This window comes from Desmodus rotundus, chromosome 13, assembly GCF_022682495.2.
Source record: "Desmodus rotundus isolate HL8 chromosome 13, HLdesRot8A.1, whole genome shotgun sequence".
In the NCBI taxonomy this organism is placed as follows: Eukaryota; Metazoa; Chordata; class Mammalia; order Chiroptera; family Phyllostomidae; genus Desmodus; species Desmodus rotundus.
Window position 1 is genome coordinate 21,327,857 of NC_071399.1, and position 72,089 is coordinate 21,399,945.

Below are 72,089 nucleotides of genomic sequence, written 5' to 3' on the forward strand. Positions count from 1 at the left end.
AAGAGCTCAAGAGTGCATTTTGAAATGGGATTTGGAAGATCAAAGAAGTCAATAACAGGCTACTTCAAGAAGCCTAGGACACCCAGCCATTAAGGTCAGGCCACAGAGGGGCTGAATCTGTGGCAGAACTCTGTAGGCCACAGCCAACTGCCTGCCTATGGGCCACTTGACAAGAAGTTGCACATGGAAGTGGCAGTTGTAAAGGAACGCTGGACATGGAGTCGAAGGATCCAAAGACAGGCTGGAACTCTGGCCCCCTGACTCTGCTAGCACAACTCAGCCACCAGAACCTTCTGCCTCCGAAAACTCATGCAAGTGCCTCTTCTGACCACCTCTAATTTGGCAGGAGGTTCTAGAAAACTTCAACCAAATCGATATATAAGAATTTAGTAGAGTTCAACTGTTGTTGATGTAGCATTTACACACACCTCTTTTAACTGTATTTAACTTCTAAGTAAAGACAATAAAAAAAATCATTGTGCACTTAATATGAGACAAATATACCCCTCATACAACCTAAAGAAATCCCTCTTCCCAAATGATAATACAAAAAGTCCTATGTTATTTCATTCATATATACAGGGTGGGGCAAAGTAGGTTTACAGTTGTGAGTATGCAAAACAGAATGTATTCTTTTTTATTTGTTAATTATTGTATTATTTTCCATATGAACAACAGTAAGCCTACTTTTTCCCCCACTGTGCATATAAAGAACATAAGGAAGAAATGATCTAAGTAAGAAAGACATTATCCTCTTTTGTGTAACTGGTCATGTCATCATTGAAAATGTTTATAGCTTCTTTCTTCCTCTATTCATTCTACATTCTCTTTCCTCCGCTAGTTATGGTTCCTTGCTTCATTTCCGAAGCATCTGTGCATTAGCAGCCCTTGTATATTAGGTCTTCGCCACTGGCTGGCTGTCAGTATCAAAGTTTGGTGGTGGTATGAGTTTTTACAAAACCTTGTTCTATATCTTAGTTAGTATTTTAGTAAGAAGTATTTTCACAAGGGGCTACACAAAGAGACTTAAACCAAATGCGATTTTGAATCACACGTGATATTTACTTATGTAGAAAAACATTTAAACCCCAAATATTTATTTAATAGTAACTATCTTCTGAGGACTCTGCTTGGCTTGAGGGACAATGAAACGTTCCCCCAAGGATCTCAGATTCGGTAGAAGGCTTATGCAATATAAAGCAGGAATTGCAAAGAGTGGACTCTATTGTAATCTGTGAACGCATGAGGCTGAAATAATTGACTTTGCTGAAATGTTGTTGAACGAAAACATCACAAAGGGACAAGCATTTTAGCTGCATCTTGAAGAATGAGAAGGAGATTTCCATAAAGACATGTTGGGGAAAACCAATCAAGGACAAAGAGAAGCAAATGCATGGGTGAGAAGTAAAATGTCAGGTTGAAAAACCCACCTTAGTGGTATAAAAGTAAAAGTATACCAGACACCACTTAAGAGGTAGAAGAGGTTCTAGAAATGGGCTAATATCATCATAAAAATGGGGAGTCAAGAGAACTATCTTTTGTAGAATATGGTATGGAGGTTTGAGTAAGATATTTGAAGTTGCAGATGGGACACAAAAAGAACAACTTATAATTCTCAGCTACACTGGGAGAAGTTACAGAGAGGCAGAGGAGATATGAGCTACGCCACTATCTAAAAAGTTTGGAGTCAGTGGACTGCAGACAACAATAGGGAAGAAAATAAAGATATGATCACCGCATTTAGATACTTGGCAATAACCAACCCCCCCCCACCAAGCAATGGTAAAATTAGGTTTACCAAAAATGTATTTCCCAAACCAAGACGTTTTGAACTTAACGCAGATGCTATTAATAATTTGCCCTGCCTGGTGTGGCTCAGTGGATTGAGTGCTAGCTAGCCTGTGAACCAAAGCATCGCCAGTTTGATTCCCAATCAGGGAACATGCCTGGGTTGCAGGCCAGGTCCCCAGTTGGGGGGCACATGAGAGGCAACCACGCATTGATGTTTCTCTCCCTCTCTTTCTCCCTCTTTTCTCCTCTCTCTAAAAATAAATAAAACAAAATCTTTAAAAAATAATTTTGCTGGAAAATTAGGCATAAACCTGTACTGAATAGGGCAAACTGAGAAGTACAGTCACCATCTAGGGAAAGGATCTGATAGCCTTTCAGTATTATTTTTTTTTCTGTGTGCATACCTTTGAAAAAGAAATCATCACTCTGTCTTTTTCTTTTTTGTATGTCCAAATGATAGGACTCTCTCCTCTGTCTGCACGATGTAGTTGTGAACTCCTAAAGAACAAGAGTCACGTCCAGCTCATCTTTCTATAACAGCAGGGCTTCCAATAGAAGCTGGCACACTTGTTGAATTAGTGGATATTTCTTCTCCTTCTGAGTGTATTTGGCTTTCACATTTTATTGCATATATTTTTTCAATTCATCCAAATGTATCTAATAGGTATGAGTCCTGGATATGGAAAACAAACAATCCTTACAGCAATTATAAGGATCACATGAAAGAAGCTCTGCTTTCTAATTTCCCAACACATGAGGACACGGGTTATTTCATTTGACCTTCACAAGAACTTTACTTGGAAAGATTATACTACATCTGTCTTGCAGACAAGAAGATGAAGTTCGGAGAAGTCAAGCAGCTTGTCAGGAGTCACACAGATTTTTAATGGGTTAAGCCCAGATCTCAAGAATTTTAATTGCCAGCCCAGTTCTCAGCCCATTACCAAAACCACATTTCTAATGAATCATTTTCCTATCTCCACTGAACTGTACTGGCAAGAGCTGAACTTCTGACTGTAGACAACAAACTCTGCGTGCTCCCCTTTCGTTTTCTCCCCTGCACTGGCTCCTTCTCATTCCATGCTGCCAGTTTCCTATGATTGAAATTTGAAAGCATGTAACTGTTAATCTAGGAGTGATTAAAGAGTTTCATTTCTCGGAAGAGTTGGTACTCATCATTGGCTATGATGAATGAGCCCCTAACATCCCCTGATCCCATTATATTGTGATTAATTGTGCCAGTTTAAGTCAATAATTCATTTGTTAAAAATAGGCCTGCAAAGTATCATTTGTCTCATGGGAGATATCAGAATAAAAAAAATTCATTTGATACTTCTCATTAAATTAGTGTTGGAAGTTATATTGAAGAGCCCTGTTCATCAAATACTTATTGCAGGCTTATTTGATAAGAAGTTGTATGTGTCTAAAATTATGTCTGCTAACTGTCATAATGGTCTGCATTTTCCCTGTGTTAATGAAGGAATATAAAGTCTACATATGCACATGACTGGAGGAAAGGATGGGGCTTGCAAATGGGATTAGAATAATTCCTAAACGGTCTGGTTTTCATTGCATTAAAATTAAAAAAAAAAAAAAAAAAGAAAGTGAGAGAGAAATTGAGCAGGGCATCGTCTTCGTGAGCTTAGAGATTGTCCCTGGAGGTGCCAGGCTGGTATCCTAAGAGATGGATCTTCCCCATTGTCTCTTATCTAGAAATGATTATAAATGTTGCATTCAGTCTCATTGGGCCATTAAGACATTTTCAGCTGTAAGTGATTCTAAAGGAAGATAGAAGTGAAGAGCAGCTCTGCTGCAAATGATAATGGTCACCATCAAATGAGACACAGGATTAATATCTTAATATTTCCAAGGCAACATCATAGTCGTTTTGGAAAGACTCCCTAAGCACTCCTGAAACATTTGGTTACAAGAGGAGAAATGATAGCTTTTGCAAAGCTTGGAGAGATGCCTTCGAAGACTGAATTCCTGTAGTTCTTTGCAATCTGGGGTACCTGGGGGTAAGTAAGAGCAAAGGAGGACTAAAGTGGGATGACTCTAACCCAGTGAGGCAGGGCAATAGTGTATGAGGCCAAGGCCTAGGCACATATTCAAAACTTAATATCTGAGGGTGGAAAAGGCAAAGAAAGAAAAAAGGAGAGAGAGAAGCAGGCAAGGTATAGATGAGGAAGGAACCGAACGAAGGGAGAGAGAAAGTTAGACTCATGGGAGAACATGCTTTACAGCAACGACTCATAATGGCCAGTCCTGAAACCAGCTACCTAAGCATAAACATGTGAAAAGTTTTCAGATTTTAGAATTATGGTCTCTGAACTCAATCTACCCCCACCCCAAATGCTGTTTAGGCTTGAGATGATACCCAAGAGGATGCATTTTTAAGTTTCTTGGGTGACACTGGTGTACATTCAAGCTTAGGGGGCAAGGCGAATGCTCAGGTGACCGACCTAACGCTCAGAGCCGCGTGGGTGGGAGATGCTGGCCAGAGGGTGGTCATGTATGAACGGAGCCTCTTCGGAGTATAGGAAATGAAGTCATTGTGAAGACAATAAAATGTCGTACGAATGTAAGAGGTCACACATACATATGTCAAGTGCGAGGAAAATGCAATTTTAGAAAATAAATTAGTGAGGTTCTTTCTTATATAGAGGAGGTGCCAGTTACACTTAGCCTCTCTGGACTCTTCTGGTTGTGCAAAAACAGTAGTCTGATTATTATGTCCAATCGAAAGCAGAAGATTCGCTGGTGTTCTCTTTGACGTTTCATGAGAGAACAGGGTCCTGAAACAGAGAACGAGAGGAGAAACTAGAGACAGCTGCAGAGCACCGGTGAGAGAGGCCTCTGCATTTGAAGCACCAGGCAGCCAAGTGGCCAAGATATTTTTTGAAAACTTTCCTATGGCAAGAAGGCTGAAAACAGGGTTTCAAGTTCTACGTTGTTTTTTGCTATACTGTGGGGCTCTTCATTTCATCCCAGTATCACAGAGTCTTCGACGCACACTGGCATTGGGCTAGTGTCGCTGGATAAATAAAGAAGGAAGGTATGTCCACGGATGCGGAAAGATACAATGGAGAAGGGGTGGTGGCTGGAGGAGCTTAAAGGGAAAGTAGAGGCCAGAGATTCATTCCAGGGCTGGAACTTGGTGCAAAAGGTGATGAGACAAATCAGGACTTATCCTGCACTTCCCCATTAGTCCTGGAAACTTCTGAATTCTTTAAGATGATACATTTGGGAGACTGTCAGAATTCCCACAGCTAACCCACGGGTAGTCTTCTGTTACCTTCAAACAGGCATTTATGCAAAAAAAGGAAGCTGCTTTTACCAAAAATCCTTTCAAGAGGTCACAGCAGTAGGACAGAGATACCATCTGAGAGACCTTGAATCCCATTTTCCTACGTTTCACCTCTTTTTGAAGCATTTCATTAAAAACCTCTTCTCTCTTTATAGTTTGCTCAAAATCCCTTCTTGGTCTTAAAATGGCAAGTAAAGAAAAAGTAATCTACTCACCCAAAGTTTCCCTTTAACGAGCTCCATCAGCACCTATCTTGACTGCACTTTACCCATTTTTAGTATTGGACAGAGATGGGGAGCCCGGCCACTCTCATCCTTCCCTCTCTCCGGTGTTGACAACGCATGAATTAGTAGTGAAGTCTGCACCAGCCACCCCAGAGAGAGATGTTACAATTCTTAATGGGCCTTAGAAATGCCGTTGACTTCTTCTAAATATTTTTTGAACAGTCTTGTAACTTCAGCTTTCTTGTTTCCCTTGCAACGTAATCAGACTTGGGTAAAACCGAACCCAAGACATCACAAAATTAGAAAAACATCTTAGAATATTAGCACTAAAGGGAACTTCAAAAATTGCCTTGTGAAAACCTTCTTATTTTTGAAACATGGAACTAGAAGCTTATAGATATGAATTAGTTTGGCTAAGGTTATATATTTCTTTGGTGTCATGTCTAAAATCAGAATACACGAATCCCATTCACTCATTGATAAATATTTGTTTAAAAAGTTCCTTGTGCTGAGCCCTTTCTAAACACTGATTCAAAAAAATTTGAAAAGATATAATCCCTTCACTCAAGTTGGTTATAGAGAAGAGACAAATGTGCACAAAATTACATTTTTAGAAATATAATTTTTAAAAAATATGAATTTCATTAATTTAATCTGCCAGGGCATGAGTGGGGACAGGAACAGGGAGGGGAACATGATATTTGGTTCACAGTAGTCACGCCTCTTGACCCCTAAATCACAATAATAATGGTATGTCTCTGAAACCAGCAGTTGCGATGGTGGCTTACCCACATTCCAAACCTTTTGGGGGGGTCTTGTGTTAGTAATTTAGAAATATTGTATATACTTCTAACTGTTCTAAATACCACACTTCAGAAGACTATCCTGATAAAATGAACCTCTGGAGGTTCATAAAGATGGACTGAAAAGGTAGGAAGTTAAAAAGAATATCACAACTTCGGACTGGAAAGGCTGTGTAAGTTGTGAAGACTACACTGAAAACACCATCAAGCTACTGAAGAATATATGTCCTAAAACAGGGAGAGAAATTAGAAACCCAGCCATGCTCCTATGAAGGAAGTCCACAAACTCTGGGGCTTAAATCTCTCTCTTAATCCTGGATCCCTGTGGCGTGCTGTTGGCGTGACAAAGCTCTGTGGTCCTGGCAGGTACCACGCACCTCCTAAACCCAGCTACCTGGGACCTGCCCAGACAGGCAGCACAGGGCCTTCATTGTCCAGGGAGGGCCTGCCTATTTGTTGACAGAAGGTTCTGAAAACATGTCTCCTCCTTCCCAAACCCCACCAAGAAACCTTAATGCTACAGACCTCAGGCCAAAAATGTATTAGCACCCAAGAGGTTATAGGAAAGAGCCTTCTGATGGAAAGAGAAGTTTCATGTGTCGGGAGTGGGGCAGTGACAGTGCATTGGTCCAAAGCCACGGGAAAGCAGGCATGGTCACTTAGCCACAGGAGAAGACAAGGGCCTTGATTACAGCTATCTGGTCAACTTTGTGGAGGGGTTCAGCCAGACAGCCCCTGCTCCTAGATTCTGTGCCAGAGCAGAAACTGAGGTTTCCAGATATTTCTTGAGATTACAGATCACGTTAGACCACAGATCATACTGAACAAACCTCATGTGCCAAGTAATGTTGAGATAATTTTCATGTTAGGGCAAAAAAGTAGGTGAGGAGATAAAGGAATCAGGTTTTGCCCTCCTCTAAAAACAATCTTTCCATGAATGACACAGATTTGGAGACGCAATAGGAAATGTAGGTTACAGAATGTGTATTTTGTTGTGTGTAGAGTGAGTTATGCATTGCCCTTTTTAAATCAATAATAGGGAGTCTACAACTTTGTTTTGAAAATGATTAAAGGTTAAATTTGCATATTTGAAATGAATGCCTCCTAGGACGTCAGTCTATCTCTTGGACTGAGGAACGTTCCCTCAAGTAGCTGTTATGTCTACTTTCATTAGAGACAAGTCCACACATCTCTGGAAGTCACTGAAGGGATTCTGCACGTTCATGGCCTTAAACTAGGATACCTGGTGTCTTCTTTCTTAGATATCATCTATCTCTGCTCTGCCCTTTTACAAACAAGGAAAATGAAGTTGAGAGGAGTGATCTGACTTCAAATGTGGCAGAGGCAGAGCGACAGCAAAACTCCAGGCCTCGAGACCCCTGGTCCCGAGCTTTTCATTCATGACAGTGATTCATTTAGGAGCGTGATTGGATCGATAGCCAGCGTTCAATAGCATTGGTGAAAAGCTGAACTAAGAGGGAGATGAACAATAGAGAAACATGCGGATAAATAGTATTCTACCATAGTTCAATTCAGAACAAGTGTACTGTGGTCTTAGGGAACATCGCTGAATCAGCCTGTTACATGGAAAGGACAGGGACTGGGGCAGTAGGGTTATGTGTGCATGTGTACTGCGTACCTGTCAAGGTGAGCCTGGGGGAGATGGGCAGAATTGGAGACAGACCAAAATCACAAGAGGGGCCTTTCCTCATAGAGTCTGATTTTCTCAGCTTCCCACAGTGCCTAACAGGCAGAGAAAAAGCTTGTGACTTTTCTGTGTGTTTACTTTCCATTGGGCTATTTTATTGCTTCATATTTTCCTCCTCCTCTGTTTATTCAGGTTGGGTCCATGCTTGGGAGATGAGGGTGGGAGGAAATTCAGAGCCGTGTAGTGGGGCCTCCAGGCCTCCCCTGAGACTGTCAGGGCTGGGTTGGACATCCTCCTGTTTGCCAATGCCGTTAAGCAGGGAGTTAGTTACTGACCCAAATTATGTCCCTGATTGTGCTCTCGGCAATCTCTCATTGCCTATTTGTCTTGAGACAAGGAGTCCATGGTGGCTTTAGCAAAGGTGTTTTAAAATACTTAATATGAAAGGGACATTGGTTGGAATTAGACTAAGGACCATTGATGTAAACAGTCAAGGGGTTCGTGTAAGCCTGGCCATAGGGGATTTCATGGGATCCATTTGTATTCATATTGAGATGAAGTTAGTTTTTGATTCTATTATATGACTGGCAAAAGTATAACTTATATAGCGTTCATGTTTCTGATATACTCACATCTATTAAGACAATAACAAAAGCCCTTCTCCTAATCATTTATATTTGATTATTATTTTATGGTTCACTAAATATTTGCACTTATCACATTTCATCTGGTCCTCAAAAGCATCCCATGATGACCAGATCCCAGTAGGAACTGGTCATTGTTGTTATGCTTCCTCATCATTTGCTGAGGAAATTGACATAAATAGAGATTAAAAGGCTGCTCTGGGTCACTTGTTAGTACATGGTGATAGGGGAACCTCTCCATCATACTGTCCTGCTGGGTCGCTCACACTGGAAAATGGCATTTTATTGGTATAGAATGAACAAGCATGGATTTAGCATTGACTCTGAGCCTTAGTGGAGTTAACATCTTGTAGAATTTCTGTGGCAATAACATAAAGTAATCTATGTAAAGCATTAAGGACAGAGCGTGGCATATGAAAGGTACTCAGTACTGATGATTCCTTTCCAAAGTCATGGCTACAAGGAGGTATACTGGCTATTCTCTGGAGGCAGATGAGCCTGGGTGTTCTGGATTGCCAAGGAGAGCTGGCAGCGCCTTGTGTACAAGTAGGAAACATAAGGGCAGGCTTTCCTGGAGACCATTCTGTTTTGTCAGTGGTCAAGACATATCAAGACACATTCTTCCCATGCTAGGTTTCTCTCTTTACCTATCTTTTTGGCTCTAGCCTAGCAAACTACTTTGCTTCCAATCCAGAGCCCTAGGGATGTTCCTAAAGGCGTCAGCAATGGGTAGAACTAGTTCTTAGAACTAGAAAGTAATGTGGAAGTTATTTAGTTCACCTCTTATTTCATAAATGATCAAACTAAAGCTTAAATATGTACAGTGACTTGCCTAAGGTCTCACAATGGTAGATTCAGGATGAAAACCCGAATCTCTCTCACTATCCCTATACCCTGCTGGGTCTTGATCAATTAACCAATAAACCAGCAAAAAACACATATTAGGTTCATGTGGAGGCATTTTTAAGGGACGCCTTACACTTCCCAAGTGTAAGGTATGACTGGAGAGCCAAGAAATGGCTGTGAAAAGCAAGAATTCAGTTGAACAAAGCACATGTCTTGTATTTCAGTTTTGTTCAAGACATTGTGCTACATGTAGCCAGAGATACATGAGCTGGAGCAGCTTCGTCGGACACTTCTGCTTCCTCTAGAAGTGTGCAGTGGTCTGGAATTGACACAAGACCGCACTATAACACAGGCAGAATGGGAAATGTGCCACGTTTTGAGGTGTGAATGTTTTACACAAGGGAAGGAAGTCAGGGAACACTTCATGGTTGACTTTGAATGGGTCTGGAAGGAATAGTAAGACTGTTAGGCAAAATGGTGATGGCAACGAAGGAAACAAGAGGAAATAAAAGCCAAAGGTATGCTTTAGAAACAAGCAGTTCCATTTGGAATACAAGGGATTTTTAGAGGAGTTAAACTGGGCAAGGTCTCTTGGAGCTAAACTTGGGAACTTCTTGAAAGTCAAGCTCAAAGCCTACACTGAAGTCGTTGGGAAATGGGTATGTTATGTTTTATTTCTTTATTTTGTTTTTATTTTTTATGTAAGTATCTATAAAGACAAAACCAAAAGAGACTCATAGAAACAGAGGTCAAACTGATGGTCACATTGTGTTTTGTCACTGTGACCGCCCTTCCCAAACCCAAATGCTCTCGGTGTCGGGGACTGCTTGGGCTCAGCTGTGTCCCCCTTTTCCCTCTTCTTTTGGCTCGTAGCGCCAGACTACATTTCTCAGTGTTGTCCATTTCTGTCAATGAAATGTGGGTAGAGGTGATGTGTACCACTTCAGACCTGGCCTCAGGCCTTCTCCTGCATTCCTTCTTGTGCTCCCTCTTCTGCTGACTGGATGCTGAGGATCCAGGGAAGGTCTCCAGAGCTCTAGAAGATGAGGTAGCCACCCGAGGAAAGGATGGGGCATCAAAAGTCTATGTGAAACAGAGCACGCCCTCCCCACTGCCTCAGATCTGCACTGCACTCTGACTCCACCGTGTTGGGCCACTGCACTGGTGGAGTTGTACCTCATAGCAATTAGCTAATGACTCTTTGCAAACACTACTGTGTTCTATTTTACCTGCCTGTCCATAGGACCCTGTACAAAGTAGCAACTCATATATATTAAAAGGGAATGAATTATACTGAATAAATGAATGAATGCAGTCATGAACACAGTTGACTTTGGAAAGCAACATACAAACGACAGCATAAAGGCTGACTATAAAAAATGAAGATAATCCAGAAGAAAAGAGATTACTGAAGCAGATATTATAATAGTTCGAGAAGAAGAAACCCTGAATCAATTTAGAAACAGTGCAAGCACAAAGGAGAGAGAGGTGAAAGATATCTTGGAGATAGACTCTAAGGAAAATGGCAGCTGATAGATACAATGATTATGGTAACAAATTTCAACAGTGACTCCAAAGTTGCAAGTCTATGGAAAGGAAGAAGAGTGGTACCATTCGAAAAAATATAGAAGGTAAAAAGAAGGATATTAGAGGAGTAATGGAGGGCTGGTGGATGGTATATTACAACTTATCACAGATGGTAGCTCAACTCCGATGATAACTAAACACACGAAGTTTGTGCCCAGCAGGGGACTGGAGGTGTGCTGAACCTTCAGCCTGTAATTGTGGAGTTAGACATGGGTATAGAAGACGTGGATATGGGAGTAAATTAAACCACTCAGAGAGAGAGTGTAGAACAGAATATAAAGTCAATAGGTACAGCCTCATGAATAGCTTACAATTAGGAGGTGGAAAGGAAAAGAGAAGATAACAAATGAAACCTTCAGAGGGCAGGTGGTGGAGAGGTGTCAGTTAATGGAGGGACCAGAATCATGCAGATCGCTGGAAGCCACAGAGAAACTGTCAACAAGGGCTGGTTTACTGAGTGGGTGAGGAGTGTGACTATTGGGTTGAGAATACTTGCAGGATCACAGTCTCAGAGGAAGTAGGAAAGGATGGAATTAAGAGCATAGGTTTTAAAGACTCACTGGGATTAGGGACAGGCCTCGCTGTCTGTGAGAAGAATAAGAAAGAGATGGTGGAAAAAACAACACAGAGAGAAAAAGCAGAGGTGCTTAGTAGAGGCACAACACCCTGAGGATCTCCAGTAAGAGAGCTCATCTTCTCAAGGAAGTGAGAGAAAAGAGAAACCGCTGGAAGTGAAGGAAGCTGAGGAGGGAGTGGAGTCCTGGGGTGGAGGGTGAGTGGGGGAGAGGTTGTGACAGGCAGACTCAGGGTGTAATAGGAAGCCAGTGAAAGTGTGTGATGGACAGGATCCCAATGAGAACTAAAGGTTGCTTTAATGAAATGAGGGAAGAAAAAAGGTAAAGCAAGGAGGAAGGTTATAATCTCAGAAAAATTAAGAGTCAAGATCTGCGTAGCGGAGAACTGCTCAGTGATGATGATGACGATGATGATGATAATTACAGCCAACATTCATTGTGGTATTGAAGTGACAAATAGCATGTTAAGCAGTTTCTTTGTATTATCTTATTAAATCTTTACAACACTCCAGTGAGTAGGCTATTATTACTATCCCATTTTACAGATGAATAACTCAAGGAAGAAGATGGCTAAGCCCTTTGCTCAGAGACCCACAGTGGCAGGCCTATAATGCAAACCGAGTCCCACTAGCTCCAGAGAATTTAGGGTCAGTTCCAGAGAATTAGCTCCAGAGGATTCAGATGACCATTCCTACCAGCCAGTGAGCAGCTCCGTGGAGGCAGGACAGAACTCCCTGAGGATGCGAACCTTGAACTGTGTCTGTCACAGAGTTGGCAGGATGACCGATTATTATTTTGGAGGCCCTCAAACTGGAGCAAGGAAAGGAAGTCTGCGAGCCAGATGCTGGGATCACTAAGGAAAGGAAAAAAGTGCTATAAACAGTGGTATGTGAATGTCAGCTTGGCAAGATTGTTGGATCAGGGTCCCCCACTGATGGTGGGGAGCCGTGGTGTGGAGAACTGACATGCCAATCCCGCCTTCTGTTCTCTTCAGACAAAGGAATAAGAGACGGATAGGCTGGAGAGGATTTCAAGAGAAATGGTGTCTTCAGAGAAAGGTTGCCTAATGCCAAGCAATGGAAGGATGTACAAAGAGTTACTTGGAGAGATCTATAGGTTTTTGTTGTTGTTGTTGTTGTTTAAAATATAAAGACTCCCAAGACCTAGGGTGCACAGTTTTGAGTTACACAAATATAAGTCAAGAGTTTAAGGCTGTCTGGATAGGGATGAAAATATGGCTACCAATAAGTTCTAAACTGGAGGGAAGATGAAAGTGGGGGTTTAAGATCAATGAAATGGCCAGGACTTGGGAAGAACAGGTTGAGTAGGGGACCTGTGAATTAAAATGGAAGAGGAATGGCAAGGAGGCAGAAATCAGAGTGTGGGAACTGTTGGTTTTACACGGTGACCACTGGGGGGAGCTCCAGCCTATTCCTCAGCTAACAGTTCAGAGGTTAAGAGCACAGGGTCAAATTCTGAATCCACCTACCAGATGTCTGCCTTGGAGAAAGCCACTTATCCTTTTTGTTCAACGGAGATAATGCTAGTTGTGCATTGAGTCGTGAGGAGAATTAAGGGATATGCTGTGTACAACACGTTTTACATAATAAGCCCTGAAGATAAGTCACCAGCACAGTCCGGAGCGGAGAAAATTCCACGGGGCATCAGAAACAAGACCCTGAGGACACCGGGCAACAGCGCCAAGGGCTTTCGTGTTCACTACGACAAGGAGAACTGTTAACTCTTGGCTCTTCCATGTTCTTCAGGGACTGTCTTTCTCTCCAGTATGGCCCCGGAACTCATGTGGCAAAAACAGAGTAAAACTACCTCAAGTTAAAGAGCCCACTGACAAAAGACCAAGATGGGGAATTCTAAGCCTTTCTAGGTTTTCAAAGGAAACCTTCTACCTTTGAGGCGTGCTTCGCTCTTCCTTCACTCTGCTGCACAGTTGAATGGGGAGATGGTGGGATTGGGGTGAGGGTCTGGAGGGAGGGCCAAGAGGCTCATCGCCCTGCTCCGGACCCGGCCCAGGGGGTCTCGGGGCTCAGGCAACACCCTGCTCAGCCGTCCAAGACCACAGCAGGTGAACACAGCTGAACAGTGGCTAGCTATGACTGCAACAAAACGACGAGGAGAAGAGCCACCTCCACTCCCCATTCCCATCTCTAGGACCTACCCCTCAGCACCCTTTTCTCTCAGCTGTGGAGGGGGCTGCCTCCACATGCATCAGCTTGGAATAGGATAAGGTCTGCCAGGCTCTACCAACAAGGACTAGAGAAGCAGCAGGAAGCTTCCTGGAAGTAACTACTTCAGCAACAGTGCTTTGGTGAGGGTCCTAAGCGCCCACATTATCATTTTATTACATTTCTCTCCTCTGTGCCCTGAGGGCTTCCTGTAGAATAAACATAAGACCAGTTACTTTAAAATAAAATGTGGTTTTCATTAAAATCCTATTCTGGCCCCTCCAGTCCCAACAAAGCATTTTCCTCCAAGTCTAACTAGGTTTCAAGTTATCAGTGATACCGTTTCTCTACAAGAAGGTAGAATAAGGTAAGACATCCCTGTGTCCTACTGGTAGCCCACCTGCTTCCAGTATGAAATGAAATTTCCCTTTGGGAAGGTAGAGGGAAATACACAGAGGGTTACCCAGGCATTGAAGAGAAAGTCTCCCATCCTTGCAGAACTCTTGGTCCACATTTCTTTTTCTTCCAAGCCATTCTCCCTTCCCACCTAGGTACCCTCTCCAATCCTATCAGCCTATACACGTCCAGGAGCATGAAAAACAGGCCTATTAGCCAGCCCACACTGGACTCATCCAGAATGTATTCTAAGAGCAAACTCACTGGAATTCTCAACAGAGAAAACCCAAGTAGATCTATCCCAAAGCAACCGGTCTCCATCTGCACTCCTATTCCGCACAAAGAGAGCCATGGAGAACACCAGACCTATTACAACAAAACCCCTGCCTATCCCTGAGCAGCGGTCCTCACCCCTGGCTGCACATTACAAACACCTGGGGAATTCTTACAACATCAGATGCCAGGGTCCCGCACCAGAAACCCAGGTCTAAATGCTGTGGTGTGGGGTCAGGTTATCAAAACTTTTTAAATCTCTTCGGTGGATTCAGATGTGCAGCCTGAGTTGAGAACCACTGCTCTAGAACTGTGCAGCCACTAGCCACATGGCCCCCTGTGACTATTTAAAATTCAATTCATTAAAATTAAACAAAGTCAAAAATCAGTTCCCAAATTGTACCACCCACATTCAAGTACCAGTGGCTAGTGGCCTCCATGAAGGACAGTGCAAACACAGAACATTTCCGTCATCATGGGGCATTCTATTGGATGGAACTATCCCAGAGCATCAAAATGTCATAGGTCACCCTGGCTGGTGTGGCTCAGCGAATTGAGTGCCGGCCTTCAAACCGAGAGGTCTTTGGTTCAGTTCCCAGGTGGAGCACATGCCTACATTGGGGGCCAGGTACACGGTGGGGGGCATGAGAGGCAACCTATTGATGTGTCTCTCGCACATCGATGCTTCTCTCCCTCTCTTTCTCCCTTTCTTCCCTTCTCTCTAAAAATGAAGAAATAAAATCTTTTTTACAAGTGTCATGGGTCAAAACTCTTTCATTCTTCTACTGACTGATGAAGTCCAGTTGTCTCACCCTCTCCCTGAACTACAGACCTCCTTTGCTCCTGCCAGATACAACAAGTCACCTACAGGACAGGAGCTTTGCATTCATCACCACACTGGGAAAGGGACACACAGAGACTCCCTGACTGCACCAAGTCACCGAGCTAGCAAATGGCAGTCGAGATCTTAAACCAAGTTGGTTTTCATCAAAATTCAAGCTCTTTTACTCAACCCAGACTCTCCACAACCGGGACAACTAGGTGCATGGGAGATTCCTCCTCCAAAAGGAAAGGCCCTAAAATGCTCTCTGCTAACTATAGTGCATCCTCACATTCCAGTCTCCTTACTTAGCACATTCTCAGCCCTCACACTACTGTCCTCCAGGTCAGTGCCTCAGAGATCACCTGAATTTATCGCAGAAAGCTTGCTGTGCAGTGGCTAAGAAACAAATGAAAGTGTCATTCTCTGCTTTGTTAAGAGGTGTTTTTGAGTAGCTGACAAGTCTTGTGGGCAGTGGCCATTCGGATCAAAAACACTGAAGCCCTGGCTGGTATAGCTCAGTAGATTGAGCGTGGGCTGCAAACCAAAGGGTCACTGGTTCTATTCCTAGTCAAATCACATGCCTGGGTTGCAGGCCAGATCCCCAGTAGGGGGCGTGTGAGACGCAACCACACATTGATATTTCTCTTCCTCTCTCCTTCCCTTGCCCTCTCTCTAAAATAAATAAAATCTTTTTAAAAATATATTGTTTAAAAAAAAAAACGTTGTATGATCCTTAAGAGACTACCCCTTAAAGAAATACAAGGAAAGGAACCAGCTTGTGCAGTGGGAGGAGAGGCCGTCAATTTTTAGGTAGGAGCTTCCAGGATAAAGACCACAGGTTTACACTTGAGCCCTGCTGGGCTGCCATTGGCTTGATTTTGAAAATATATGTGCAAGTCTCTCTCTCTCTCTCTCTCTCTCTCTCTCTCTCTCTCTCTCTCTCTCTCTCTGGAGAAGGAAGAAATGAGAGCTAAGAATATTTCTAAACACACCAAATGTTTACATTTTACTTATTTTCAATTATGTCCTCACAAACCATCGAAAAAGGTAGAAGAGACTTGAGGTAAATGTGTCAACTGATACTCGTCTATAGCGTGAACAACCCACATAGTGATGAGCTCAGGCCACTGACTAATAGGCGTAGAGTTTGCTTAATATCTTCCATATTGTCATATCTACCTTCTTATCTCAAATGTACTATAGCTACTCAAAGCCACTACTCTCCTTCTCTTTTGTTACCCTTCCCGGTCTGGTGAATTGCTCACCCTGTGAACTCTGGGCCCATAAATCTGCCAGTGGCCTGAACACAGCGTGGAGGGCTTCTGAGTACCCTGGACCTGGGCCCCAGGTTGGCCAAGGACACACAAAAATCTTACTCACATACAAAATCTCATAGATCATGGATGATATGTTTATGATTTAATGTCAAAATTATAATCCATATTACTATTTTATAATTTAGGGCCTTTTATCCAAATAATGCTGTTATCCAGTGCCTGTGTTGATGGTGGTTATTTTATTCTAATGGACTGGTGTGGCCACAATCATGTTATAAATAGATAAATGTACTTTGTTAATTCCTCAGATCTGCAAAAGACAGGACACTAACAAGAGCAAATTTCTGATGGAAAGACACTGTATCCACTTAGGCACCAAGCCAGGGTTGATCTAAAATCGTGGATCAGGACCTGAATACCAAGTCCAAGACTCCTTTTCTAAAGGTGGGAGCACCTGCCTTCCCTTGCTGATGAAAGACTGATCAAGAGGGTCAGCCTGAGGTGAAGCTAGACCCAGGTTTTCTTGGGGCTGAGATTTCTCAGAAGCCCTAGGGTCATCAGGAAAGAAATGGTGAGTCCCACTCTGCATGAGGGATTCACCCACAAATCCCACACCCCATTTTGGGGATGAGGTAATAGGCAACTAGCAGCTACTTTTCCTACCCAACAGTTTCTTGCTTCCTGTTCCTTGATTACTGCTGCCACAGATTGCTCCCCAATTCTGCAAGACTCTGTCACCCGTGGCAAGACGTGAAAATGCCAGGAGTCCCCTGCCATTCCCAGCCCAGTGGGGTACGCAGGGTGCTGTTGGATCAGGTGTGCAAGTGACCAAATGTGGAGACATGTCTTGGTGCCTTATCTGTAGGGATGGGGCTAACGGGGACCAGAGCTATAGGAGGCTTTTGGCTTCAGCTTATTTGGGGTTGACTCCTGATGAGAGTGCCAGTTGCCCAGGGAAGAAGTGACTCACACACAGATGATCTGATCTGATTTTTTTAAGAAATGCTTTGATTAGTTCACTTGTCTTAACAACCCAATCAGATTGCCTGGGTTGGCAATGCATCGATTTCAAGGCACTGCCTGAATCAATCTGAATAAAACCATTTAGTGCCACATATAAACACAGCTGAACTCAGACACGTGGGATGAAATCTTTCCTTTAAGTTCTTCAGGAATAGAAAGTAAAACTACTTAAATTGAGTTTCTACTGAAACTATGTATATCAGCCTAAACCCACCCTAGTTTCAATTCTATCCTAACTCCCTAAACCTCTTTCCTAGTTTCATTCAGCAGGACCCCCTTTTTTACACGCACTGAGCTCCCAAACAGGGTATTTGTGACTGCAATAGATACAGACAGGGAACCAAAGGCAAATGCATAAACCTTCACAAAGCTTCTTTTTCATGCCATTATGAAATCCCTGACTTCTGACCCAGGGGTCAAAGACAGATTGATTATTTTCTGAAATAAAATTGATCCAATAGAATGTATGCTAAAAAGGGGATTCTAAGAGATTCTAGGCTAATGCCATTTAACTAACAACTATTTCCTGGCCTTATTCACAGTCATACTCCTTTCCAGGTAGACAAAGGAGAGCTCCAAGGGGAGGTTTAACGTTATTTGGGCCTTTCCTTTGACCATGCCCTGTGGTAGGATCTAGTTCTATACTTCACTACCCTCAGCATTCCCTGGATACAACTCAAACCAAAAGACCAGTTGATTATAGTAATCATATGATTTGGGTTTAGCAAGGTATTTCCAATGACTGTTCTTTTTTGCCACCTGTGTTCTCCCTGCATCTCACTTTCTCATCTGTAAAGTGAGATGGTTGAATGGGGTCATCTCTAAGATCTCTTCTGGCCCTGGCTTTGTACAACTTTAATAATGTCTTATTATAATAATGCTGGTATTTGCATAGCACACTAATATTTTGTAAAGCTATTTTGTATCTATAATCTGTGTTGCTCCTTCTCTGTTGTTCCAAGAAAACATACACTTCAATTTCTTTGAAAGGGTTGCCCTGTTAGATCAGATACCCAGAGTCCATCAGCCTCAATATGTTAATTGGGTACATTAGTATGGCTGCCACCATGCTGACCGTTGGATTCTCAGCCAGTTCCAGATTCATTACCTGTGCAGGACAATGCACTATGTGAGAGTTAATACCACCTGTCAGCTTTCAACGTGGGGAAGACTGTGGCATGAGACAATGCACTTTAGCCACGTTGCGTTGAAAGATAGAACTTTTCTTCCTTATAGTTCAGCTTTTATCAAGGTCCCTTAAAATGCAGCCAAGGCATTAAAGAGAAAGGAAAAAAAAAACTTGGAATGTTTTTGTACTTTTTGTAAAAAAAAAATTCTCTTTCATTTTTTTTCTACCATTACCAAAATCTCCTCCAAACACACAGACCCTACAGTATCCCTATTAAATTATATAGAGCGAGTCCAGCCCGTGACTGTCAGCGGGGCCCATCAGTCCTAATTTATCGCCCCAGGAAACACAGTACAATTATGGTAATAAATAATAATAGGATTCAGTACATGACAACATGAATGATGGAGCCTCTCAGAATTCATTTACATTGCTTTGTGTTGCAATCATCATGCCTCTAATGTAATGCCAAGCAAATGAGCCCCTTTGAATATTGTGCAATCTATTGCAAGTCAACTGGCACAAAACTCACTCAATAAATCATGTTCAAACACATGCCTGTAATGACAAGTAAATCAACAATGAAGTAATTGCATTTAATGTATTGAAATACTGGACCAAAAAAAAAAAAAAAAACCAGTGACCTCAAAGTGACTTTTTGTAAAAGGTTTGATATAGTTGCAACAAGGAGTAAGGTCCTTCCTAAGAGGTACTTCTTGCTTAGATGCACATGCCAGGTCTGATGATGTTGTTCCCTGCACAGACCTTAGCGACCACCTTCTCTCTGCAGTAATCACAGAGCCAGGCTGCCAGAGGCTGCAAGGGGCTGTTCACCAGGCTGAACGAAAGAGTCACAGGTGAGGGTAGAAATCGGCCCCTAGCCCAGCAACCACTCCTCTGCCTGAGCTCTCCCCAACTTGAGAGGCAGTCTGATGTGGGAGGAAAGAGCACTGGGTCAGGAGTCAGGAGGGCTGTATCCCTAACTGAGCTCTGGTGTTAACTAAGTCACTGTATGACTCTAGCCAAGTCACTTTGCCTCATACTCTTTTGTCTATAAAATGAAGTAGTTGGACTGTCATCTCTAAAATTCATTGCAATTCTAATATTCTGTGAAGCTCTGATTCTAATTAGAGATCTTCACTTTTAAGCAGGCAGAAAAATGTCCCCCCACCACCCTTGCTCCTGAGTGTTGAAGGCTCTGGTTTGAACCAGCATGCATCTCTTCATCATTCCTGCTGGCTAGGCCAAGTGTATGTGCTTCTAATTTCTGTGAAACTTGGGCCTGCCCCTTTCTGGGCAAGCGGACAAGTCTGAAAATAGGGCCCCAGGGGCCGTGTGGATGGATAACAGGCAACATTGAAATGACAACCTTCCCCACATCCCCCGTGGCATCCACCCCAACTCCCCTCTTCCCAGGGACAACGTCAAGAAGAGATGAAGCAGAGCCTCTGCTAAGCCAAAGGCCACTTAAGGAACTTTCCTGCTCTCATGAAAAACTCATTCTTGGCTGAGCATCTGCATAACCCTCCCCCACTAACATACGTTCCTCCTTATCCTTAACTCTCAGTCCCTGCCTAATGTCAAAGTAGATCTCGTAGACCTCGTGGTCTCAGAGATGTAGGGAAGTGGCAAGGCATGGAGGAAGTCGCACTGGATTTGGAGTAAGGAGATCTGGCATTAAGTCCTGGCTCCATAGTTTACTGACGTGTGACTTTGTGTAAGTCCCTAACTCTCTGAGCTCACTGCTTCGTCTGTGAAGTGATAATAATAGGACTTGTGCCCACAGTGAGGTTGCTGTGAGGACAGGATGACATATATGTGAAAAGGCTCTGTTAGCTGTAAAGTGGGATAAGAAAAAATCTCATTTTTATGATTAATTGGGAGAAAAGAAAACTCTAAGACCAGTGCACTCAGACAATGTCACTTACCATTAAAAAAAACTTTGTTTATTTATCTCCATGTTGTTGTCTGTCTGACTTTCCTCAGGAGGATATAGACTAAAGTGAAAAGGGGCTTTGAGGGTCTTATTCTTATCACTCATATATTCCCATCACCTAGAACAACAGTAACAAGGATGTATTGAATGAACGAGTGAAAGATACTTCTTTTTATTTTCCTTTAGGAGATTATATTTTAACACTAACTTTGAAGGTATTTTTGTTTTTTTAATTGTATTTTATCATTTATGCTGTTAACGGTTGTCCCAATTTTTCCCCTTTTTGCCCTCCTCCACCCATTCTCCCTCAAGCAGTCCCCTCACCATTGTCCATGTCCATGGGTCATGCATATATGTTCTTTGGCTGCTCCCTTCCCCTTCATGTAGTTTTCCTGCTGCAACACGGCATGTCAGTGGGAGAGGACCCCTTTAGCGACAGCCTCTGCTGGAACAATTGCAGTTGAAAATCCTTTAGAACCCATCGATGTGCCTTCTGAGGACAAAGCTGGGCCACAGTTCCACAGACAACAAAACTTCAGAAAAAGACAGCCTACTCCAAGGTGGGAAGGGATCTGGAAAACTGGAAAAATCCACAAGCATTTCCATATTAGAGGGGTGTGAGTCGTGGTTAGTACAGCCATCACAAGCCCTTGAGTGAAAGCAAACAGGTTTCCATTCTCAATATCCCACGCCCATAGGCCCTGTCTAACCTCTCTTGGATGCCATCCTGTCACAGAACCACGAAAGCTGACTTAGATTTTGCTTTCCTCCTTCCTAAAGCAGGCCCTTACTCCCTTGATAGCTCCCATATGATATACTCTGATTAGCAAGGCAGCAGGCCCCGGGCAGAACAAAAGACCCATTAACCAGGGCCAGTGGGCGGGCAGGCAAAACTGGGGGCTGTGGAAGGGGAGAGAAAGAAGCAGAAGAACTCTAATTTTAGAAAATTGTTACCAGTTGTGGGATGTTAAATGTTTTCCCCAAAGATGGGAACATCAGGAATGGAGGCACCCGGCTTTTCCATCTGACCTGATGATTAATGGGCTGGAAGTTTGGATCCCTGATGATGAATACCTACCGTGTTGATCTTGGGGTTTCTCAACTCTGGGCTGGATTCAGATTGTTCCTGGAAGGGAGACAGGTATTTGGCAGCACCTGGGGAGCAAGAGCTCAAAGACCGTGCCTCCCACCTTTGGGATTCAAAGGTTCCCTCACAAAACAAGCCCTGGGAAGCTGATTCCAGGGTTAAGGAGGAGAGAGCGTGCCCTGTCACTAGGTAACTTCAGCCTGAGGGACAGTTTCTCTAAGAAGTCCCTTTCAGGAATATAGCTAATAATATTATAATAACTATGTATGGTGTCAGATGGGAACTAGACATATCAGGTGATCACTTCGTAAGGTATATAATTACTACGTTGTATACCTGAAACTAATATAACATTATATGTCAACTGAAATTGAGAAATGAATTAATTTTTAAAAGTTCCTTTCGCAGAACACATTGTAAATTTCTTTATGGAAGGTGATGGATTTTAGTCTGACTTGTCAGTATGAATGGTCTATAAATACCCCAAACCATTCACTGTTCAAAAAATAACTCTGTCTCCACAATTCGGCTTCCCTCAAGTCCATTTTCTTTTCCCCGATTTCATTCCCAGCCCCTGCCCCAGCCCTCTTCCACCGCCATCCCATTCCTCTCAGGAACTCGGGGACCAGAAATGAACTCCTGCCTCCTGTCATTTTATTAGGCGATTCCCAAGAGCCCACGAGCTACAGCCCTGGCTGTGAAATGGCTAAGTCCGCTTGATTAATGAATGAGGGTCAGCCACCACCACCTTCTCCCCTGACTCCCCAAAGTGCACACAGCACAGCTGGAAAGAAGCAGCAAGGGAGGGACACCAGAGCATTCTGGACAACCACAGGGACCAAGGACAAAGTCAGATGAGCAAAGGCAGACTTCCTGGAGAACCCACATCCGCCCCTGACAGGAAGGACTCTCCTCCTCTTCCTTTCAGAGGATGAGCAGGCAGAGAACAAAGCAGAGGGAGGAAAGTTTCAATCCAGAGCTTTCCAGACATGGCTAGACAAAGTGGTTGGATCACAAGAAGACCCACTCTTCATAAGGAACACCAATATCAGACATGCAGATTGGGGAAGACACTGCCCTCCACTCTCCCTAGTTTTTACTACCCTGCCACTGGCACTTGGTGAGGAGAAATCATGCCTGAAGAGGGCCAGAGCCCTGAGGCCTTGGCCAAGGGCCTACAGAGTCTCAGCAGATGAGAGAAAAGCCTGCGAGTTTCAGTGGGAGTTTTCCATAGCCAAGGGCATTCGATTGTTTTCCCTAATACTGCTTTCAGCCCTACTTGAGGATATCAATCAGACATTCTGCTGGAACGGACTGAGATTCTATTTTCTATTTGTCAATCACCCTCCAGAATTCTGGCCCAAGTGCCAACAGCAGATTAAGACCATAGATCAGGGATTAAGAATAGAGTGAATGAGAGCAGTCAGATGAAACTCTGATGTGGATTTTGGTCCAGAATTCAGAGTGCCTTTGTTTACCCAGAATTATAAACACTTAGAGATTACCTTTTTCTTCCACTTTTTTCTAAATTTTCACCTGAAACTCAGAATTTGATGATTCTGGGTTATCTAGGATGAAGACTTCTCATCCTTGAGATAGTTTATTCTTAGAAAATTTTTCAAATCAAAAACTCCTAAGGACTCGAGAGCTTGAGACCTACCTCCTGAGTAGGAACTGGGCAAATCCTTCTTTCCCCAGGGCTCAGGCAGAAAACCACCAAGATCCAAACTCAGAATAGGTACAGGAGCCAACGAGAATGTGTGGATCACGGAGTCCACACTATTGCTTTACCTTTTACAAATGAAGCAACTAAGGTCAAGAGAGATTAACAGTTTATTTAGGAGGTGCAGATAGATGTGGCAGGACTGACAGGCGTAGGCCTCACGTTCTTAGGTCAGTGTTCGTTCCCAAATGAAACGTTTGTCCTGGGAGCTGACCGCGGAAAAGATCCCATAGGACAAGATGAGTGCAAGCAAGCAATTTGTCAACCTAACTAGCCACAAAGAGCTGAGCTGAATGCTGGGAAATAATTCCCAAAGTGGAGTCCAGAGAAGCTGCAACTTTGGAGATCCTGCACCAGGAAGGGTTGACACAGCACAAGAGAGAAACTCTATGAAAAGAAATTAATTGACTTTAACCCAACATTTTCAAAAGTACTTTCATCAAAGTTCTCTCTCTCTCCCTCCCTCCTTTAGCATAAAATTTATTAACATACTATAGAACTTGTATTCTTCCACAGACCGTATACTTTGGGGAAAAAGGAATAAAGAGAAAACATTACAATTTGGTCACAGATTTTAATTACACTACTAAGTAGTCGCAAGCCGTGGACAACACATGCAACCCTGCTGGGCCTCAGTTTCCTAATCTCTTACCTGGCAGTGGGAAGGAGTGTGAGGTTAGATGAGATAAACTGAAAAGTCCTGCCAACTCAAAATCTCTATGATTACCTGAGCTGCTCAGGCTTTCCAGCAAGGCTGGGGGAGAGTGCCCATTGGGAAAGCCGGCGGGGCGGCCCTGTCCAGACAGCTGCGGCAGGAGACTGCTACTTGATACTCTCCTGTCCCAGCTTGAGATGAGGAAGGAAGACCATGGAACACAGGATTCTCTTGTAAATGAAAACGCCAATGGCCTCAGGAGACACTATTTTGAGCCTGGCCATTGCTAAAGTAAAGCCATTCTCTTGCTGAGCTAAACTTCCTAAATAAGTCTCTTGTTTATTAAAATGGACTTGTTTTTTTTCTTTTTAAGTTATTGCTTTCCATGATGAAGTCAACAAAACATCCACCTCTCTTATTAAACACTCTCCCACTCCTCTTCCTCCGCGCCGCAATAGCCCATAAATGTGCCCACAGGGGAGATGTCACCTGGCTTTATTGTGAGGCTCCAAAGAGCCTCTCCTTTCCAATGACACAAATCCCTGAAGCTTTTCATTTTGTTTCGTCAACAATTGTTAACCTTTCCTTTTTATTTTTTTTTCCAGGGCTCACTCTGCTGCAGGCCAACAGCCTGGCTCAGTGTCTGGGTCACCCACCAGCTAGTGCTCTGCAAGCTTTTTAAAAACATGCACACATGTTCTGCCTCTTATTTCCTGAGTGGTCCCGACACCTGGAGTGATCCGAGTCCAAAACACTGAGGCCAGGAAATTGAGTTCTTCTCGACTCCTGGCTGGGTCATTTAGATATTGGAGGATGAATGTGCTTTGCAACTAACCCTCCACAGGAGAAGACCAAGAGCCTGCCAAGGAACCAGGAGACCCCAGAACCGGCAACGAAGAAGGAGAGAGAAGCCCCACAGATCTACTGGACAAGGAGCCGGACAACTTGTGATTTCACCTCAAAGTTTTCCTCGTCTCCTACCAAGCAAAAGAAAACTAAAAATTACTCTCCCTCCTACATAAAACACACACAAAAGGAATTTTTTTTAAGAGGGGGAATTTTTTTTAAGAGGGGGAAAAAAAAACCTGGAAGCATTTTTGAAGGCAAAAGGCTGTTTATTGCTGCCAAAGTGCTGATTTTTTTTTTCTGCCTCTGGCAACTATATGAGAATTGGAGACTTCAGCAGAGAAGAAATCCTTTCACTTGTCATCACATAAAACCTCTGTGTTCCACAGAGGAAATGGCAAAATTTCACCCTTAACTGGATTTGTGAATGCTGACCGGGGGCCGAGAGAGAGAGAGAGCACAGAGTAGACAGGGTCAAACTGCTCTGCATCCTGGGACATTCTGTGACCTCACTCTGCCAGGGGAGGCAACGGACCCTAGCTCCAAAGAGACCTCTGTCAGCAGGAGACAAAGGTGGATGGGGTACCCACCACTCCCTGCCCAGGCCAAGATGGACCGGTTCCATCCGCATCACCTCAGAAGTTTCCATCAAAACGCCTTTGAAACAAGCAGAGCACAGGGGATTTTTTTCCTGCTCCCTGGAGTATATCCTATGACCTTTTTAATAATGACTGAAACAATTGTGCTTGTTATTGATCTTAGCACGTTCTATATTTGGTCATTGTGCTAAAGCACGGTATTCACTTTCCCCTCTTTACCTGTCCTGCAAGCCATTTTTTTCCTGCTCATCCACCACCTGCTCTGCTGGAGGAATCCCCATCCACAGGATGGTGGAGGGGAACTGAGGATGCTCCAGCCCAACCACCGTTCTCATCACACATCCAGTCTGACCCTACACGTGACTCCCTGCCTCTTTTTCAAATCCTCTTTGCTCCCCCTCCAGCTTCCACTTTGCTGTTAAAGTCAGAGTGCAGCCGTGCAATATCCCCCTAAACCCCTGTATCAATTTCCTTTGAATTTCCAAGTGATGAGGTCAAGATCCAGAAAACTCAAAACCAGAGGAAATTAGGTTGCTAGGATCCTGGGGTTGTTTATTATGCTCTCAGCCTTAATTAGGTGTAAGTAACATCTTGTCAGTGTTCTGCCACATATGCTAAAGCCATCGGGGCAATTTTACTGAGTCTGACAGTTTAAATCAGAAACAAGAGAGTCGACATGTCAATGATGGGGCTGGACATGATGGATATATTAAGGGGGGTCTGGAAAATTCTGGACTTCATTATATCGACTCCACTTCTCAAAAGTTTCTGTCAAAAGAATCTCAGCCTCATTGGAAAAGCTCCTCTGGGATCTGATTACAGCCAATTAGAGGGCCTCCCACAGCCACCTGGACACAGGAGGCCTTCTGCGAAGGATTCGGCGGAGGGGCGATGGAGGGAAGATCAGAACTGGGAAATTGCTGATTGTGGTAAAATGTCCACAACTAGATCTATTGGGACTTAAAAGGTGCAATAAGTTGACAGTTTTGGTAAGCTAAAGATGGCTTAAAAATTGGTTTGCTGGTTGTTGCTTTTTCCATATTGGCCCCAGGCTATTTTCAAAATGAAAAGAATGGGATCGAGGCAGAGTTGAAAGCAATAATAAAATGGTAAAGACAACAAAGAGGAAAGTGATAATCTTTTGAAAGTGTTGGAGGCACACTTGACTTAGGATGGCAAGTTTCTCAGAGGGAAAGAATGAGGGCAGGGGAAAAGGCACTTTTGCTGAGGAGATTGGCACATGAGCAGTTTGGCCTGGACACACGTCTTTCTTGCCCAGCCCCAAAGGGCCTCTTTCTGGAGGTATCTACAGCCAAGACCCCAAGCCCTGACACATTCCAAACTGCCATTGGCCTGTCCTGGTAAGTGGAGGAGAAAGGCTGCATCTTTGGCCAAGGAGAGAGGAGGTACACCTACAAGGCCTACCTGGCCTTGACGACACGGCACTGTGTTCTTGGCAAGTGAAGGATCCCAATAACAAGGCTGAGCTCAGGCGAACAGTCTATCTGGATAATGTGGGGCTCAGGTCTAAAATTACACAGAGCCTCAAGAGTGCCTTTATAAAAGAATACAGTTTTTCTTCCCCCATTCCCTTTAAGAGGAAGAGTTGTCAATCAGTGGTGTGTGCCCACACTGCTAAACTACAAGATTATAAATATCAGACTTGCTGTAAAGATTCATGCCTATACAGTCCAGTGAGTGGGAGGCTCACAAGGAGGAAATATCTCCATGAATTTCAACAGATGAGAACGTCTAGCTTTACAATGAGACTTTCTCTTTAGCCATTTTGGCTATGGCTCATTTGCATTTTTTTCCCCCTGAAATTAGGTAGAACCACTGTGGCCTGATAATGGTGACATTGCTTCAGAAGTTTAAACAGATATTGCCTGGCTTTTGAAGAAGTGAATAAACTTCGATGAAATGTTTTGGAAACAACATTGGGAAGGGGAAATTACTTGGACATCAGTCGGTAGGAAAATAGTCATGCCTTTAGATTTTTTTTTTTTTTTTGGTAAGAAAAAAGCAGCCTCCATTTAGCTGAAAAGCAGTGGGGCATTTTTCATTTTCTTTTCTCAGTGTGCTAATGTTAATTGTTTTCCCCCTTGTCTCATACTGCATTGGATTGAAAATCTCTTCCCCAAGTGAACTTGGACGCCGTGAATCATCAGCCCTGGTGGCTGAACTGCTCTTTTATCAACCCAGCAGGTGCATAACAGTCTTTCTCTGAATGGCCTTCCCTCCTGTGCCTCTTATAATCCCAATGAAAGAAGTCAGAGATGTATGAGAACTCAGGGTCTCAGTCTTGATCGCCTGTTACCAGTTTTCCCTTTAAAGAAAACATGAAGGTCCCATGACCCTAGGGGCCTACATTTCAGGTTCTCTACTATAAATGCTATAGACCGAGATTATGCCCATTAAAATCTCCAGTATTTCTTTGGTGTGTCCTCCATCACCTGAACAAAGCATAACAATTTCATTCAAGACACTTTTTTTTTTGTAGTCTAACTTAAAAATATCTGCTCAACTCATAACCCTTGTGCCATGGCCCATGCTGGATTCTGGGAACTATGGAAACTAAGGTAGTACCAAACACCGTGGAGTATTTCTTTGTCCCCTGCACTGTTTTATGTACCTTACATAAAATAAGCATCTCCTTAGATCAAAAGGTAGTTACTAATATGATCATCTCCATTTAATAGATGAAGAAATTGAGGCACAGAGAGGTTAAGTAACGTGCTCAAGGTCACACAGCTAGTAAGTGGAGGGGAGAATGCATACCTGGGTGCTGTGGCTCCAAAGTTCCTCCTTTCAGCCACAATCCTACATTACCCTGCCTCCCAGCAGCAAGACAGCCATCCCTGCCTTCAAGGGAATCACAGTCTGCTCGTTCAATGTTATCTAGCCATAACTTTGGATGGGCCTCTAAACGTAAATGAATCATGCTGTAACAGGCATAGCACCTCATCAGACACTTGCGGAGGCCTCATACCAACCAGATCAGGCCTGTGTTCGCTAATCTAGGAAACGCTAAGCTCATGCAACACCCACAGCCTCCTTCTCAGGAGAGCGTCCACCAGCTGTTCCCTGCTCAGGAGTTTGCATGGTTTGGATTATGTGAACTGCTCCCCTGGCCGCAGATGGCAAGGCCAGGAAGGACACCTATACTATTGATAGTTTCCAAGGGCTGCCATAACAAAGGACCACAAACTGGGTGGCTTATAACAGGAGAAATTTATTGCCTCACATTACAGAGCCCAGAAGTCCAAAATCAAGGTGTTGGCAGGGCCATGCTCCCTCTGAAAACCGCAGAAGGATTTTTTTCTTGCCTCTTCCAGCTTCTAGTAGCCACAGACATCTCTTGACTCTGAAATGCGATTCTAATCTCTGCCTCTGTTCTCAGTCACTCTCTCCGTGTCTCTTCCCACCGCCTCCCCTCTCCATGCGTGTCTGCCTCCACATCCAAATTTAGTCATATTGGATTAAGGCCCACTTAACAATCTCATTTTAACTTGATTACTGCTGTAAAGACCCTATTTCCAAATAAGGTCACATTCTGAAGTACTAGGGATGAGGACTTTAACATGTCTGTTTTGGCAGAACACTGCTCGACCCGTTATAACACCCACACCAAATGCAAACCGGGAAACCTTAAAGCCTAAGAGGTGCATTGTACCGGGTGGTAATTATTTGACCCAAGTAGATTTTGTCTTGGGAGTTTGGGATTCCAGCCAGACACAGGGTAAAAGACAAGTCCGTCAGTCCCTGCACAGCGATTGTGACTGCTGCTGTCGATGGCCTCAGCAGTCAGACCCATGGCCAGAACGTTTCTGGAGCCTGAAAGGGAGAGTCAAGTTCAGGTTCTCCACTGGCCCAGGTGGTGGCTGAGGCCTCTTCCTCAGCTTGCTTGCTTATTTTTACTAACTCTATCGATTGAACTAAGTAGCTAGGCAACTATTACTTTTTTGACTTTTTACGCAAGCCTAACCAATCCCAACTTTTTTCATCTTATCAAAACATTTAAAGTTCACATGCTGTGAAAAACCATCCCATGTTCACCTTATCTAGCTTTGGTCTTTAATCACTCTAGCATCTCCTTATCACATAGGTAAATATTTTTCCATATATGTGTGTGTGTACTATATGTGATATATAATACACACACATATGTATATATTTTTATTATCTATATACACACATATATATGCATATGTATGTAAATTCTACCCAATTTTCAACAGAACTTACAGTGATTGCATTTATGAATGTGTCTGTGCAAGTATAATTACAGATTCATGGTATGTTCCTTTTATATCATGAGTAATAATCATAATAATAATAGCTCTTATTCATTGTTTAATATGTACCAGACACTTGGCTGTGGACTTTACATACATTATCTAACTGAGTCTGCAATAATCTGGAGAGGAAGGAAATAAAATTCCCCTTTTACAGATGAATAAACTGAGGCCCAGAGAGTTCAACTAACTTGACCAACGTGATCCAGCTATTATGTGGAAGATCTGAGATTTGAACCCATGTGGTCTACTGAAAAACTAATACCATTAACCACTTAATACTCCCCGTGCCTTAACCAATGTAGTGTCATAGAAACTTAGCACTAAAGAGGACACTAGGGATTATTTGATCCAGCAGCTTCATTTTACTTATGAGAACAGAGCTACTGAGGGATGAATTATGGGGTTCAGTGGCTCAATTGTTGGCAAAGCTGATAATGGAATCCCTCCCAGTCATCAATTTCCAAAGCTCCTGATTTTCTACAGCAGCTCTGGCCCTGCTGGGTTGTATCTAGATGGAATTTCTATAAGTGTTTCCCATGTAAATGACTTCCCTCCTGTTTCCTGCAGTGAAACACAGCTTTCCTTATTTTTAGATTATGTTGGTCATTTCAATTAGAATCAGAGAGAGAGGGAGCTAGCAGTTGTGTAAGGGTTACCGTCTTTCCAGCAAGTCTGCCCACAATTTTTAAAAGAGTTGAAACAAAAATCATTACAGTTCATAAAAGGTTCACCAGGAGCTCACCTGCAAACCTAATTAATCAGAGCACGCATGCCCCAAGCCTTCAAGCCAACTGAGGCTTTCCTGGACTTCCTTTGTATTTCCAGCTCCCAGCTCAGATGCGGCATGCAGCGTCAAGTGGGCGCTCTCTTGATGTGTTTGACTGACAAAAGCAATTAAAAATGTAATACTGTGTGAGTCCCCAGCAAACCTTGTTATTATTGTGAAGGTGTTTCACATATGTAAGGCAGCTTTAACAATCCTTTTGATTAGTCATTCATGTAACTATTTGAATAAACATTTCAAATCAAGTCAAAATAATCACAGACGATAATGGCACGTATGTCGTTGCTGAGAGAAATTGTGATCACAGTGCGTTTTTCTCTCTTCCTTTTTTTCTTTTTTTGAACTAAGTAACTAAATGCAGCCCCCTTGCCTACTTTTGGGTTTCAAAATGCTAAAGAACGTGATGTTTTTCCTCTCAGTAATGATGCTTTCTAATTGGCTGCAATAGGAAGGTTGAATGCAACCCATTTAACATATATGCCTATGTAAAAAAAAGTTGAAATTCTACAGCAACAGAGATAAAAGGCAACCATTTCCAAGGATCTCTTGTTCGCTAACACCAATTCCACAGAACGTGGGTGAGGCAGAGTGGGAACACAGCTGCCTGGGAGGTCACATAGTTTGTCAATTCCAGTCACTCTTATTTTCTCCAGAATATTTCTATCAGTAATTATCATAAATGATCTTATACTTACAGAATGGTCTCTTATTAATTTATCCATTTAACTTGACAGAAATAGTTGACACCACTAACCCCACCCTCTTTGAACCTCCTCTCTTGCCTTCCATGACAACGGCCCTCCCAGGTTGTCCTCTTCCTCCCTGCCTGGTCCCGTCTGTCTTTTCTACCTGCACTTCTTCCTCCAACATGCCTTAAGCGTTGATGAAACCAAGCCTTCCCTCATTCTCCTTCCCTCATTCCCTGGGAGAGAGCATTAACTCCTAAACATTCCACAAATACATTTGTCTGCGGCCCCCACACTCCCCTCCTCAGCCTCAGACTCTCGCCCCTGCAGCAGAGCAACAGTCTCCCACAAGCCGTCAGAAGGGTGGGCTTCCCCATGCCAGCCAGTTTTCCACACCATCTCCGTAATGGTCCCTCTGTGCTGAAAATAGGGGCCACCGGTCCACTTTTCAGGATGCGTCAAGTGTCTTCACCACTTAAGAAGAGACCAAAGTCTTCAGAATGTTATGCATGGACCTTCATAGTCTAGCCTCTGTTCACCTCCCCAGCGCCATCTCTCCTCACAACACCAGCACCTCTACCCAATGTCCTGCCACCCACGTCTGGGCAGCTTCGTGACCACCTCCTCTTCCATATGTTTGACACCTGCCTTCCTTTCTTCCCATTTTACCTTGCTAAATTCTCCTGGCTCTTCAAGAACGCAGTTCACACATTGCTTGGTGGGCTTTAGCCCCCACAGCTCCTTGTGCGTATTTCTGCTTGTTCTGCGCTTCCTATCAGAACACATGGGTAGCTACACGCTTTGTTTATTTATGTCCCACTACATTCGCACACCCCTCCTCACCACAGCACACAGCATGTACTTAGTAAATAGCTAATGAATAAATGACGTGCACAATCACACCGCCAGTTGTGAACCTGTAATTCAAACCCAAATAAGTTTAAACCTATCGTTTTTTTTATTACAATATGTATCACCAGACAAAAAGGGAGATTCAATGTATATAATGCCAGACAGACCTCAGTAGAACTTTTATATACTTAATAACAGGGACTCAGGAGTTCCCAACCATTAATACTTTTATTGGTATTTTCTATATCTTAATTATAGTAGTCCAGTCTCACAAATAACAAGTTCTTCCAAAATACAAATAATGTTTTTTTAAAAAAAATCTTATTTTCACCTGTATGACACCGGCTAGTACTAGCACAGTATAAAATTCCCCTTCAAGCTCCAGCAGCTTACTTCATTTCAGTGGGTTTATGAGGGTTGAGGTAAGTGTGAAGTTTTGACCAAAAGGCAAATGATTCTAAGACTTCCTCCCACCCACCCTTCCTTATTTGATCTTCCCATCATTCTGGGATAAATGCCGAAAGATCAAAGAACTCTAGTGTTGGCGAGGGTCTAAGGAATCCATCCAGCCTAGAACCCTGTTTCTAGGCACCGGCAAACATCTCCAACGCCAGCCTGGGGAAATTCAAAAGACTCCATGAACTCAACGCTCCACAACTTCGTTTGGAAGAACTTTTCAGTGTTTTCTCAGATAACTAAAAAGAACTCTAAACTCTATTTAGTGATCACGAAGCTTCCAGAGGCATCTTTAGGAGACAGGAACTGTTTAAGAGGTGGTGTAACTGGTTTTTGGGCTTGACGCCAATCATCACCTTCTGCTTCCCAACTGATCGACCTTCAGGTTAAAAGGAAAAAATGTGATTCTAACTTAGGCTAGTTTTCTTAGCGGTCGTTTTTAGGGCAATAGGAAATAAAAACACAAATACTGGGTGTTTTGACCTATCGGTGGAATTAAGAAAACAGTATTTATTTCCACGTTTAAATGTTAGTCCAGAATCATTTTGTATAAATATTGGACTCTATAACCATTTCCCTCCAGATCAATGGCTTTTTATCTGCTGTAGATGGATATTACCTAAACCCAGACTATATCTTAGGGAAGAACAACATATTTTGGAGTGATCTACCAACTAAATGGTCTCCTATTTTACATTTTCAGCAGCAAAAACAAAAGCAATAATTGTAAGTGTCCTTACCCCTTTAGTCTTTCTCTTTTTCTTTTTCACTCTCCCCCCATCCTCCTCGCTCACCAACAAGCCAGCATAGTATCATATTAAAGAAAATAAATAAATATAATCTAAGAAATGTCTTCTTTGAACCTAGAAATAAAGATATGACTTGAGCTTGAAATTAGAATCAAACATAAAAGAGAAATAAAAAATATATGTTTATTTGGTGCCTATAATAAGCCAGGTCTTTTTATAAGAATTTTGTTCTCATTTAATCAGCAAAATAACCCTATGGGGTAGGTGATTTTTCCATGTTTACAAACATGGAAACTGGAACTAATAAAGAAGAAAACAGATTTTTAATTCAGCTTTGACTTCCAAAGTCTAAGCCACTTCGATACCATGCCACCTTCCAAGATAAAAGGAAAAAAAGGTTTTAAGTAATAATCACAAAAGAATAAATATGTTTTGATAAATTTGGTTAACTTGAGAAAAGCTCTAAAATACAGGGTGAGGTAAAAGTGGGTTTACAGTTGTTCATATAAAAAATAATATAATTCGTAAATAATAATACGAGAACAAACTTTGCATTTCGCATACTCACAACTGTACCCTGCTTTTTCCCCGTTCTGTGTAAACATGTAAGACTGGGGACTTATCTATGGGACTCACCCAAGACTGAATAGGGAAATTCACAGAGCTGTCCTTGCTCAGTACCTAAGCACTGACTGTGTTTCGACTTACTTTTTTACAAATTGTGACACATTATCCTGATTTTCTCTCCCAGGGCCAGGCATGGCGGGGCATACTTTGAAGACAGGAACAAAAAACAGAATCATCTTTTGTAAATTAACCCTTACTTGTTAACTGCTTTCTCTAAACAAGTGGGGTGGCCAAGGAGAGCCAGTTAATAGCAGTCTTATGTAGTCATGGTAGGTGCCAGTTAATGTTTGCACTAAAATCTGCCAAAGGTGGGGGAAAACTGTTTCTGCATGGCATAAGTAGGTAGGCTAAGCAGTTAACCAAAGCCTTACCAGGCTTCCGCCAGACAGCAGAGGGCACTAAATCGCCTGAGAATGAGCCAAAGGAAGAAGGAAAGAGCATTTAGGGTTTGCACTCAGTAGATCTGACCTTAGCAACTACTGTTCAGCTTGCATTTACTGCCCTTAAAAAAGAGTAATATAATACAGTTTAACTCTCAACATCCCCTCTTCAACCAAAACACTTGAAATATGAACTATGTAATACTCTAGGGCTTGACATAATTAAATATGTAGCCATTTGCTCTGAGTAATGTGTTTTATTCCCTATAGTAAGAACCATTGTAAAGGAAGAAAAATGCTAAGGCCATTTTCGTGGCCATGATCTGCACAGCCCCTCACTCTCAGCCCAATCCAGAAATTCTATGGTGGATCTGTTTGCTATCTAGGAGGGAAGATAGCGTGTGTGCTAAAATTTAGAAAGGAGGGACACTTGATACAAAAGAAAATGTGAGAGAAAATTGCATCATAGTTTTGTAGGCTGTTCTCTTCAATTTCTCAGGGGAAAAAATGGCTCTGAGACTGGCTGTGATTCAGTTCAGCTATTTCCGGATACACTTCTGGGTTTAGTTTATGTAATAACACTCCATTTCCCTAGCATGCCTTTTGTTTAAGGACCTCAGAGCACTTTTAAATGCATCATCTCCTCCATCCTCCCAACAGTCTCCATGAAGTAAGCAGTAGGCAGCAGGTGGGCTCATCTGTCATTCATAGATGAGACACCAGGGCCCCAGCTCAGGGCTCCATCCACTGGTCTGTGCAGCCTCTCATTCAACTCCACAATTTGCCTGGAATGGTGCTTCCTGGTTTTTAAAACTGTCTCCTCCAGATAAACCTAAATGAAATCCCCAGGAATTCTGACCCTTCCCAAAGAGAAACATCCATGAAAATTCAGTACGCAGCAGGGTAAGTTCCCATTCACGCAGAAATATACATTGAACACCTAGTGTATGCTATAAACTAGTCAGGGCACTGGGAAGGGAACAAAACAGAAACACACAATCAAAAGGCCCTGCGCTTTTAGAGCTAACATTCTCATGGGGAGATAGACAACATACATAGAAAGTAAGCTAATTATATAGTACGTCAGCAGGTGATAAACGCTATGGGAAAATACAGAACAAAGTAAGGCGAATTGGAAGCTGGGTGATGTTTAGGGGTTGTGGGCCTCACCAGGAAGGTGCCATTTGAGCAAAAACTGAAAGGAATGAGCTAGAAGGCCATCTGAGATGGATCATTCCAGGCAGGAGGAGGGCTTATATGGATGGACGCAGGACTTTGCCAGGTGTGTCCAAGGAGAAAGGAAGCCAGTGTGGCTGGAGTGGAGCAAGCAAGGAGAGAAGTGGGCAACAAGGTCAGAGGACCTGGGTAGGTCAAGTGGGCCCCAGAGGCCACCACGACGACGGTAGTTTCTATGCCAGAAAAATGACAGAACTGGGCAGGTCCGAGCAAAGGTTGGTTGTCTTCTACTTATATCGACCAGCCTAGAAGGATCACAGTGCTTTATCTTTCATGCTTGTTTTTTTTGAAACAAAGGATTTTGTTTCCATTTTCAAAGTATGAAATTAGAGTAAAATATTAAATGCATCTTTTTTTCCCCTCAAATTATGCACATGAACTAGTCTCCCAGGACTACTTTAACAAAGTACCACAGCTAGGTGGTTTAAAATAACAGATCTATTGTCTCACAGCTCTGGAGGCTAGAAGTCCAAAATCGAGGGGACGGCAGGGCCATGAGCCTTCTAAACCGTGCGGGGGAGTCTGGTTTTGACTCCTCCTGGGTTCAGCGGTATGGAGGAGATTGTTGGTGTTCCTCTGCTTGCAGCTGCAACACACCAGCCTGTGCTTCTGTCATCACGTGCCACTGTCCCTGTGAGTCTCTCGACCTGTACCACTGCTCTCAACAACTCTGATCTGACCTCTGGTTGCACACCTGTCCACTGAGGACCAATTCTTGCTCTTGTCAGTAAAAGGGTAGTTAGTAAGCATCTAGGGTGTAGAGCCAAAAGATTAGGGGTGGCACCGATACCTGATCTCAGGAAGCTCACCCTGCATTCTCAAGACCCAGCCACGTGGTGGATGCTGCAGAGCCTCAGCTGTGTTTCCTCTCTGGGTCGTGACCGTGTGTGTGTGTCAGTACACACTTCCATTTGGATATGTGTGAGGGTGTATGTGGGTGTCTGTGAGTGTGACCATGTGCATCTGTGGTAAGTCAGTGTGTGAGAATATGTGACAATGTGTATGTGTCGGAATGCTTGACTGTGGGTATGGGTTGTGTGGATGTGTGGGTGTCTATCAGTCTTTATAAGTGTATTTATGGTAAAGGCACAACATCTCTGTTGAAATTCTAAATTCTACACTGAGCAAAGTGAAACAAAAATGGTTATGGATTATCTGGGCCTGTCAGCCCCAAAGAGCAGCCTTCAACTTTCCAGAAACCATTGGTATTCAGATTCTCTTCTCGCTGAGGAGAGACCAACCCACTTACCGTAACTCCTACCCAGAACCTGGAGAGAGCACAGCAGGACCTCTGTTAAGACCAGTTCTTCCAAACTCACAGCCTTTATGATCATTTGAAACAATATGGTGGCCGGAAAAATTAATAACTTGGGCATATGTTTCCAGCTTTTCAAAAGAATCCAGAAATCACCCCATCGAGGCTGGCTAACAGGAAAAAGGAAGAGAAGAATGACTGATGTAGGCGAATCAAAGCTCTCATGAAGGAAAAAGATAGTCTACGAGAAAGGACTTGAGAAGGGCAAAGTACCGGATGAAAGCAGGATAGTGCTTCAGTGTTGGACACCAAACCCTTGGCACAGTAGCCAATGAGAGGAGCAAACAGGGCGCTGGTCCGAGACCGACGTGTGAAAGAGGACGAGAGTCCTGGGCCTCTCACGTAGCACTGACCAAAGGGAAGGAGGCCAGGGGGTCTGGGTGGCCCATGCCAGCATCTTTAGCCTCCTCATTGGTGTCATGGAGACTTCCTCCTATCAGCTTTTAGTCATAGAGCAAGAGCCAGGGTGTTCTCAGCAACCTGCAGAGCCAACCAGGACTCCATGGGCATGATGGAGAGAGGACAATGGCCTCAACTCCAGAAGAACCAAAACCAACACTTATGGAGGATCATAGCAGACGTTGCTCATAAAACTCACTGGATCCTCACAAGATTCCACTTTACAAACGAGAAAACCAACACACACAGAAATTAACTTGTTCAGGTCAACAGAGAGCCAGCAGCCAAGAAACCATTCCCATCCTCCAGAGGTTAGTTTTATAGCAAGTTTTCTTCATTATCTTGAAAACCAGACCAGGTTACCATCCTTCATTCCTGGCAACTAGAGAGCATGAAGCCCTTGCTTTAAAAAAAAAAAAAATGGTCAGCTCTAGACAGTTTTTGTGTGTTTCAGTTGAGTCAGGTTGGAAACAGCACCAAGTCACCCAATACACGCAACCCCAAACACACCTCCAAGATCAGAGGTAGAGGATTTCAAGATGGAGGTGTCTTCTAAGGCAAAGAGGAGAAGATGAGCAGCTGGGCCAGGGAATGCCCCAGGTGTTCTCTTCCTCATCAGCTGTTCAGTGAAATCTGAGGAATCGTTGAACCTTTCTGGCCTAAATTTGCTCATGTGAGAATTGAGGCATTTTGAATAGGCTACCTTATGGCTAATCTCTAGGATTCTGTAGTTACTTCCTAGGCAGTTATGTCCTAAAGAAATATCTAGGGTCTGTTGGGGGAGATGCAGGATTCTCACAGAGCTTTGTAAATAAAACAAAACAATAGACACTTGCGAGGCATTGTGATTCTTTTATGACTATTATGAAGTTGGCCAGGAAGCACTTATAAACTCAAGAGGAACAGCAGCAGCAAAGGCCTGGCCAGGTAAATTTTGCAGGAATCTTTGGTAGGAAAGAATTCTACTTCCCGAGGGGATTAAGGAACCCAGGAATGCCAGCGCCCTTGGCCGGACCCAGAGCATTCCAAAGACTGCAGCCATTTAATAGAACCTATAGGGGCGTGAGTATGAGGCGTTTCCCATGATACTGGAAGATCTGATCTTCCCCCTGGCTAAGTGGAGTTCTGTGTCCCTCACTTTCTCCTCCTTCCTGCCCATCTTACCGCCACTCACCCCCACCATCCCTGTCAGTTCAGCCTACCTTTCCAATTTAGGCTCAGGAGAATATGGAGGTGTGGCCCTACCTGAGGATCCAAGCCTTGCTTAGAATGTAAGAACAGGCCCCCTTTTGCATCTTCTTCCAAAACTTCTATTTCCTCAGAAATGGTGAACTCTACCAAAGGAAAAAAAAAGGCAAATAAAAAGAGGCAGCTTCGTCAAAGAGAGGGAGATTGATGGGATTGGCGCCTGCAGAGGCTCCCCTCCTCTTTCCCTGGGACCATCATTATTCCCTGGGCTGCGCCCTGGAACAAACAGAGACGAACTCTGTGTGCCAGAGGCAGCGCTCCGGTGGCTGGTCTAGCTTTTTGCAAACTCCCTCCACTGCCTGCTCCTCCCAGACCCCTCCCCTCCTAGTTGCTGTTTACAGGGAGCTACCCCTCTCTGTAAATTAAGCCCTCCACAGCCTCCCACTCTTGGAAGCCATGTGTTGAGCTCCATGAGCCGACTTGTGGCATTTATTAGTGCAAGAGGAAAAATGCTTGCCTCATCAGAGAGCAGCTGGAGACAGAGCGCTTTTCAAAGGCATGTAACTGACCTCTAGCTCAGCTGCTGGATGCCTGGGTATTGCAGACTCAGAGGATTCTCGTGTTCTCTCTCTCCTCTCCCTCCATCCCTCCCTCTCTCAGCCTCCACCCACTCTTTTCCGTTTAGTCCTGACCTTGCACGGCCTGAATCCCCCCATCCATCTCCCTACATTGTGTCTCTCTGGTGAACTCATGCTGGGAGATTAATTGCTGCTATCACCCCTAATCCATCACACTTCCCAAAGATTGTTTTGACATCTAGTTAATTTTTGGCTGATGATTTATCAAATTCTTATTACCGTGCTCTGAAGGGGCTCATTTATTGTGTTGATTCATGGTAATGATAAAGGGGAAGCATTTTGAATTTTAACTACATTTCCCTCATGCTTTTTCTACCCACTGTAGTTGAAAGAAGAAAGAAAGAAAGAAAGAAAGAAAGAAAGAAAGAAAGAAAGAAAGAAAGAAAGAAAGAAAGAAAGAAAGAAAGAAAGAAAGAAAGAGAAAGAAAGAAAGAAAAATAGGGAGGAGATGGGACTTTAGCCAGGAAATTCTTAAACAATTCAAAATGTGAACAAAAAGGGAGAGGGGGAAAATTCTTCCATTATGTTGAGCAAAAGCCAGAATCTGAAAAAAGTTTCTCATATATACATATATAATATACATATTATACACATATGAAGTATTTTTAGCATCTGGGTCTGAACTACCTTTGGAAAGCTCATACCCCTAAGGCTCTTAAACATTTATTGCCCCGTAATATTACCTAAATGTCTACTACCATTTTATTCAAATAGAACTTAATGGTAAGTGATTTCAGTCCTGTACCAGTGGAAATGTAAAATGAGTGTCTTTTCCAGGCCAGATGGTCATCCACCTTTTAAAAGGGCAAAGAGACTTTCCTCTGCCACTCGGGTCACTCCCCAGACCTTCCAAACGTCTCATTTGCCACTCAGCTTTTTTAATAAACCCAGATGGTAGGAAGGAGGCCAACATCCACTCTTTTTTTTTTTTTTTTTGGAATGAAAGAAGCTGGTGTTCCAGGGATTCGGCTGAGAGGTGACAGAAGAGTCCCAAGGGAAAGACACTTACCAACAGTCACAGGGGTGGGTGCAGGGGGACTCAGAGAGTCCAGGCAGAAAGGCTGGGGAAGGCCTGTGACCAGGACGACAAATTCTAGGTGGGCAGTTCTGCCAAACAGGAACAAAATTTCCAACCAAAGAAAGGGAAGAAGCCTGAGGGAAGAAAGGACTATAATAACTCTTTTCATCAGCAATCGCCCAACAATGAATACTCCAACAAAAGATTTCTTATACAGGCTTTCTGGAGGTAGAACAGACCTGTTTTTGTTGTCCTGGGTGCCAAGAATGGTATTAGAGAAGTGTCCTTCCCATCCTTTTCTCCACGCACCTCCGAAGACCTGCCCCGAGCTTCCCCACCTGCCTGCCTGCCTTCTGCACTCTCACAAAACCCAGCTCATCACTGTAGGAGGTCAGGGTCACCCCGAAATCTTTAATACAGCTGTAGAGGCCACTGGCCTCTGCGAGGGTATGCAAGAGACTTAGAGGATTCGAATAAAATCAAATAGAAATGACTTTATATTGAAGATAATGAACAGAAAATAGCCACTGTCCGCCCTCCACCCTTATGAATAAATTGGACAGTTTTCTCTCATTTTCGATTTCTTGAAAAATTATGTAAAATTATTTGTCTTTTAAAAGTAGTAAAATTCATATATAAAATAATCTAGGCTTAGAAATATATATACTTACACGTCTATTTTATATACATATATGTATATATACATACCCATAGACTTAGAGGGTGCGGCAATAGTAGAAATTATTTCAGTTTTTAAACTAGTGATTGATTTTGACATATTTTAATGTACATTTTACCAATTTTGATATTCTTTTCCAAATATCTTCTATCTTATCTTAGTTTACTAATATATTGACTTATTGTTGCTAACAACTTTATTCTAAAATTTTAATCTATTTCACCTGTAGTATCTCCAGTTTAACTTTATCTTGTATGTGTTTTCTTCATCAGTCTTGCCAGAGGTCCATCTACTTCATTCACCTTCTCCCATCTCAGCAATGGCACCACCATTCAACCAGCTACTCAGGCTGAAGCCCTGAGTACCATCTTGGCCTCATGTCAGACGTCACATCCAATCCATCACCCAATCATTTAGGACAAGATACAGTTTGCACCTGACTTCTCCTTATCACCTCCCCACACCACCCTAGACATCCCTCCCCCTGTCCATTGTAATCCCCTCCTACAGGACCTAGCCCCCAGCTCCCTGTGTGACCATACCTTGGACCTCCCTCCCTTACCTTCTCACCACCCTGACCTCCTCACTCTTCCTGCGACAAGCCAGAAAATCACCTTCTCACTTTCTCAGGGCCTTGGCCATTGCTATTCTCTCTGCCTGAAATACTCCTCTCCCAGAGAGGAAAAGTGGTATCTTAAATCTTCTCGATTCCTTATTGTGCTCTATCATCCATCTCGCTCAATAAACCAGTTCAGCTCCTTCTTCACAATGAAAATGGAAGTCAAAAGATACCCAGATCTTAACATGGAACACGAGAGGGAAAACCCTAAATGTTGCCATGCTTGATTGCCATGTTGTGGGGAGGGGTGTGGAAACACACTCAGGATGAGCACTACCAGTAGACAGGAAAGTGGACACACAAAACATTCCCACCATTGTCTTCTGTGAGAGCCATGGTCTGACAGCCACATCAATGGCTGACACTGGCTTTTCTCAGTTGTAAGAACACTTTACCTTTTAAAAAGCACCGACCACGTGGAGAATATGCTCTGGGAAGCAGCTGCTCTCGCTGTCCCTTCCCTTCACCAAGGAAGGCTGCTACCCCAACCCCAAACACACCCCACCCCCGCCAGCCTCCTTCCATCGTGTCCGAGATGAAACACGTTCCAGCTGGACGCAGACCTTCTCCACTTCTCCTGTTTCCCTAGGAGAGCATTTGACCAGTTATCTCCTCTGTGCTCCCCACTGTCATCCCAACATCACCCTCTCCATAGGCCCTTTCTCTCATGAGCACTAAAACAAGGTCAGGTTAAATGCAGCTTAGAAATAGAAATATCTCTTTGGCCCCTGCAGCTTCCATCATCTGCCTCCACGCCAGGCACAGACGAGACTCTCAAAAGAAGTATCTCACTTCCTGTCTCCACTTCCTCATCTCTATCTTGCTGCTCAATCCACCTAAGGCAGCCTTCTCCCCTACTGCTCCATCTAACTAGCTCTTGCCCAAATCCCAACTGCCTTCTTGGTGTTATACTCCTATGGCTTCATTGTCCTAACCTTTTGGCAGCACTTGACACTATTGACCCAAGTCTGTTCCTGGAAATGAATCACCCCCAACCTGGACCCAAGTCTTTGGCAGTCAAGGGTGAGACCTTTCAGTATTTGCACTGTTCTCACCCCCTGTGAGACCTTAGGTATCTTCTCCTTCCTTAGATTCCATGACTCCACTCTCCCAGCTTTCTTTTTAGCTCTCAGGCTTATTCATACTGTACAACATCCCTTAAATGTAGATGTTCCTCCAAGTTCTGGACTCAGCCCTCTTCTCTGCAAAATCTCTCTCCGTGATCCCATCCTGGCTCCAGTGGTCATCTAGACCATGCCTTCCACATAGATAGATGTGACACAGACAGAGGAGCTCTATCTCACCCAGATCTGCCTTCTGAATTGCAACCTCTTTCCTGGTGGAAGGCCAATAGGTATTTCAAATCCCACCTGCTGACCCAAATAAATGCTGGGACCATACTTTGCTCCTTACTTTCCCTTTTCTCTCATCCTCCTGCCACCTACCATTAAAGATCTTAGTATTTCTAGAATTGATTGTTTCCTTTGCAACTCTAATACGTTTGCCTCTGTTTGTCTCTCTAGTTTTTCTGATTACAGCAGCCCCTGTCCACTTTGTGCTTTTGGTTTATACTTTTAAAATTCACACTCCACATTGTAACCATGCAAATTTTTAAGATTATTTTTTCCTGATTATGAAAGTCATACATATCTATAGCAGAAAATGTTAAAACCACAGATAAACACCAAGATAAAAATTAAATGGCCCAGGATTGTACTTTCTAAAGGAAATCATTGTTAACATTTTGCAATTTTTATACTTTAAAATAAAATTGAGATCATATACTATAGGAACATGTCATATGTTTTTATTAATTAAAGTCATTTTTATATATTTTAGTAGAAGTGTGAAATTTTCTTCATGCTACCACTGCAAATTTTCTATTTGGCTTCCCCCAAATTAAATATACTTCTGATGCTGTATGAATAGAATTTTTATTCATGTATTTTCTAATAGGTTGTCTTAGTGTAGAGTAAATTTATGAATGCTTGTATATTTATTTTGTACTAGCCATTGTATTAAACACTCTTTAATGCTAATGGTTTTCCAAATCCTTTTTCTAGATTTTTTTCAGGTTATCAAGAAGATAATCTGTAAATTACTATAATTTTTTGTTCTCCTTTTCAATATTTAAGCTTCATATTTTCTTGTCCTACTTCTGGGGCTGTCAGAAGACTATTAAATGATGATGCTGGTAGTCACGACGTTTCATTTATCCTAGATTTAAATGAAAATGTCTATAGTGTTTCATTACTTAAATATAGGTATGACTTTCTTTAAATACACCTGTCATTCATAATGTTAAGGTATTTTTACACTTCAAGTTTAGTAAGAATTATGTTTGTAATTAATCAGGAATAGAAATTAAATTTTACAAAATCTTTTGGGGCATCTATTAAGATAACATTATAATTATGCTTGACTATAGGTATGATGAATATTATTTAAAATAGATTAATGTAAAATCCATCTTTGCATCTCTGGAATAATTCTTTCTTGGTAATCCATCATCATCCTTCAGTATTCTGTTGGATACAATTTGCTAATATTTTAAGGATTTTTGCACTTAGACTTAAAAGTGAGATTGACCTACAGCTTTCATGTCTGAAGTATTAATTGTCATGTTTTGGGTTCAACGTTATGACAGCTGGTCAGCTGGAAAGCTTTTTATCTTCTCTCATGCTCTGAAATGGCTTAAATATCCATTGAATATTTGGGGGATAATAAAATATTCATAAAATATTTGGGGGAGATAATGTTTTTACTGATTTTTCCAATACAGCCATACTTATTGGTTACTTTCTAAATAGTCTATAATTATAGATTCTATTTATTTTTTTATTTAATTCTATGCAAAAGCAGTTGTTCTTTTTCCTTCTAATGTTTAAGTAATTGTGTATATAGTTTTATCAGAATTTTTTAATTTTTGCGTCATGATCAGAGAGTGGGATGTATAAAATTTCTTGTCTTTGAAATTTATTGGAGATTTCTTTATGGCCAAGGGTAGGATTAAGTTTTATAAGCATCCATGTATGTTTCAAAAGAAGATGTATTTCTATTTAGAGAATACATGATTCTGTATATATTAAGAGCTATGATATATGTTTTATTGTATAGGTCTGATATTATTTACTCAAACTTTGTTGAACTTCCATGCTAGATTGTAGGCAACACTCTTCCTACGGCCTGGCACTGCTATATGTTTTTCTTATTGTTTAAACAAATTTTTATTGGGCATTTTCATAAAATCCTAGGAGGCAGAAACTGGATAATCACCACTCCATTTTACCCAGAAAACCCCAGAGAAATCTTCCTAAGATGTAAATATCATGACACTCTTTCTGTCTAAAAATTTTTTAATATTTCATTTCCACTCCACACTCCTTATCCCTTCCCCTGTTGCCCTTGGGCTAAATCACAGACTCCTGAAAAAGACCAACAAAACCGTTCAAGTCTGGACCCTGCTTGCCTCTCCCTCCTCCTTTCTAGCCACTCATATATTATCCATCAGAGTGAAACTCTCACAGTTCCATTTTTCTTTATTCCTTGTTTCAGGGGTTTTGTACCTACTACTCACAAAGCCCACCCTCTGTTTCGACTTAGTTAGATTCTATTTATCCTTTAGGACTCTGCTTAGGTATCACTTCCCACCCTAAAGCTGTGAGATAAAGCTTCTTTGTCTCCCTATGTATTCCAACTCACCCCTGGTTGCTGATTTAGTATTTATCTCCTTGTACTACGATAGCCTCCTTCCCTGATTAGGCTGTGAGCTCCAGTGCCTAGAAATCGGATGACTCGCTCAGTGCCTCGGGTAGCGCCCCCCACAAAATCAGCGCTCCACAGAACTGCAGGCAGGGGCAGAGCTGCTGTATTAGCTCTAGTCCCACTGTCTGTACTTATTACCAGGGACTGGGCAGAACTGAGGTTTTAGGTTGAACACCTTGTAAAAGTAAGAATTAAAACTGACATTTTGTAGTCTTTACTACATTCCAGGCACTGAACGTAAGTACTATCTTTTCGGGCTGGCTTCATAGGCGTGTGACCAGAACGCCGGACACCATGGTCAGTAGGCGGCGCTGTGTTGGCAATGCTCTGTAGTCGTCCTATTGAAATTTTTGTCTTGTAAGTCTGATGGGACAACGGACCATGAACTGGTGATTGTTTGAAGCCCCAACTCCTGTGTGGTCCCACCTTTTCTGTGTCCCACCTCTCCAGCATGGTTCTCAGCCCCTTGCTCTCACCCCCACCCAGTGGGTGCTGTCATCCCCTCCCGAGGTGGCATCCTGGACACGGAGAGGGTTGAGGTCAGGCACTTACACCCTTTTCTGATATGAAAATGAGATAAGCAAAGAAGTTGATTTTGAAAGTATTATTGATCATTTGGTTGCTGTTAAAGCCAGGAAAGAAAAATTATATAAATTCTGACCGGTATAAATAAAATATTTAAACATTAAAATAATGTCATGAGTTTTAAAACATCTACTTTTCAATATTTCAATGACTTTAACGTTCTGAAAATAACTGCTTTAAAAAATACATTAAAACGGATCTTGTTTCCTCCTAACCCTTCGAGACGGTTTTTTCTCTGGCTCTGGTTTTTTTTCAGGTTGTTTCCTCACACACGTGAACACTCAAGAAGGGCCCTCTCGCTGTGCAGCTCTCTTGCCTCCTACTCTGCCCAGCAAACTCGAGCTGCCGTGGCCTCTCTGGACTCCCAGCTCGTGTCTGATACTCAGGAGACCACTGTGTGCTGCCTGAGTCCCCTCACTGCTCCACAGCCTGGAAGCGGTCTCCAGGCAGTAACCTGGGCGAATGATAGGACTTAGTTCCTTTATGTTCCATTTCTCAGGGATCCCTGTCCTTTGCTGAATGCTCAGCACCTCCAGGACTGTTTTTCATATATTTTGTCTGGTTTCTCAATTGTTTCCAGTGACAGAGTACCCAGTTCTTGTTACTCCATCGTGGACAGAATAAAAGTCTGCAAAAGTTGACTTTGGATGTAATCAAATTTACTAATGATTTGCTTTTAACTTTGTGTGCCTTTGACTAAGAAATATATTTTCAGGTAAGAGATTTATTTTTTCACCCTCAATCCATCAGGAAGTTATTTCTATTTATGAGGTGAAGTAGATTTCTAATTTTGTGAGCAGGTTTTGTGTCAAATACAACAGCATGACATTCTAGTTTGGCCTCTTGGTTATCTGCCACGTGGCCCTGGGAAACGTGTTTCCCGTCTCGGAGCCTCAGTGTTCTCATTTGTAAAAAGGGCACAGTGACAGCATGTCTTTTTTTGTCGTTTAAGTAAAATGGTGCCTATTACTCTCAGGAGCAGTGCCTGTTATAAAGTAGCTGCTCGAAATGCTGGTTTCCTTTCAGCTCTCCTCCCAACAACATGAGTTATTTTCTGTGGCTTCTTCATTTACTATTTGATAATCTGTTTGATGCTTGTTGTCTTAATATACGGAAGACCCACTTGTTCTGTGTTCCCACCTATCCCCTGAACAAAGAGCCCAGCCCGCTGTCGCTCTCAGCTAACACTCGGGACTTCTGAATGAGTGCCTCCTCTTCCACTCCCCTAGCAGTCTTCTTTGACAGCTAATGTATGCCTTGGTAATAAATGATTACTAAGAACAGCCTTAGGTATAGGACTGATTTTATGCACAATTTTGGAGGAATAAACAAAGACCATCGTTTTAAAGAAACTTTCAGAGTCCCTGACACTTAAAATGCCCTGAGGCGTAGTAACAACCACCCCCACACGTACAAGTACTGAACAAATGCCCTTTCAGACCTAGTACTCAACAGAGTAGTAAATGAAATTTTTCCTCTGGCTAAGGTCTTGCTGGGGGCTGAGTTGTGGTAGGAATGTGTTTTAGGAAGAGAGTTGTATCTTTATTGTGCCTGAGGAGGGGTGGGTGGCAATGAGAAAGTCTAAAAGAAATATTGGAGGCCAAAGCATCTCTCTCATTCCACAGCTGACAGGATTGTAGGAGTGCCTGAGCCCTCACTACCGTGTCTTAGCCAGTCAACTCCAAATAAAGAATAACTTTAAAATGGTGATGAACACAGAATAAAAGGCTAAAGAATGATAAATGTCTTTTTCTTAGTTAAATATCAGCTAAGAAGCTACACTGGAGTCTTGCCTATCTCTCCAACACTTAAATAGACAAAGAAATTTATTGAGAGAGAGGGAGAGAGAAAAAAAAACCACCACCAGCAAAGCTACTTGGGTTTGGATTGGCTGTAGCATGAATCATTGGTTTTCCCTAGGAATGATCAAGAGTGTCATTAGGATGCATTAAGCATCATCTAACAGGGCATGGGGAGTGCAGGGAGGAAGACGGGCTCTCTCGCTATTGCATAATCGATGCAGATTACTCAAACTTGCTCACAGAATATCCTCACCCCATTAGCACCAGACCTGTCTTTCACATTTAGTCTTTCACGTCTTGTCTTGAATCTTTCCTCTGGGGATGGAGATCTATCCCCAGGCCAGAGGGACCCTCAGGACAACCCCACGCTGCTGCTGCACCCGGGAAGGGAGACAAGAAACAGAGAAGCACTACGGGGCCTTCTTTATTCATATATTTTATCACCAAATCGTTTTGGACCTGGATGTCAGGCTTAGCTTTCCCATAATTCTTGCCCTGCCTCCTTTCTCCCAGCCTCCTCTATTTAAATCCCTGGCCCGCCCCCTCCACTCCTCTCTCCCTAACCCCTCCCTCGGCTCTCACCCATCTCCCTATCTCATCCTCTGTCCCTTTAAATGAGGTCACCCTGCCTGAATGAAGGACACGAGGTTCCGAAGAGGTCAGACATTAGCACTGCTATAACTGCACTGCTACTGAAACTGGGCAAACCCATCCATCACCGGCTCCACTACTCCATTAGGCCTCGCATGAAATATGCCCTGCTCTGAATCGCAGAGCCATACATCTCCCGGTCTAGACACCTTCCTGTTGTGTGAAGATCAATGCCGCTCGGTCATGCATCATGTGTCATCCAGTAGCCCTCACTCTAATAACCGTGTCTATTCTCTAGTCTGCAGTATAACTGATGGCACTGAGAAAGTACTATATTATTCAGCAACCTTGGTCACTAATGGATTATTGGGTTTATTGGTTGATAATGTGAGCACCCTTTCTTTCTTGCTTTCTTTTTTTTTTCTTTTTTCCATTTTTTTTGGCTGAATCGCACTTTTATTTATTTATTTCTCTATATTTTTATTCTGTTTGGCTCACATTTGAGTGACAGCTACCTGAGACTTCCATCAACACACTCCTGCGCAAACCCCTAAAATGATGGTGCGCTAAAAGAAGCCCAGTTAGAAAGTATTATCTGTGGTCTCCTAGTACATAATGGACCAAGTCCAGGGGCAGCTGTTGAGCTGTGTCCCATGGGGCTCAGGGTCCCAGAATCGCTCCTGCCATCCTTGTCTCAGCCAGTCTTTCTCCTTCCATTACTTACCTTCACTACTGCCCAAGGCTAATAATTGCTATTGGAACACTGGCTCTCAGTGTTTTCTTTCTGGAAAACGGGCGAGGAAGTCAGAGCCCCCAGGGACAGGAAACAGGAAAGATAGAGTGAAGAACTCTGACTGTTCAAGTTTAAATGTTGAGGCACATTCACTCTGGGAAAAGAGATGGTTTCCAACTATCTGACGTTTTAAAAGTGTTAACACTGTGTATTAAAAATGGTGAGATCTTATGAAGGAATACGGTTTTCATCTGAGAGCTGCCCAAAGACAGGAGAGGCCTCCCTGAAAAAGAAGGCGCTTGCTCCCAGAATTCAAGCAGAGGGTGACCATATGGGAAGTGCAGAGTAAGTAGGACACTCAGATGTCTGGGGAAAGGGTAGCCAAGGCGGCGTTCCCAATCCGGTACAACCTCCAGGTTCTGTGTTTTCTAATCGGTATGACAAATAGCATGATCTCTAGTTAAAGAGAATATGTGAAGAAATATGTGATACATATTTAATGAGAAATAGTTTTAAGTAATGATTATTGGGGAGATTAGCTTACACTAGAGGCTGTGAACACTCCTTTTTCCCACGTTACCTCCTCCCTGGGCTACAGCAAAGCCCATGCGGAGAATGCTTGTTCTGATGCCTGTCCTCTTTATTTCATGCTTAGCTGTGCTCAGGAACATGAGCATCGTGCAATTAGGACTTGTTAGCCCTGGAAAGAGAAGAAGTAAAGGGAGCAAGGCGCTACAAAACGATCTTCATCTGATCCTCAGAATTTGAACTACCCAGCCATTTCCCAGACTCGCCTGAAGCCTAACCCCACTTACAAAATTGCGGACCCCACGGGCTGTTGTGGTCCCCTCAGTTCTCAGTCACTGGGGCCCGGGGATCCCTGCTAGGGAGCCAGCTAGGGAGCCAGCTAGGGCCCTGTGGCACACTCCAGGGCTGGAGAGTCAGGGTATGTGATTCTATGTTCTTGGTCATTTTTATTTTTTAATTAATAGACTTTTTACAGCAGTTTCAGATTTACATTAAATGCGAGCAGAAAATACAGAGAACTCTTATACATTCCCTCTCCCCACCCCAGTATCTCCTGTGATTAAAATCTTACATTAGTTTCATGCATCCCCTACAATCAATGAGCCAATATTGATACATTGATATTAAGTATTAAAGTAGGTAGCTCAGGTTAGGCTTCCCTCTGTGTTCCACATTCTATGGGTTTTGACAAAGATGTTGACTGTTATGACGTGGTACAGAATAGTTTATTTGCCATAAAAATCTTCCATGCTCCACCTATTCACCCTGATCTCCCTTTCACCAAACCTCTGGCAAACACTGATCTTTGTATTGTCTGCATAGCTTGTCGTTCCCAGAATGTCATATAGCTGGAATTAGACAGTATATGGCCTTTTCAGACTGGTTTCTTTCACTTAACATGCATTTAATATTCCTCTGTGTCTTTTCATGGCTCACAAGCTCATTTCTTCTTATCATTAAATAATATTCCATGATCTGGATGTACCACAATTTATTGATCCATTCGCCTTCTGAAGGACATCTTGGTTGCTTCCAGGTTTTGGCAATTATGAATAAAGCTGCTATAAACATGCATGTGCAGGTTTTTTCATAGACATAAGTTTTCAAATCCTTTGGGTAAATACCCAGGAATATGACTGCAGATTGTATGGTTAAGAGTATGTTTAGTTCTATAACGAACCACCGAATTGTTTTCCAATGTGGCTGTACCATCTTGTATTCCCACTAGCAATAACTAAGAGTTCCTGTTGCTCCATATCTTTGTCAGCATTTGGTGTTGTCTGTGTTTTAGATTTTAGCCGTTCTAATACGTGTACAATGGAATCACATTGTTACTTGAATTTACAATTCCCTAATGATATATGATGTAGAGCATCTTTTCCTATGCTTATTTACTGTTGGTTACTGCCCCTTCTAATCAGGCCCCGTGTCTCTCAACGTCTCTAAGAAACTATCAAATGGAGCTGCCCTGGGCAAAAGTGGTCTTCCAGAGACAGGATGTGGATGGGGTTGTAGGAGAGGGAGAGAAGATGGCAAGTTAAATGTAGGAGACCTAAAGTGGGCAGGACACCTTTATGTTTTACTTATAGTTTTCTTTCCCAGTGCCATAACAATCTCCCTAGGTAGATATTTTTATCCCCAATTTATAAATAAGTGAAGTTCCCGTGGAATAGCTTATCTCAGTTATGGAGTGTTTAAGCGCTAGAGTTAAGCTTCAGACTCACGCTTCTTTTATTCCAGGTCCATCTACTTTCTGCTATAATGTGCACTCTGCCCCTCAAGCAGCAGAAGGCCCAGTAAAGGAACACCACATCTGCCCTTGCCTTCCTCCTCACAGCTTCTTCAGAGGTACCATGGGAAGGTGGCAGATGTCTGGACAGAGCCTAGAGTGTGGCCACAGAGGCCCAACAGGTTTCTATGCCAGAATGCAGAAGGGACGGCAAGCATTCTTGTCACCAGAGTGTGTACAAACTATAAGCAACCTTGTAGCTTCTCTGTTGAATCTCTGAGCAATTAGCTCCTGGAGCCTAGCCTGAAAGGCTCTGGACCGGGGTCAGGGGCTAAACCAAGAAAGAACATGGCTTAGCCCCAAGCTCTTCCTCATAAGAAGAGTCAGTGCACAGGTGGAGTCCATGCCTGTCTCCATGGCCCAGCCCCTGAGCCCCAGGATATGGGCCCACCCACAATCAGCCCTGAAGTCACAGGTGCAGAAATATTATTGCTCAAAGCAGGTGTCTCCCCATCATGCAGGCATATCCTCATCGAGGAAAGGCATGGTGGGGAAGAACCCTGGAGGGCTCCTGGAGGAGGAAGCCAGCCTGCTGGACTGGCCCAGGAGCTGACCACTGACCACAGCACCCAGGGATGCCAACTCTAGGAGCAGCCCTGCTGCTTCTGCTGCCTCGCTGAGCCTGGAACTAATTTGTTGTTTGTTTGAACATGACAGTAATGTGTTTACCTAATTAGAAGATGTCAGAGTTCCTCAATCTGTAACTTGAAGCTGGGATTTCCTGATTAACCACAGGTATGCCCACCTGGTGGACTGGTGGACGCACCTCAGTATGTGGGGAGGGGCAGAGAGGCCTCACTCACTCATTCCAGAGGTCCCTTTGGCCCTTCTGGGCCCTGGCACCCTCTCCCATAAAGGACAAGAAAACAGCACCATCTAATTCCCCCTCCTGCCCTTCCCCCAGAACCAAATGTGTCATCCTGCTTGCGCTTCTCAGAGGTGACAAACAATGTTAGTGGAAACCACTTCCTACAGGGGAGCAATTTCTGTTTACATATGTGATGCCCACCCCCTGCGGAAATGCTGGCGGCCCTGTGGCCTGGCTGGGCTGTCAGGGGGAATGTCACAAGGTATGGCTTCTACCCTCTGCCAAGGGAACAGATTTGCTGCCTGCTCTGAGGACAAATCCTTTACCAGAGGTAAGCCCTGGCATGGGTTCGCAGAGGAAAAAAGGGAGGGGGGCTAAATCAGAGCCCAAGAAGCAGAGTCTGGGCAATTACAGCAAAAACAACCTGATTACAAGTTTTGAAGGGATGTGCCAACGTGAAGGCTCAATATTCTCCTTAATCTCTGCCCTGAAGGAAACAAGTGAATGAAGTCATGTCCTGGTAAAGCTAAAGGAGGAACTGGCGATAATATGTCTCTGGTACACTTAACTCACAAAATGTACCAGGCGTCTAAGCATGAAGTAGGTTTGCTGCTGGAAGGTCCGGAAAAACCAGGGCAGGACAGAGAGTGCGGCTCCCTTTCATACTCTCATTCTGCCGATGCTGAAGGTGGCCACAGCTGTTGACTTCTCCCCTCAGAACTTGAGGTGACTACGAGGAGGAAAGAGGTGTGGCTGCCAGAAGTCTCCTAACAGAGCTGGGGAATCCCTCAGCAGCTGAGTTCTCCTGTGGCAACAGGCAGAATCCAGGCAATCCTCAGGCCTGTGCTGAGGGCTGTGCCTCTTCCTCCGGGACACAGCCCCACCTCTGATGACCTGACCAGAAAGGAGCCCCCTCTCAAGGTACGGCTGGACTGCCTTTGTGTGCAGCCAAGTACTTTTGTGTTCCCTTTTCACCACCCTTCCCCAGCTCTGTCCCTTACATGTATCAGTGACTCCAAAACTGGCGACCTAACTGACCTTGGAAAAAGACAAATGTAGCCTTGATAAACCAAGGGCCTGACCATAGAAGGTAGGCTTATACATGTCTTCTACTGCTCAGGAATGAACTAGACTAACTGCATCAGGAGCATGCCAAGTTTCACTACAAGACATAGATGTGGGGAGAATGAGCAGGAACACTGGGAAAGTGAAATCAGGATGTAAAGTCCTACCAGAGTGTATGGTTTTTTTTATTAACATCTCCAAAGGAGGGAAGCAAATTCATCTACAAAATGAGCCCCTTACCTTCAACCTGGCAGGTTGTACTTCTTACCTTGACTGTATGGTCCATCTAGCTCACCTTGGCCCACAATGGGACCTCTGTGATGCGTGCGAGGTACTGACTGCAATGTTGGGAAAGGAAGAAAAATGACTCACCTCTGCTGCTCCAGCCTCCAGCCAGAGCACGTTTTTCAGGCCAGGCACACATTCTCAGTTTATGTCTACATCAAAAAGCCTGAGGCCACACTATTCACCATGCATGCAGAGTTCCAAATAGTCCTGGCTTAGTTCCGGGTCAGAATATGTTCCCCTTAATTGAGTTTCTTTCTCTCCTACAAACCCCCACACCGCAAGATGCTTCCATTGTGGTATTTCTGCCATGTGTCTCAGAGCAAAGGAGTCAGGTCACGGGATGGACCAGAGCAGGTGCTGGGTTTCTATCTCCCAAACACTCGGCGTGGTCTTTTGCCAGTTAACCTTAACACCCCAGGGCTCAAGAAACAAATAGAATTAAGGAATGTTTGGGTAAATCCTAAATCTAGATTTCTAAAATAAACAAAAAACCTATTTCAGAAAAGAACATGATAAAAAAAATGTATTTCAAGAAAACTATCTTGACAACCTGGCAGCCTTAGGTTATAAATTGACGCAGGAATCTATACTTGAAATGCAGTTGCCTCTGAGTGGTGTGTTTTATAAACAAACCCTTCCTCTTGTCATCTAATCCTGTCCCCAAGACAGACAGACACATGGTGTTCTGGTAAGCATGGAATTATGGAAGCTTTGGATAAACCCGACCTAGATGCTAACCCTGAATCTGATCATTACTAATTGTGTTGGCTTGGAAAAAGTCCTTGAAGGTCTCTAGTTTCTACAACTGTGAACCAAGGGTAGTAATGTCCATCTGAAGCTATAAATGCTAAATAAACAGTTGCTGTCAATAAACAGTTGTTGATAGTAATAATTAATATCATCACTATCATAATAAATGGCATTACTGCTCATTATAAGGCATTCTTTCCAATAAGAGAAAAGAAAGGTCACACTGAGGATTTTAAGGACATGCCATGGAAGATAGAATCCATTTTCTGAATTTGGACTTGCCCCAGGTCATTCAGATCTTTTGGAAATAAAACTCAGGATTGGAGGAAAGTGTGCCTCATTGAGAATGTTAATAAATAGAATATAATTTCAAAATTCACACAAATTAAATCAAAAAATGCAAAAAGACATAGAAAATACAGAGGATCTCCCTTAGTCAATGCTGCCAAAAATGCTATTATGTATTCACCCAACTGGAGTTCCTTCTAACAAACTGCCACCGAGCATATGGCTACCTTGGGCATTTTTTCATTATCCCAGAGTGTGTCTGCTGTCCCATGTCGGTAAACTCCATCTGCATCGCTGTCAATGGAAGAAATTTCCATCAGGAAATATCAGCAGGAATCAGGGGAAAGACCTTTCCAATTTACTGAGATCGAAGGAAGTGACTGCAGGGTTCCCCCTCTCCTGCCTCCCCTTTTCCCCAACTCCAGCCAAAAAATGTCTTGTTTTCTTTCCCCTAGATTATTCCACCACCTTCCACTGCCTGCTCAGGGGGAGCCTCTGGATGCTCCTCAGGCATGCGGTGCTGCGCATGATGGACAAGCTTGCATTCTGGGTCACTGAGCCCTTCAACTCCCCATTTGACAGGAATAAAGAGAACAGGTGAAAATGGACCTTCGGTTCCTTTTGGATACTGCCCCAAGGGACACAAGGAGAAAAAGCTCCGGGTGTTTGCTGTTGCTGCTAAGTACCTTGCCCTGGACATATGTTGTCCTTTGAATCTCTTCATTTTGCACGGCATCCATCAGGGGCAACATTGCAGGCAGGTTTTAACATCAAAGGCGGTGATGAATACGCCTCTGTGGGCAGGGCAGGCACGCTTGCTTGCTGGGAGTGGGCTAGGCAGGTGCAAGGTGGGTGCGCTGCACCAATCGTTCAATACGGGACAAGAGCATCAACAATGCCATCCTTGCATCCCTCTCTGTGTGCTCACAGTCTGACTGTTGGTATTTCAGGTGCACATTGAACAGAATGACCCTGGCTTTCACACTGTTTCCTCTAATATTTTTTAACTATAGACTTAAAGAGCCACCATGTCAACATACTAACTTCAGGCTAAGTACTAAATATGTGCTACTTCTAGAACATAGACTCAGAACATAGACAGGCTTTCCTCCCTCAGCCCCTCACTCCTTATACACTGAATGGGGGGAAGTGCAGGCAGAGACAAAATGGATTGTATATTGACTATTCTGGAGATGATTTCTCTGTATACACATATGTCAATTGGTATGACATATTTTTAACATTTATTTACATGCAGATTTATATGAAAGCTCTACTGAAGACCCCAAATAACCATGTCAGCATTACAGCTCTCCATCTACTTAAGGGAAAGCGCTGTGGAAAAAGCTCTCACCATTTTAACAACCCCATTAATAACATGAGCCTCACTTGGGTGGTATTTGCAAAGAGAGTCTCATTTATTCAAGAACCTTCAAGCGATTATCTCTGGACTTCACAGAACCCATAAGTAAAAACTCTTTGCAATTCTCCCTGAGTCAGACACAATGGAAAGAAAGATGTTTGGAGTTGGATTTTGCAAGCTTATCTTTTAAGAAAATATGGAGCCCAGCCAATGACAGTGTGCATTTACGTGTGCACATCCACATGGCATCACAGGTCTAAGTTCCTGCCATGGACACCTGACCCATGAATGGGGGTGGGGCACAGGGAGGGAAGACGCTAAGCTGAACCCAACAACTGAAGTCACAGCCTCTGTGACCATCTCAGCCTTCACTAACTTCATTCTTACTTCCAACTGGACATCGAGGTGCACAAACTGACTTAGTGGCTCACCATCGTTCTGACCCAAAGCATATCCTAGCTTTTTTTCCCCAACCCCTATATCACTTTGGCAAAGTTATATGGCACTGCCACCAAAGTCTGGCCTATTTATTACCTAACTACCCATCTGCATTGCCTATAAAAATGATAGATAGAAATGTATGTCATTTTTATTTGCTCAAATCCTGCTCCCCATTTAAGCTTCAGCTCTTCATTTTGGAAAAAGCTCCTCCTTTCTCTGCACAAGCACAGTACCTTCTGCCTACAGCTCTTGACATGCAAATCCCTTTCTATCTTATGTTACATTCACTAATACTCATGGCTTGTTCCTGTTGGTAGAGTATACCATTTCTTGAGAATGAGATCCATAACTATTCCTTCTCTTTATTTCCATAGCACTTAAATTTACTCAATATCTAGAAGGCACCCAATAAATGTTGATTCAATAATGAATGAACAAATAACCTTTAATTAGACTAAAGATAAGCAAGGCATCATTTATAATATAGAAAAATTCATGTTGCATTCGTGCAGGTGGGTGTAAGATGAAGGGATGACAGAGAGAACTCGGCCTGGGCATGCGTGGAAACACAAATATAAGGAACTCAGAAAGAACGAGGTGCAAAACCCAAGCTCTGTTCCATCTGCAGCTTCCCCTTCTCTTGAAATTACTTCTTGCCACAATGATATAAGACTCACATTGCTCAATGGGATACATAATCCATCTTCAGGAGCCCATCGTCACAGGAAGAAGGGAAGAGAACAAAAAAAAATTCCTAAGCACATTTCACCATTGGTTTTGATCCCCAGCCAAGGCCTTCCACCTGCAGAAATCCAACGCTCACATTTCTGCTGCTTGGGCCGATAACGAAGATAATTGTTTCATCCACTTTGTCAAAGCTGAAATGAAAAGAGGGCAAAGCAAAATGATGCCGTCATAAATCACGGGGCTGAGACAGCAAAAGAGGGACAAGATAGCGACTTCATTAAGGGTTATGTATGGTGCCATTAAGTTGGCGGGGGTCACCTTTTGTGTCACACCCGGCCTCTGTGATGCATTGCCAGATCTTCTTTCCAATAAAATTAAACGGAGATGTAAAACTGATTAGGGCCATGTTTGCTTCAGCCCGTGGCAAAGGGAATGGTACAAGGAATAATTGATATAAGATTGCGACTGACGCGTAATGGCAGCAATTTCTCTTCCTGGTCATTTCATTGCTGACCTTGCCCATTAAAATAAGCCCAGCTGCCTCGGAGAAAGAGACACTTCATTTCCCATCACCCTACAACCCCGTGGCAGCCCCTGTCTCCCTGACCACTGGCCCTCACCAAAACAACATGACTAGAAATACCACCAGCTGGAGTTTGGGAGAGTAGATGGTTTGAATGGATATGCATTGTAGACCTTCGAAGCTCCATTAGCATTTGTCTGAATTCCTTGACTCCCTAACGGGCTACAGACAATTCTACTCTTCACCAGCTCTCAGATGCTGCCATGCTGAAAGTCAGGTTGTTGGCCTGCTTGGCCTAAGCTTCTGTGTTCATCTCAGTCATCGCCGAGGTATGGAAGCTGCCATTAGCATGAGGGGGACTGATTCATCCTCACAGTGCCAAATTATGTCTTAGAACGCTTTGCAAACTCAACAGCCCGGACACCCTCCACTGAGCCAAACCCCACCCAGCGTTCAGTCAACAAATATTTATTAGGGATCTCTTAAGCATCAAACACTGTGCTAAACATTGAGGTTAGGACGGTGAGCCAGGTGGGCATGCCCTTGGAGCTCACAGTCAAGTGCTACATCCCATTGAAATAACATCAGTAGCTCCTATTGGTTGAATACTTAATAATGAATCAAGCATTGTTCTATACAATTGACATGCATTTACTCATTTAATCCTTCTAACAAGAGAATGATTTTTCCTCTTATCTCCATTTTACAGATGAGAAAACATGGAAAGGCAGAGGCTCAGTACCTTGCCCTGGACATATGGGAAATAAGCAGTGGAACCAGGATTTCAGATGCCTTGAGCTGAAGCCAGACACTAAACCTGAAGGAAAATATTTCATTAATATTTTTTGGTTTTTTTCTTCTATCCTCCCCCCACCCCTATCAGGTTGCTGATACATTTTATCCAGCCTTTGAGAAGAAAGACTATGTCTTTATCAAATGGAATTCCATGCTAGGTTCCCGATTCGCTACAGTTTAGGACTGCCAAGAAAAAAATACCATTTATATCCTAGTTAAACATTTTATATCACATGATCCTACAGAATTTTCATTCTTTTTATTTAACTTGATGTCTAAAATCGGTATTTTATGGTACATATAGGAAAATGAGCAATGCTTATTCATCCATCTCTCAAACTTTACATCCTGACCTGCTATTGAGATCCAGACCCTGATGAGTAGTGGAGAAACACCGGCAAACAAGGCATCGGGTTACAGCTGCATCCAGGGCGTGATATTCCGGGGGCACTGGCTCTGCCTCTGTACCCTGTACTCCCGTCTGAACAGAAGGGGAGTAAACAACAGGAGCCTGTGCTTCTCTTGCCTTTGACTTCAGAATCCAGAGCAGCGAAACACCTGTCACCATGGCCGCATTTTCATACTCACTAACACAGCACATGCCAGTTCATTGTCATAATGACCTCCCCAAGCCCTGAAGGGAGGTATGTTTTTCTTTCGGACTTACTTATTAGAACTTTGCAACCTTGATCTGTCTGTCTCACTGTCTGTCTGACTGTCTATCTGTCTTTGCCCCACCACTTCCTTGGTTCTGATGAAGTCCAAGGACTGCAGCAGATCTGAGTGGGAAGACTGTAAGTGACAAATAAGAGATCCTTTGCCAACAGAGTGATTAGATCAGAAATAAACTAAGTTAAACCAGACTCTCCACCTACCACATCTAGCCATGACCCCTCACCTCAGGGAAGAAGAAAAGGCTTTGTATAAATGAGGACAGGGACTGCACACATTTCCCACTGATGACTCATGCAATATGGACCGAGAGGCCTCCACCATCCGCCCACAAACAAAGGATGAAAAACACACTGAGCGAGCATCTGCCTGTCCTCACCGCCCACTCCCACCGCCCAGACCCCGAGCTCCTAGCCAGACTGCTCATTGGGCCTACTCAGCGAATGTCCCAATGAGGAAAGCAAGCCACTGTGACTTCAGCAGGAGTGGAACACCACTGGGTATGACATTTCCCTGTGGCTCCCAGCTTATTCCCACATGGTGACATAATGACAGGGAAACCTCTTTGTGGCCTCAACAGCTTTAGTAAATGATTCTTTCACTTATATGGCCCAGTACGCCCTGCACAGCATTTCACAGTCACTAATGGCATGTAATCCCTCCAACATTTTCGTGCAGTGACTGTTTTTACCCTCACTTTCTGGACAAAGACACCCAGGCTCAGAGATGTGCTTGAGGCCGCTCAGCACTTAGGTCACAGAGCCGGCCTGGAGGGATGCATGATCTGCTTCCAGATGAAGAGTCCCCATGACTCCTCGGGAAGGCAACACAAATTGGCCTCCAAGCAGTTCGCATAGTAGACTCACATCGCACCAGCCTCCCAGGCCTCCTCAGAACTGCTTCCTTGTAAATGGCCAAGGAAGCAGGAAGGCGTTTCCCCCTCTGCCCCCTGCCCATTCCCAGCTTTAACATTCTCAGAAAGCTGAGATCAAGCTTTCCCTCCCTCTGGCAGCACCCAGAAGAGGAATACCATGGCCAGAAACTGCTGGGGGCCAGTGATCTGCTCTGTCCCTTAGAAGAAATGGGGTAGGTAGAAGAGACAGTCATTATTAGTGTCCTCATGAGGGAAATATTCTTACCTTGCACGTGCTCCTGCAGAAAACAGATGGGATAGGGCTCACCATCCCACTATTCCTGGAGCGGTGATACCCTGAGGGTGCTGGCCTGGCCTCCTGGCCTTTACATTCTCCTTCCCTCCAGTCCAATCCAGTTCTCACCTATGTCAACAAAGGGGGGCAGGGGCGGAGGGGGACTAAAATGGGAGGATTCATCAGAGCCAAACAGATGGCAGCCTCATGGCTAGCAATGCTTTAAGGGAAAACAAACTTTTATTATTCAGTCAGCAAACACAAGCTTTAATTCTTAGCAATGTACTAGGCTGGAGGGAATGTAAAGCTGAATGAGATGTTTCTTGCCCTTAAAGAGTCCTACTCAGGGTCCCTCAACACCCACTGGAAGAGGTACTGCACCTCAGTCGTGAGCAGATACCTGCCTCGTGCCTTATTGTGAGAGCTGGAGCCAGGAAAAAATGCAGAAAACGAACTCGAACCTTTACAAGGCCCTTATCACTAATAGTTCCCAAGACAGCATGGCATCAAATCCCAGGAACCTGCTCAACAGTGCCTTGTCCGATGTCCTTATTTAATTCGTCTAAAACGATTATGATCCATGAGGCCAAAGGCCAGTACCTGAATCCAGGTGTTGTACCAGCAGCTCTCTGCAGTACATACGTCTCTCTCCTCTCTAACCCTTAGTTTCCCCTCAGGGCTTGACCTCCATGGAGGGTTTCAGATGATGTCTGTGTGACCTAAAAGTCTGTTGAGAAAAATCAGCATCTACCGTGGGGTTGGGAGGAGGCTTTGAGTCTTCCAGCCACCCCCAGCCACCTCCACCCAGTGCAGCCCACTCACCTCTGTTCATCCTACTGGGTAAGCTATAGACGATGCTTGGAGGAAGAGGTCTCCCTGGCAAAAGAGAAACAACTTTTGGAAACCACAAAGGAAGTTTTCTGAGGCAATATTGTGTGACCTGTGATTATTTTCTGGGATTAAAGGTGAACTTGTGCAGGGTTCATGCTCACTTTAATGCCCAGCAAGATTCTCCCCAAATTTCCCCTACCTCCTTTCTGGGAATGTAGTTCAAGAAAAGTAGCATAGCCAAGGCTTTCGGTCTCCCAGACCCATGTAACCAACCACTAAGTACTCATTTGGCAAATGTTTACTGAGAAACTACTATGTGCCAAGCAGTGTGGCAGCTACTGAGTTCGCTTCTTCCAAAGAATCAGGTTTTGTGGAAACTCCCTACAGCCTAGTGCTTAACAGCATGGACTTTCGGTCAGATTGACCTCCAGCTCTGGCTCATTATCTTGCAACCACAGGTGGTAGTTTACTCTTTCTGAGCTTTAGTGTCCTGTCTGTAAAAATAACATTGTAAAGATCAAAGGAGAGTATTGTTGAAAGTACACACATAGTCAGTGGAAAAACACTTAACGTAGTAAGTGCTCAAAAAAAGTCAATGATTATTACTTTTACTGAGTTCAATTGCTCATTGTCTCTCCCTTATCTCAGCTCTCTATAAGTTGTCTCTCTGACTCCAATCACCCTCCAGTCATCCTCCCCTGTAACCAGCGGGATCTTGCTTTATCCACTGAATTCTTATTCATGCTTTCAGGTGAAACGCAAATGCCATCTGCCCTGTGAAGCCTTTTTTAATTCTAAGAAGCAAAAGTAAAAGCTTCTATAGGCCCAAGTACATACTTTCATTTTTCTATTACAGAACCTAACGCATTATATCTGTTTATTTATTCCACAAATATGCATTGAGTGATTCACAGGCGCAACCTCTGTTCTAGGCCCTGTGGGAAACATCAGTGACTTGCAGTAAATTGCTTATTTGTGAATCATTCTCTAACTCCTCAGCCCCCACTCAGTGAGTTTGAGGGAGCAGGATCCCTACTGCATTCACTGGCCTAGCCAAATGGCTCACCTTAGGGAGAGTTTTCTCAAAGAATGGGTAACAAACAGAGAAATCTATAATTATGCCATGGTCATTAGATCGATAAGGACAGATACACAAGAATCATCTTCAAACCGTGGGTTGGGAAGCCACAGGAGGCTGGCAAAACCTTGGGCTGACTCTCACAGTCTGGCCATTGTACCATCCCAGCCCTCGGCTCCATGCCTTCTCTCCAGCACCCATGTCTGCCAGCAGGACCTAGAGCAAAAAGGGGAAAGCAGAGAAGAGAAAGGAAGACATGGTGGTATTGGACAAGTTAATAAAATGTGTAAGGTAGAAAATTCAGTGAGCTAGGCTAGAGGCCTATGGAGTCCTACGGGAGCCCTAAGAAATCGTCATGTACCCATACCTGGGCCTCGTGGCCATTCTCTCCTCTTAGGTCAGTCCCATGGATGGGCCTCTGGGAGAGGCTACAGCTCCAGACTTTTCCAAGAGGATATTAGCCAGGATTTATGCTTCTGCTCAAGCCCCCTCTCACCCTGTAGCATTTGGAAAAGACGTCACAGGAACCAGCCCAGGCCCCAGGGGAATAGCAGCAAAAGTGGGGAATGAACAAAGACAGTGTGTTGACAGGCAACCAGCCCTCTCCAGGGAGGACTTATCCTCTCACACGCCTCTGCCATTTAAGGCAGAGTCAAGGAACAAAAGAAAAGGGAACGTATTAAGTGGCTGAAATGTTAAAATCACAGAATCACATTATCAGCTTGTGGCCTTGTCGGGCAGATGGCCATGAAAGGCAGAGAAGTAGGTGCACTGCCCATCAGAACCGTGAGGCTGGTGCAGACCACAGGTCAGAGGCCAGCTGTTCCAGAGGGCAGCCGTCAACAGAGAGGGTCGTGTGTGTGTGCACGCGTGTCTCCGTGTGCACACGTACTGGTGTGTGCATGTGCACATCCACGCAGTCAGGGAGCATTGTTTCAGATTTGCTGTATTTGCAGGGTCTTTCTGTGGCTGAATAACAACTGGTAGTAAGTTAGGGAGAGCCAGAAAAGGGAAGGGGAATGGATAAAATATCACCAATAAAAGCAAACCCAGCACATCCAGAGCAGCTCACTTGGCCCACAGAGAGACTTTCTTAGAAAGGCAGCCACCAGGGTGACATTCGAGAGCCCTTTTGATTGGAGGAGTGATGGGCACCCAGAGCTCTGCATGCATCGTCCGCTGCTCAACGGAAGATTCTTGCCAAACTCTTCAAGCCAAGGATTACATCTATACTTCTCACCAAGCGTGGTGCCCAATGCAGAGCCAGCTCTCCGTGTGGACTTGGTGAGTGAATGAATGACATCAGAAGGAAGAAAGATGTTTTAGTTAAAAAAAAAAAAAAGGACTGAATAGGAAATGCAGAAAGAGGAGGAGGGAGACCCAGAGGCTGGGAGTCTGCCTAAGTCAAAAAATGGTCAACTCTTATACTTGAACAGGAAACAAACAAAAAAGAAATGGCACATTAGAATCACGAATCACGTGTTCATTTGCAAGGCCCTGGGAGAGTGATTGAGGCATAAGACAAAGGCCTGACCCCAGGGAGCATGGGATCCACAGGGACAGTTGTACACAAACTGTTGGGGACAAACGACAATAGTCACAAGGCAGCACAGATAAAGTCCTGGTAACGGGACCCACTAAGGAAGAGCTCAGGGTAGAATGTGAGTGTCAACACTGCGAGTGTGCTTTGATTTCAGCCTCTGGGAGGAGGGTAGGTTGGTCCAGTGGGGCCCAGCCACCCACTGGCCAGCAATACAGACACCTTTTCTTCGAAGGCAGCCAGAGAATGGGCATGGTGGCTCCGCTGTTAGCCTCTCCCATCCCCTCCCCTTGCCCGCCTGCCCTGATAGTGGAGGGATTTTTCTTAATGTCTTTATATAGATGAGTTAATGTAAAGGCTTTCCAACCTAAGCATGTTTTTCTGTCCCTTCTCTCTGACCTTGGCATTTTCTCTCTCCATTCCAGGCTCGGCGCTGTCCTGTGGCCAGGTTTGCCTCTCATTTGTCAATGTTATTATTGAATTTTCAAATGCCAGTAGTACACATAAATCAATGGCTTTCTTCTCCCTACTGGCATATCCCTGCCACATGTGGTCATTCATTTTTTTAATAAGTCCCCCTCTCCTTTCACCCATTTATAAAAATGCATCTTGTTCCCCCACCACCGTCCATCACTCAGTGGGCCCGGCTATTCGCTGCTCCTGAGTGCTTATTCATCAACGTTTTCAAAAGCAAAATCACTCTTCGCCTCCTGCTCTTATTGTGCCATCAATCTTGACCAGGGGATCAATAAACTTCGCTTTTGCAATTTTTCCGCCCCCTCCTGAGCTGACTCTCTCCAAAGTGCAGTCTTTTTATTTACATTTTTAACTGATCATCAGCAGAGGGGGGACGGTGGTGTCAGGGAGGCGAAGGGCTTTCATTTGCTCCCGAGGCAGCAATAACCATCCATGCATCGGTCATTTAACACGGTAACCCAGCGAAATTGATACTCGACTCTTCCCTGCCCAGGTCCGCCCGCGTAAATCACAACCTGAGGAAACAAAAGCCTTGCCTGAGCAGCGTGTCTCGCAGGCGGGCAGGGAGACGAGGAAACGGGGAGGGACTCACCCACCCCAGCCCCACTGGAGGACAGGCACACTGGTTACAGGACTTTTTTCACATTGTTTTATAGGTGCTAAGGAGAAATTTAAATGGAACAGTCTAAAGGGTTGAGGGAAGAACAGAAGACTGAATTTAAAATGGGCAGATGTACAAGACCAGGCTGGCCAAGGAGCCTTGACTTGACTGGCCCATTGAGTCTCTTCTAGGCTTGTAGACACACCATATTCACAGGGCCCGTACCTGCTCTGTAAGGTAATGCCGCATGGGAGGCGACACGGAGTGATGCTTGAATTTCACGGCTGCATGGAGGCCCACGAGTGGCATAGGAAGTCCGAGGGAATTTTTCAGCCAACTGTACAAAGACGTTCTCAAGGCTGTATTACAACACAGGTAAGATTATAAGAATCAGACAACCCAACATCCAGTGAAGATTCAAGCGTGTTGTCCATCTTGCTTTGGTTTTTCCATTAACTATCTAGGCTATCAAACCACTGTAGGGCTTCCAGGTAGTGTGGCTGGTTAACCTCATGAGGAAGCCTGCAAGGTGATCACAAAGACCTGTAAAGTGTCACTGTGCCCTCCCTCCACCGCTGGTTCTCGGCCTAATGAAGAATAACATGGGCTAAGGGAAGTGGGGGAAAGAATCTCTACTTTTCATACAGGTTCTGCTGTAAGTGCTTTCCACACATTATCATGCAGACCCTGAAAACAGCTTGCCAGGTAAGTTTGCTGTCCATTTTTCAAAGACGGGTGGCTATATGGAGATTTAGTTACTTGCCCAAGTTGTAAATTTTGAATACAGATCTCCTGGACTCTAAACCCAGGCCTTTGCAAGAAGCAATACTAACCTCAGTCCTCAGGAATGAATGACATCATCTGACTTGGACCAGAAAGGCTCTTCGGGGATCGCCTGCATCTGATCACAGAGTTGGAGCCAAAGAAAGTGCAGGGTGCAAGAGGAGAGCAGCCCCCAGGGTCTGCTGCCCAGGGCCCAGGACGGCTTCTGGAGCGGGCAATGCGTTAGCTGACAGGTGTCGAACCCCAAGTCAAGGAGGGGTGGCTATTGCTCTTGGGGAAGTCCTTTCCTTTTCTAAGTCTCATATTTCCTTGGCTCTAAAACTAAGGAGCTGGACTTGATAATGCCTGAGATCTTCGCTAAATGGAAAATTTCCGTAATCCCCTCAGGGTTTTCACTGAACTGTCCAGTGCAGACCGAAGTGTGGCACCAATAGGACTAACGTCCTAACTGTCCTCAACTCTGTGGGTCCCCCAGGGGTATGAGGTCAAAGAGTGCTGGAGGTGGGCACTTGGCAAATGCATGCTGACTTCTGTCTTTAATCCCCTCAGCTACGATAAGGGAGTTAATAAGATTAGATCAAGACACAGATTTGAGGCATTTATATTTTTGGACTCAGCGTTTTAGAGTTCATGGAGAAGTAAAATTTTAATATATGAAACAAAATCTTCTACACTTAACATAATGTTGTCAACTTTTTATTTGGCAAAATCCAGGCATTAAAAAAATTACTGACCCTGGGTAGCTAGCTCAGTTGGTTAGAACATAGTCCCAATACACCACAGTTGCTGGTTCGATCCCTGGTCACGGCACGAACAGGAACCAACCAATGAATGAACAACTAAGTGAAACAACAAATAAAATCAATGGTTCTCTCTCTCTCTCACCCAAACCTTCCTCTTTCTCTTAAAAAACAACAACAGCAATAAATTAAATAAAATTACCATCAACCATTATATCAGACAGAAAGGACATTTAACTCCCCAAAGTTTAAAAAGAATGTAATTCACTGTGGACAGGCTCCTATCCACATACTACCCTTTGGAACCAGGGGAGCAGCCTACCCACCTCTCAATGGCATATTGTCTGGAGGAGAGAGACCTCGCCCTGGGGACCGCACTGAGAACCCCATCTGTGAGCGCCCGTGTGCACAGTGTACAGTCGGTAAGTGAATATGTGCACACGGCCCTGTGTGGCTCGTCTTACTGTTCAGTGCATACATCGCACACTCCTGAAATACTGGGCCCACCCACGTCTCACCTTGGGTTTTTCATTGCCAAGTAGAATTAATCTCATTATTTAGTGTGTGCCTATCTGAGATTTGAGGGTGAGCACATTTATGGGTGAGCACATTTATGGGGCTCAACTGAGACAGATGGTGAGAGTGGGCTGAGGTGGAGCAGATATATTTAGGGAGATTTGTCAGTAGAACCAATGGGATGTACAGGCAGCCAGATCCAGAGCACTGGGCACAGCCGTGGGCAGCTCGCTTGGCCATTTCCCGGACCCCTGGAGCCCGAAGCTGCAACAAGTGCATGCACAGTCGTGGGAGAGCCAGGGACCCTGGAGCAAAGAGAGGTGCTGACCAGGAAATTCTAGAAACACTGCTGCCTGTCCCTTGCTCACAGGAGTGACATAACAGTAAACAAGGCCTTCCATCAATTAATGTAGGCTCCAAAATGGCTGACCTTAGCAAACACAGTGGAAGATGCTGCCTCATCAGAGATGTGCTCGTCTAAGTTAAGCCCAGGAGAAGCACTATACAGATATCCAACGTTGCCTGAACGCTATCCAAGCCGTCTGTCTTAGGCCTGCTCCAGTGCTGGGCACTGGGCTTACGTAATGTCAACTGTCTTGCTAATAGGCCAGAAATAAACAATGAGTGACTGGTCATTTTTAAAAGCCAGCTCCCCTGCAAGGGGAAGAGAGCTGAAGCCAAGGGGCTGAGGGAGGAAGTGCCTGCCAAGATAATAAATACAAAACCAAAATCTCCAACATTTTGTGGTTTGACACTTAATTGATTAACTAATTTGAGGCAACAAGATTTAGTGTTCCTGCAGATTAGTGTCGAAGGGGTAATTATAGCGAAAGCTTCCATCTCTGAAGAGCGTGGCAGCTGCGGCTCCGCATGGGCCAAACCCGCATTAAGGCCCACACATTACAGCCGGCAGATACAAAAGGTTTTTTGGAACACGTCCCTTTCCGGCTCTGCGTGCTGGGATTGCTCTGGAAAGGTCATTTGCTGCCTTATCAGCATAGACAAAATCCCCTGCCTGTAATGTATGTGTTTATTCTCAAATTAAATATATTAATGTATTATTTGTTCTTAAAATGTCATGGAATAGATAGTGAGCTTAGCCCTCCTGGCAGACCTTTGAAGCTTAAAGAGTAATGTAATAATAGTACATTAATCCACAGGCCGTTCAGCCCTCTCCCTGCGGAGGCCCCAGACGCCGGTACCTGCTCCCGATCACTGGATTTGCTGCCTGCGATGGTAGGAGTCCATGTCTCCAGCAATGGGAGGCTTAATGGAGGGGCGCTGCCGCAGCTAAGGAAAGGTATGGCCCCCCCATTATTCAAGTGGAATAACCCTGCTATGGACTTGAAAACAGGCAATGGCCTATATACTTCAAGTTTAAAATGAATTTCAGGGAAGTCAGAGAATGAGCCTAAAAGCAATACAACTCTATTTTCCTGCCGCTCTCCTTTGGCCAAGTTTTCATAGGAAATGGTGATTCTGGGCATGTCTGAGTGTGCAGTGGGTTCTAGCTGAGGGCTCTGGGATCGCCCCAGAAGTAGTCATTGTAACCAGAGTCGGTGCAAGTCCACATGGTGTACAGGTGGGACCTTGAGGTGATGGGTGCTGCCCGCTGCTCAGTGTTGGCAGGTGAGGGTGAAAAGGAGGGTAGAGGAGACCTTGCACCCTCACATCTGCTCCAGCAAAAGAGGGCAAATTCTGCTTTAGTGTCATTGAAGTGATTTTACTTCCTTCCTTGGCCCACTCTGCTCCTCTTAGTTCTGGCTTTTGTGGCCCCAAGTCTGCTGGACATTGGACTGGATTCTAGGTGCATCCCAGCCCCCACCTAACCTAGCCTGGTATCTGTCTTCCTGGGTCTGCCTCCAGCCCTGACCTTGGACCCCTGCCTGTGTGGCACAATTGTTCCAGGCTGAATGCTGGTCCCCTCCCCCACTCCTCTGGGTTGACTGTCAGCCTTCTCTATACCACATAGTTGAGTGTCATGGTTGGGGCTCCCTGGAAACTGACTCCGAGAAGGGTGTGTTTATTAGGAGGTCGTCTCTGGGGACACCCCTATAAGGAAGTCACAAAGACAGGGCTGGACAGAGGGAACAACTGATCCACAGTTGAGGCCTCAGCCAGTCCTGGAGCTCTGGATCTTGGATGGCCCTTGAGACTTGTCCCACACTGAGGCAGGGGGACCAGATCATTGGATCCCTCCACTAGTCAATCGTTGGCCATGCCCTTGGAGAAGGCATAACCTTGGACAAGGCAGTTGCCTGCTACCCAGGGTAATTCTCAGTGATGGTGCAGCTGTGAGCCATCAGCAGCCAATGTTTCCAGCAGCTGAGGGTCTGAAGAAGGGTTCGGCCTGGGAGAAGTTGCACAGTGCTCATTATGAGGGGCCATCTCCTTGGGGTCTCCCTGCTCTATACTTTCTGCCCTTTCTGAGAAATGAACCAGCTTCCTAGTCTAACCAGTGGTTCCAGCCCTCTGCTGCCCTCCGGTGGCTGCTTGTCCAACTACCCCAACCAGAAAGGCCCCCACTTTGGTCCACATTGACTAATGCGTCAAGCAAGTTGGTGATGGCTAAGCTATTCTTACGAGAAAGTTGGCACTAGCAAGATGCTGAAATGTCACTGGCACTGAAAAGAGCCTTCTCTCCACTTTTTTCTTCACTCTCTGCCATTAGGCCTTTACTTACTTCAGTGTTAAAGGCTTGGGGTCTTTAAGAGGTTCCGGATCAAAATAAAATACCCCCGGGACTGTTGGCAACATCATCTGTTATTGATGCCTCTTTAGTAGTATTTGCTGAGAGCAAGGTCTGTCAGGGAATAGAATGTGAGATCTGAGGGTAGAGAGGGATCAACTCTAGGCATTCACCACTTCAATATTGCCAAGAGCTGCCCACAGCTGATTGGATGACATTCCTTATTGTGCAAACTAAGGGGATATATAGTTCCCCAGGATGGAGAGAGAGCAAGGTTTCAGTTACTGCATCTGGCTTCAAGCTCCAGCTCTGCTGCTTCCCGACTATGTAGCATTGGTTGAATCACTTATCTCAGGATCAGTTTCTGCAACTGTAAAATGTGATAACACCTACCCAACAAGTTGTTTGCAAGAGATTAAATTAGGTACACGTGTCAAAGCATTTTGCTAAGCACTGTTTCATTCAGGAGCTAGTGTCTATCAGAGACCAATTTTTAGGCATTTTCTGATGAGCCCCATGGGGTTGCAAACTTACTGAGTTCTACAGATCCCAGCCAGTAACTCCAACTGTTGTCTGGATTCATGTAAGCTCCTCCAGCAAGGAAAATGACTTTTGGACAGCAGTGACTAAAATACACAAACAACAGGCAGATACAAAGATAACTGAGTAGACAGATACAAACTTTATAATGAACCTTGCTATACCTTTACATATTCATAAAGCTACTTCCTGCTGCAGAGGCAGGAAGAAATAACCTGAGAGCAGTACAGTATGTACCAGGCTCACAGCAAGGCCAGGAAGTGCATCAGCCGGAGCTGGGACTGGTGTAGTCACCATCAGGAAGGCCCACTCTCCTTGTCATGTGCTTCCTAACTGGAAGGCAAACTGCATTTGCTTTATTTTGTTTTGTTTTGTTTTAATGCAGAAGACCTCTGCACTGCAGAATTTCATTGTCAGACTGTTGAAACACACTGAAAGAATGTTTTCAATCAATAATGGATTTCAAACAGGTGAAGTCAACGCTGAAGTTCGGTCCTATGGACTGTGTATCTGATGGAGAGTCATCACTGAGAGTTTACAAGGGTGAACCAAAGTCACATTATACCTCTGTAAGAGGGATGAGATAGCAAGGAACTGACATATCCCTCCCCATGCCATACACAAACTTTGGGAGAGATTTTGTTCTCTCAAGCATGTTATGTATGAGGGGATATATATAGTTCATATATACATGTATACATTATACTATGTCACATATATCACAGATACACTGAACACTTAACTGATAGAAACAAATATTAGGAGCACAGGCAAGAATTAGGAGGCAAGTAGGAAAATACCTCTGAGAAAGTAAAATACCTATCCCAAAATCAAGCTTGAAATGTGATTGCATGGTGTCTTACTCAGAACCGATATTGGAAAGTGTGAAGGGACATAAAATTAAAAGTAACAAGAAAAGTAAGAGGCTGAGAAACATGTGTGTGTACAAAAGGCAGTTATGGAAACTCAAAAGGCAAGAGAAGCCATTTAGAGCAGGGAGAAAGAGCTTCAAGAGATCTTGAAAGCGTGATTCCATTACCACTCAGTAAAACAACTGTCCCGTCGATGATTTTAAGACAATATGGAAACCGTTAAATATGTTTAGTGCAAAGTACGTTGTTTAGGCAGAAATGAAAGTGGGTAATTCAATTTGAAATTATATTTATTGAGATCATTTTGTTTTATTATTTAAATTTGTATGTAGAAGAGAAAAACTCCACTTGTCATGAAATCAGTAAGTATGGAATGTTTTGTTTCCCAAAGCTACCTAGGGGCTAGGCAGGTAATAGGAACATGTGTGCATGTTCAAGAGAGAGAGCAAGAGGGTGGGGGAGACAGAGAAAACTGAGAAGACTGTGCTACTGTAACTGAAGAAACGAAGGAACGCCTTATGGCTACAACTCAGGTGCACATTTCGTAGAGAAATGAAGGAAAGACTAATGCTGAGAGTCACCTGCGTCGAGGTCCACTCTTTCGTCACCAAGGTTCTCCTTAGACTCCCCAAATATAAGCAGTCACAGTGCAGAGCGAACACAGGAAATGACATTATTCGTCAAGAGACAAGAAGCCTTTTTCGTGCCATTCACAGACACCATGGAGTCAGGCTCTTGGGTTTGCCCCCCTAGCTATCTTCTAGATTTGCATTTTTTTTTGCAGCCAATGGGAAGTTATGTGGGCACATGTCGAGTATTTTGAGACAGTGGTGAAAAGCACTATTTTAACAGATCGTTTCCTTCCTGGTACCGACAACATGGGGACCCCACAAGTGTTCCTCTCCACAGCAGTGACCGAACCTGATGGTCGTGAAAGGGTCCGGGGGCACATTTGCCCTGGTCTCCGCACCTCCCCTCCACAGCAGTGGGGCACCCCAGGGGCCTGCACTCAACTCCATGGAAAAGGGCCCGGGGAAAAGGGGGGCTTATTAAAAACTAGAGAACAGGGCAGCCCCGGAGCGGGGAAAATGATAATGTTTTCTTTTCCCTTTAGGGGGCCCTTCGGAACCTAGAGGCTGCCTAATAATAGAGACTCCAGGCAATCTAAACTGAGGGCTATTGTCCAAGTCTCCAGCCAAACCCGAAAGAGCTGCCCAGAAAGCACCAAGATGGCAGCTCCGTCGCGGCCTTGTGCCGGTGATGGGCAAGAGAGAAGCCCTTCCCTCTGTAACCCTTGTTCACAGAACCATAAAGGTCACAGAGAAAACAGGCCGGATCCTTTCTTCCTGTTCCTGTAATGGTATTAGCAACGACTCTTTCTTACTCAATCGCACTCCCAAAGGATTTTCAATAAACTTTTTATGTGCCATAACTGTTACATTAAATAAAGCTGAAAGTATTGAGTAAACCGACTGTAAATCACTTTAGATGCCTTGGAATTA